The sequence below is a fragment of the Aplidium turbinatum genome, chromosome 15 (genome assembly GCF_918807975.1).
Source record: "Aplidium turbinatum chromosome 15, kaAplTurb1.1, whole genome shotgun sequence".
Taxonomy (NCBI): domain Eukaryota; kingdom Metazoa; phylum Chordata; class Ascidiacea; order Aplousobranchia; family Polyclinidae; genus Aplidium; species Aplidium turbinatum.
The window spans coordinates 23,272,784-23,344,872 of record NC_137486.1 but is presented as its reverse complement, the minus strand read 5'-3'; the positions used below and the strand labels follow the sequence as shown (position 1 = coordinate 23,344,872).

At 38.7% G+C, this 72,089-nt stretch overlaps 2 protein-coding genes across 2 annotated transcripts; one reads left to right on the top strand and one right to left on the bottom strand.

Annotated features, from left to right (window-relative positions):
- Window positions 1-3,160: 3,160 nt before the first annotated feature.
- Window positions 3,161-4,449, bottom strand: LOC145784088 (uncharacterized). Its single transcript, XM_082595840.1, has 2 exons — window positions 4,138-4,449; window positions 3,161-3,506 (listed from the first exon to the last, which is right to left on the bottom strand). The coding sequence occupies exons 1-2, from the start codon at window positions 4,401-4,403 to the stop codon at window positions 3,161-3,163; spliced, it is 612 nt and encodes a 203-aa protein (XP_082451966.1). The 5' UTR covers window positions 4,404-4,449.
- Window positions 4,450-16,542: 12,093 nt separating this feature from the next.
- On the top strand, window positions 16,543-63,337 carry LOC145784298 (structural maintenance of chromosomes protein 5-like). Its single transcript, XM_082596089.1, has 26 exons — window positions 16,543-16,729; window positions 33,387-33,505; window positions 40,510-40,585; window positions 43,093-43,186; window positions 43,615-43,755; window positions 43,859-44,007; window positions 44,150-44,213; window positions 52,411-52,572; window positions 52,920-53,053; window positions 53,148-53,338; window positions 55,075-55,229; window positions 56,147-56,247; window positions 56,692-56,814; window positions 56,892-57,024; window positions 57,595-57,710; window positions 57,887-57,962; window positions 59,691-59,860; window positions 60,220-60,343; window positions 60,625-60,749; window positions 60,993-61,101; window positions 61,487-61,582; window positions 61,812-61,960; window positions 62,213-62,288; window positions 62,359-62,538; window positions 62,787-62,882; window positions 62,950-63,337. The coding sequence occupies exons 1-26, from the start codon at window positions 16,614-16,616 to the stop codon at window positions 63,091-63,093; spliced, it is 3,219 nt and encodes a 1,072-aa protein (XP_082452215.1). The 5' UTR covers window positions 16,543-16,613; the 3' UTR covers window positions 63,094-63,337.
- Window positions 63,338-72,089: the final 8,752 nt, after the last annotated feature.

Here is a 72,089-nt window from a genome sequence, read left to right as displayed (position 1 = left end):
ATAACGTGACTATGTAGGCATAGGTTTTGCTTATAATATGTAACCCTGTGTGTTCCGTGACTTGTGTTGTGTTTATGAATATGGGCCTGTCTCTTTAGTGCCTGATGCAAATAAAATAATAATAATGAAGAGAGAGAGAGAAAACTTTTTCGTCTGTTGTGAAAATGATAGGTTACGGTACAAGAGTAATCAGTGCGAGAAAAATTCAATTCAATTTATTTTTTTTTGTCGGAAAACAACAGCAATGATAAAGTTACAAATAGTGAACGGGAACAAAACCAACAAAAGGAAAAGGTGGTAAAACTACAAAAGTTTAAAACGTGCATGCGATGCAAATTTAAAGGTTACGTACACGAAAGTAAATTAAGCACGGCCACCAAACCTAAAAAAAAACGAGCACCACGAAAAATAAATTCTACAACAGACAGGAAGCAGCGAAAGACTACATGAGTCATCGAGTCAGCTGCTTCTCGTAGGCTATCCTCTCTAAAGAAGGGGTTACGAAGGCTTTTATTACGTCTGACAATAGAAGGGCTTGTGTTTATCGTAAATAATCTGTGTTTATCGTAAAATGACAAATTGGCAACGATAGTTGTTAAATAAATCTTGTTTTGACAACTTGCATTGCGCTATTAGCATCAGGCCTGGATATTCACTGCATGCTCATGGTTGCTTGTTAATTCAACTAACCTACCCATATACTTGCTTTGCATCTAGCCTACTGCAAAGGCTTTGTTAAAAAAAAAACAGCTTAGTGGTAACTTTTCAACTGTCTTTTCATACAAGTATTCTTCAAATATGCTCTACGTAACATTTGCTAACTGTTTTCTGTAGCTAATTACTGCTGTAGGCCTATCAGCTGCACTACAAGACTTTTTGTAATTTTGAAAAGAACCGTATGTTTCACGCGCTTCAAACTACCGCCCTGGTAGTGTCATGAGAACAAGGAAATCGCTGCGAGCCTTCATATCCCCTTCTCTAGATATCCCTGATGCCAAGCAACAAACTCTTGTATTTAAAATCGCAGAATCTGTGCTTAGATCATCTCCTCCACTAGCCTACTATGCTCGGGATGTTGCCGTTATGATAGGCTACTAACGGCTGTAGAAGCTGACTTCAACACAGGCCTGGATTTAGGGGGGGGCAGAGGGTGCAGGTGCACCGGGCCCCCCGAATTTTAAAGGGCCCCCTCTATTATTTTTTTTTCTTTCAGCCTTTAAAGTTTCTGCAAAATGCTGTGCAGTGATGAATTAATGCTGCTGTACATGTAGAGGTGGTTCTTCGCGGTATGCGCGAAATTTTTTTTGCACAGGGTAGCCTACCCCCCGATCTAAAAGTGCCCCGGGCCCCCAATCAGCTAAATCCGGCCCTGCTTCAACAAACAGCACCCGCTAAAAATTCAATTTAATCTTTTCATTGCTGGGATATGAAGGCTCGCAGCGATTGCCTTATTCTCATGACACTACCCAGGGCGGTAGTTTGCAGTGCTTTAAACATGTGGTTCTTTTTTAAATCGTAGAAAGTTTTGTAGTGCAGCTGGTACAATGAGCTACAGAAGACAGCTAGCAAATGTTACGTAGAGCATATTTAAAGAATACTTGTTTGGAAAGACAGTTGAAAAGTTACCAGTAAGCTGTTTTGTTTTAACAAAGCCTTTGCAGTAGGCTAGATGTAAAGCAAGTATATGTGAAGTTGAATTAACAAGCAACCATGAGCATGCTGTGAATATCCAGGCCTGGTGCTAATAGCGCAATGCAAGTTATCATAACAAGATTTATTAAACTGCTAGCGGTGCCAATTGTCATTTCACGGTAAACACAGATTATTTACGATAAACAATAGCCCTTCTATTGTCAGACTAAATAAAATTCTTCGTATTCCCTTCTTTAGATACCCCTGGCCAGAACATATGGAGAACGAAACAGCAGAACAGACAAATAAATCAAAAAGAAAAGTTAACAACATTTTAGTAGTTGCTAGTTATCTGGTTTTGCTATTACCCAGAGCCACTATGTAGTGGCTCTGTATCACAGACCAATAGAGTATGCGGACGCGAAAGCTTTTTTTGCCCTGTCATTAGTAGTCCTACTTAGTCAAAATAGTATTTGAGTAAAACCAAAGCAATTCTTTCTTCTACACCTGGTTTTGAGCATAATGGTCACCAGGTGAATACAAATTAGACTTATATCAACGTTAATTAAACGTTTATTTTCGTAAATTCAACGTAAAATTTAATATGTAAGTTACAATGAAATCCATACATAGCTTGCAGTAAAGCTTGATTTATGTTTCAGAAGTGTACGCTATACAAACCTAACAGCTAATCGTCATATTTCCCATCAATTCAATGTCACTAAACGTTAAATCAACGTAAGAAGATCTTAAAAAGATCAGTTTCTTAACAACATTAAACCCAACAAAGCAAGATTCATGCTTGATAAACTACCAAACCTGACAAGTGACGATATGGTAAACAAAAAACTAAGACGTTTTATACACCAAAAACAAAAGGCATGAATAACTTGATACTGGTAGAGGTAAATCATGCCAGCACAAAGCATAGTACAGGACAATAACTGTAACTAAACAAATGGATATCATAGCATAGATCTTAAGTCAATGATGTCATGCAGTATTGCAACCAGATCTACACAGTGGAAAACACAGCATTTATGGTAGCTCTATGGTGCTTCACAAAGCAACACAAAAGTATATTAAACGCATAATAATAGCAACCTGGACGTTGTAAATTGGTAAAACATAAAAGGTTCATCGGAGGTTAATACATACCCACCTGGCGCGCATACTGGCCCTCCTTTTGCGACAAATGTTTTACCACGTAAAAACGGTTCATGCAAGAAGCTGATATCTTCTGACTTTTTTTGAAGTTTTTAGGGGAACATTTAGACAAAAAAATGTTCAAAAATACCGGGTAGGGGTAAGACACGACAAAAGCAAAGTATGTAGAAACATCAGAGGTTGAACCTCTTGTCAATAAACAGCATAAGTAGACCAGCAGTAGACAACTTACTGCAAGAAATCGAAAGCTTATAACTTTCAAAACAGGCCATACAGCCAAAAATTCTTCCAACATACAAAAATAAAACAGAAAACAACAAAAGGCATTACAAAGATTTTTTTCTAACAGAACCTTTTCCTGTCAATTTGCGAGTTTTACGGTTACTTGACAGTGTGGCAGGCGCATCTTTGCAAGATTGCTTGGATTTAAAGATGCTTTTTTCAGTGTGTGAGCAATCTTTAATGTTTTGTGCTCTTCTATAGAATACAATCTTTTCACGTGATCAAACAGTGGTATGCAGATTTCTCCAAGAATGTTCTCATGACCAGCAGTAGGAATATGCATGCGATTTTTGTTGACAAAATTGTTGAATATGTTTTTGAAATTGTGGGTAAAATCAAAAAGTAGAAAGAGGCGTTCGTCCGGCTTTGTTGGGTGGACAATACTGTGTGAAAGTTTGCCTCCACACAAGTCCATGAACATCTTCCTAAAACAAATGAATTGCAATTAGTGCTCCACAACCACTGTTTCTTACCAGTCAAGGTATACACCATGCGACGACGGATGCATCCAACCATTGATGGTTAGATGTTACATTACATGTATCTTTAAAATGTGCACCCTCCTACCATTTTCCATTTAGTAACGGTACTTTATCAACAGCACTAGTAAATTGTGACAGTCTAATACAACCCATGACAGATTGTTCAAACAAATAATATAGAATAGCAGCAAAGCACAACTATTACGGTTATATTGGTACTATAGGCTACTATACGGTACATAACAATTGAGGAAGTTGTAGAAAAAATAAAACTGCCGCAACAATTTAGCATCCGCAAAAACCATACAATAGAAATCTTAATTTTTTTCCTTGTTCAAAAAATCAAACAATTATGGCACATATTTAACGTCAAATTAAAAAAAAAAATCTAAATCAAAGATGGAATTACCCGTTCAAAAGTTCATACCATAGAGGATATTTGATAATATTTTAATGTTGTCCACTGGTCTAGTCTACTTAATTCACATGCATTGTAGTTCAACCAACAGAGTTAATGTACCTATGATATAATTAACTGTTATATATATACAGTAGGCCTAATTAATTTACACACCTATTACAAACATGATTGTCAACAGATGCAGCTATCACGACCAAAATGTCATGCAGTGCCAACATTATCTTGTTGAACCAGAAGCGCTGCAACTTAGTGTCCAATTTGTTGACAGGTATCAAGCAGATGACATCCTTATATTTTCCACATGTTGACTGCACCATAAATGTGAGAACCGTCTTTGCAGAAGTCCCATCTTCCGTAAGTCCAACAAAGGCTCCATTACTGTACTCTATTCTTTGCGCTGTATAAACCTCATCTATCATCAAAGTGACAATTCGCTCTTCGTTCCGTAGGGAAGCAGTGCGTTGCTTTATGTACTGCACATCAATTTTTCCACCATTCACAGTGTTTGAAACAGAAAGCTGTTGAAGTCGTCTTATAGAAGGCAAAATAAAAAACTTCTTTAATATCTTGTACAAAGAAGTGCTCGTCAGATGCCACAAGTAAGACACAGTTATTAAGTTGCTGGAGTAACGGCGTCCTTGTTTTGCAACTAGAAGCAGGTTAAGCTGTTCACATATAAACAGAATTAGTGATGCATCTGAATGGCCATCATCTCCGCAGTCAGGCAGTGTATCCGCTGATAGATAGTTTTGTAATGCAGATACAGCAATGCTGACAAAATTTATACGATTGCTGGTATTTTTAGAATCTTGTTCATCCATAATAGATTTGCAGAAATCTAGAATATTCGCCAATTTAGAGGTGGTTTTCAATGATTGAGACTGCAGCAAATGCCTATACAAATGTGGTGGCACTACAGCCAAAGAAACAAATGCAGTAACTTTCAAGCTCTCAGTCACTATAACAGATTCAAGCAGCTGGGGGCACTTGCAAAATCCTCAGCATATTTTACATAATGAAAGACAACTGTGGTTTCTTTAAAAACAGTTACAAATCCAGAAGGTAGATGAAGATGCGCATCTTTCAGTTTGGCTGTAAATGATGCAAAGTTATCAAAAACGTCTTGCTGAAGCAAGCGCTGATTTTGCTGCTGGATTCTTTCATTTTCCACATATCGCCTTGCTGGCGCAGTACTAGCAAAAGTAGCACGGGCTGAAGAAGATGGTTTCGAAAGGTATCCTGGCAATTCTGGAAATACTTTTGAAACAGCAGTGGATTTTATGCGTAAGCGCTTTAACTCTTGCGTGTCTCTGGCAAGACGTCTATTCTTGCGAATATCTGAAGAAACCTGTATAAAATCCTCTTCGTGAAATGTTTTGCACACACTTTATGTGTATCTGACACAATCCAATCCTTACGAGGAATAGCTTTAACCCAACTTTCTCGTAATGCTGCATCTTTGATAAATCCAAATAATGTTGTTTTAGTGGTATCAACTTTCATAGTAGAGAAGTAACCAGCCTTGCAACCAGGCACATAACATTTAAACCCCATAGTCTCAGAAGGGAGGTATTGTTTTCAAAGTAGAATATGAAATTTTACTTGCAGTAAAGTATTAGCCTGAAAGAAATAAAATGTAGGCTACATACTACTAATTATTATATTATGTAAAATTGTTCATATGTGTCTTTCAGACCCTGAAAGTCACATAGAAAAACTTAATCTTATCAGTTGTGTCGGAGCACCTAATCTAAACTGGATGCCACCAATGAGTAAAATGACATCCAATTAGTAAAATGCTGAAATGGGTGCTTATTGGCCAAAATGTGCCGCTTAATCACAATTGTGGGCCGTTGCTTTCGCAATGTTGGCCGATAAAATTATTTAACCCGTTTTTTTTTAAGTGCAGGGCCAATTTGAAGTTCCAGTCCGCCCTTGCCACTAGGTTACCATACCAGTTTGTATGCTTCTATGTGTATCGTAGCATGATCGCTGGCAATTTATTTCTCTTTCATTTCAATGCTTATATCAACCACTTTGCCCCCGCAAGCGCTGATCGACGCGGCGCGTTTTCAGTAGCCTACAGTAAGCACGACGCAACTTTTTGTTGCTTAACGTTGGAACAGCGTTATTGGTCGTATACAGCTTGTATGATTTGGTGAATTCCTTGAAGCTTCTGTTATCTGTATCAGAAATAGTTTGGCTTCAATAAATCATCCTTATGATTCTGTTTTCTCAGCGAAAAGCAGGTCTGCTTACAAGCAGTTTCGAGAAAAGTCTGTTCAAACTGGCTATTCACATTCAATGAGCCTTTTCACATTGATTCAAGGCCTGGACACGTTGAATCCATGTAAAAAATGTTGATTACTCCACGCCGGCTAGATTACCCAGCGGAAATCGTTTCACATGAGTTCACATGCTTTTGAGGAGTCTCAAAATTGAAGAAAGCTTGTTTGTTCACAACTGGTTTTAAACAAGTCATTTTACGTTGATTGAAGGCCTGAATACGTTGAATTTATGTAAAAGAGGCTGAATTACTGTTTGAAGAACAATATCTGCCATTTGAAGTAGTTTTATATCGGTTTACAAGACCTTGGTACAGCCCAAAAGCCGGCAAAGATTTTCCCCAAAAAAAACGCCGCTGCGTAAGTTAGCGAAAACGCCGACGCGCAGTGGTTAATAAGAATCTCTGCATATTTAAAAAAAATGTTTCAAAGTAATTCTTTACTTCAACATGTGACATTTTTCCTGGCATAGGCTATAACTCGGGCATGCCTACCCTAGCTATAGGCCAGGCCCACAGTCAAACTTTCCGTTCAGTAGACAGGAGGGCTACTTCAAATCACATTGTTACCATCGTATTAGCCAAAAAATTCACCAGAATGCACCTGCTGCACCCCCTGAAACAAGTCAACCTTAAAAATAACTGAAACTCTTTATACAATAAATACTGCCTGACCAGGCTACTCCAGGTAAAAAATTAAGACACAGAAAACCTATCCGAAGACCATGCTAGCTGCCATGCTTCTATAGCAAAACCAACTGAATTGAATGTCTTTTGTTCACGTTATGGCACAATACAGTTTCTGGAGAGAGTTTGCGTTCTTGTAGCCTACCAAAGACAGGCAAGACACAACAATACAACAGGGTTGAGCATTATCACTATATTATAACAATATATTTTACAGTTTGCTTGTTAAAACTATTTGTAAATATGTAAAATATATTGCAATAATGCTCAACCCTGCTGTATTGTTGTGTCTTGCCTGTCTTTATTTCACAATGTTATCTAAACTTTTACGTTGCAAAATACCGTAGCCTATCCTACTTGTTTAGCGATTTAAAACAAAGGCCTTTTGAAGACTTATTTAAAACTCACTTTCCAAGCCTTAAGCCTGTCTAAATCAAACAGGTCAACTAATAACAAAAACCAATCAATATTCATTCCAAAGTAAAAACATAGCTAACGCTGCGTAAAGAACCTTGCGAAAGACTTGCTTTTCTTGCGATTGCGTGCTAGATAAAGACGAGCGATGGAACGAGACTACTAATGTCACTTCTCTCTTACGATAGAAAAAGCTTTCTCGTCCGCGTACTCTATTGGTCTGTGCTCTGTATTACCATAGACTTTACATACGTAGACGAGAAACTTGGCCTTTTTCGTGCTTCATCTCTCTCCAAAAAGAGTCCAAGCTCGTGCAAAAATTGCCTAAAAGAAGCCCAAATGTTTTCTGCGCTTCAAAATTGTTCTATTCAATTTGTTTTTCTTTGTCAGAATGCAAAAGACAAAGAAAAATAAATTGAATTAAATAGAACAATTTTGAAGCGCAGAAAACATTTGGGCTTCTTTTAGGCAATTTTTTGCACGAGCTTGGAGTGACTCTGCTTGGACCATAGACGCTTAGACTCGTTTTGAATGAATCTCTGGCAACTCTACTTGTGTATATCATTTTACGAAGTCGCGGGAAAAATTTGAGGTGCCTAGGTAAGGTAAATGGTAATAGGTATCATTTTAGCAGTGGTGCCACGGCTTGTGTTTTAGCACAAGATCTTGTGTTTTTACTTTTGATCTTGTGCTTTCCGATCGATTTTTGACTAAATCTTGTGTTTTTTAATCAACTGTTGCTACCATAGTTTGAGTTTGGTAGAGAATTAAGCACTGGCACTTAAAGGTTTTGGTAACTACCGTAGGTTTCTAGTATTGTACTTAGGCATATTGACCAATTTTACACATTCAGTTATCAAGCCTGACAAGATTAGCTAAAAATTTTATCTGAAGAGAGAACGATATGTGCTCGTCGCCAGACTCAGAGGTTATGTTGCTAGGTAACAAGAGCAGCGAAAAGAGTATATACATCAGCATTCAGCATCAAATACCGGTAATGACAATCATTCACCTAGTCCCAAAACAAAAAAGTGGTATAAACAGCCTTTTAATCATCAATGGTTGAATGATCCTGATTTCCTTTTTGATTGTAACCGATTTGGTTACAGTAAATTGTTGATTAGTTTCATAACTCAAATTATTCTTTCCAGGGTGGCAACTGAGGATGCAACCTAGTTCGTACCCTGAACAGTTCGTACCCTCAGTTCGCACCCTGAAAAGATCAAGAGAAAAAATTAAAAAAGGCCTAAGTCGCTGATCACAGTTTAATAGCACAAAGCCGAACTCGCTGATCGGAGTTTCCGCAAACAAACTCAAAAGTTAGGGTTAGCGGAAACTGCGGAAAAATATTTGCAGAAACTGGGAGGGTTAGGGTTAGAGCATAGATTACTCTATGGTTAGTAGACCTCCCCAATCCCCGGACTTTCTTTTGCTTTCATCTATATTGTGACTTTTCTGCATGGGTTTTCAATGCTGATTTTAAAAATATGTATAAAATTTTTTTTCGATCAACGTCTGGAAAGTTATTCGCTGTTGCTTAGCAACAACTTTTCAAAAAAAAATTACAAAAATCCCCTTTAAAACCCCTTTACTTTTAACCTAGTATGCTGATATCTAGATTATCTGAAAGCATTTCTTCAGCTGAAGAATTAAAAAAAAAATTTATTAAAATTGGACAATCGGTACCAGAGTTATGACCGTTTAAGTACCCAGATTATGCAGTCACGCATGACTGATTTTTGTTAATTTATTGCCAAATGATACTAGAAAGATATTTTTTGAAGATGATTTTTTGAAGAGATATTCAAGAGGCTGAAATCTGAGACTGGACTTGTCATTAATGGACAACTGCTGACCAATCTCAGATTTGCAGATGACATCATCCTTTTTGCACAGTCAGAATGTACTCTGCAACAATTGCTTGAGGAACTGAATCGAGAAGGGAAACGAGATGGAATGAAGATGAACAAGAAAAAGACAAAAATAATGTGTAACGAGATAGCAGGGAAACAACCAAGGACGGGTATTTTGATAGATGGAGAAAAGATAGAGGAGGTTGATCAATACAAATATCTAGGAAAAATGATAACGCCAGGAAACGACATGGAAACTGAGATCACCCAAAGGATAACATCAGGCTGGAGAAGATTTGGTCAATATAACACTTTTTTAAAGAGCAAGAATATTCCAATTAGCTTAAAACGAAAAATCATGGACACAGTAATATTGCCAACATTAACATACGGAGCAGAAACATGGTCACTCACAAAACAACAAACAAGAAAACTGGCAGCAGCACAAAGGAACATGGAAAGAATAATATTGAACATAAATAGAAAAGAAAAGATTAGAAATGAAGTTATCAGAAACAAAACTTGTATCAAAGATGTCATAGAAACAGCAACAAACCTAAAGTGGCAATGGGCGGGACATGTAGCAAGAATGAAAGACAACAGATGGGCCAGGATAACCACAGAATGGACACCAAGATATGCAAGAAGAACTAGAGGGAGACCAAAAAGAAGATGGCGAGATGACATAGAAGAAAAGATTGGCATCACCTGGATGAGAACAGCAAAAGACAGAATGGTGTGGAAACATATGTGGAGGCCATCTGCCAGCAGTGGCATGACCGGCTGATGATGATGATGATACTAGAAAAATGGTGAAAGTTGCTGTCAAGGGGTTTTTGGGGGTAAGGAGTTCAAAAAATATATTAAAAAGTGTCTCAGAGCAACAGAATAAAAGTTCTTAAAAATTGATACGAATAGTCATGCATGAATGATTTTGTTGCTGTCGCTTCATTCCTGCAACGAGATGTATTCCTTAGGCACCACAAACGTTAAATGCCTGGAGTCATATACAGTATAACATGGAACCGATCATCTCAATGTGTAGCTAACATCTGGGTACCCATTGCACTTGATGTTAAAATACACGCTTCATTGCTCGGAAAGAGCTTTGATCAAGTGCAAGATGGTCACGGTCCGCCACAATTTCAATAGCATATCTCTCACCCAGCATAATGTAGTCTATGTATCTAAATCATGTGGCAAAAAATGGATTAAAGCAGCTGAACTTAACGATAACCTTCTGTAATGCATTTCAGGTTTCACTATTGATCAGTTAGCATTTTCTACTTGTATCTTGTATGATTCATCATCATCATCATAATCCATCGTCGGTTTGTTCCCCACTAGTGGGAGTGGCCGATTGTTTTCGCGCAGCAATTGTTTTTATCCCTCTTCTCCATTTCATCCGGTCCCTTGCATCTTCCTCCTTCAGTCCGACTTTTTTAAATTCATCCTTTACTTGTTGTTTCCACGTTCTTCTTGGACGACCGCGTTTCCTCTTCCCATCCACCTTAGATTATATAACGTATTGTATACACTTCTACTGTCTAATATTCCATACGTGTATTCATGTATCCATCATGGAGCTGAGGAAGAGTAAAATGAACAATGGTGGTTTGTGAAGAGATGTGAAGAGAGGGGCGTTCTTCCCGGCTATCAGCACAAGGCTGAGCACTCGCTGTCAATTCTTCCTACAAATCGGCTGCCGAGAAACATATCTTTGATTGGAAAGTCTGAATGGCTTGCGTGGAAGCTACACCGTTATGGTTAGCGAATCGCAGCTGCTCGCTGTACTAGCGAGTGCTCAGCCTTGTGCTGATAGCCGGGAAGAACGCCCCTCTCTTCACATGTCCTCTGCCCTGGCGCCTGCTGGTTTTGTTGGCTCTTTCTTTGTTTCCACAAAGATAAGAGTTAAACTGACTGGTAAAGCGGTGGTCGAATATCATTGTGGCAGAATTAGTGGTGCGATACTGACGAGCCCAGCCTCATGGGCGAAACACGGTGTCTATCGCTGTCAATTCTTGCTACAAATCGGCTGCCGAGAAACAAATGGTGGTTTGCTTGGTAATTTGCAGCCTTTAAAACATTTTAAGGAAGGACAATTTAGACCAACTACTGGAGATGTTCTTCAGAAATACATATATTATCTTCAATTAAATCCTCGTAACCACCAGAGTGGGAAGCTCACAGCTTGGGATACAACAGTATGTCTAGCAAAAGTATGGCAGCTTGCTTGCATTCCACTGATGACAAAACAAAATATCCAAAACAAAATTATTCGTTTGGTTGATGAATACAAGAAATACAAACATGCCAAAAAGGAATCTGCTGCCTTAATTAAATTTCGAGAAACACTGACAACACGATTTATGATATCTGCTAAGAATGCCAAAAATCTTATTAACAAAAACAAAACATTGCTACCAGAAGGTAAGGCAGAAGGTATACAGTTTCTTAATTACTTGAAACAAACCAACCAGCATCTCTTGGACCTTTTGATAGAAAGAGGTTGAAATGCTTCAAGAATTATGCATTGAATTTCTCTTCTCTTCACATTTATTTTCTCTTCATATCTTAAATTTTTCTGAAAGTGTTGCGACCGTGCCAAATTTCTTTCAACTCAATAACTTACTTCGGTCACAAGCATGTTTTAACGTTCGCGTTTTGTCGCTTCTACCTTTTTCTACACCTTTGCTATGTTGACGTGTATTATTTTTGATATCATGATCAGAAATAAAAACAACTGAACTGACATGACGAATTCAAGCACGTTTTAACGTTCGCGTTTTGTCGCTTCTACCTCTGCTATGTTGACGTGTATTGTTTTTCATATGATGGTCAGAAATAAAAACAACTGAACTGACATGACAAATTTTAATTTAATACTTCAAACATTTTATTTTTATTCCTTTCTGCACGATTTCAACGTTTAGCGACGTTAAAACGATGTAAAAATGGCAATTATAATTAGGCTATGGTACCCGATAATTTCCTTTCAAAAATTTCAAAAACTCGCCGAATAGGGCTCTCGCCGAAAAGGGCTCTCGCCGAATAGGGGACTCGCCGAATCGGAATCGCCAAATAGTAGCAGACCCCCATGATGGATACATGAATACACACGGAATATTAGACAGTAGAAGTGTACATATACAATACGTTATATAATCATACAAGATACAAGTAGAAAATGCTAACTGATCAATAGTGAAACCTGAAATGCATTACAGAAGGTTATCGTTAAGTTCAGCTGACTTAATCCATTTTTTGCCACATGATTTAGATACATAGACTACATTATGCTGGGTGAGAGAGATGCTATTGAAATTGTGGCGGACCGTGACCATCTTGCACTTGATCAGAGCTCTTTCCAAGCAATGAAGCGTGTATTTTAACATCAAGTGCAATGGGTACCCAGATGTTAGCTACATTGAGATGATCGGTTCCATGTTATACTGTATATGACTCCAGGCATTTAACGTTTGTGGTGCCTAAGGAATACATCTCGTTGCAGGAATGAAGCGACAGCAACAAAATCATTCATGCATGACTGTTCGTATCAATTTTTAAGAACTTTTTTTCTGTTGCTCTGAGACACTTTTTAATTAATTTTTTGAACTCCTTACCCCCAAAAACCCCTTGACAGCAACTTTCACCATTTTTCTAGTATCATTTGGCAATAAATTAACAAAAATCAGTCATGCGTGACTGCATAATCTGGGTACTTAAACGGTCATAACTCTGGTACCGATTGTCCAATTTTAATAATTTTTTTTTTAATTCTTCAGCAGAAGAAATGCTTTCAGATAATCTAGATATCAGCATACTAGATTAAAAGAAAAGGGGTTTTAAAGGGGATTTTTGTAATTTTTTTGAAAAGTTGTTGCTAAGCAACAGCGAATAACTTCCCAGACGTTGATCGAAAAAAAAATTTTATACATATTTTTGAAATCAGCATTGAAAACCCATGCAGAAAAGTCACAATATAGATGAAAACAAAAGAAAGTCCGGGGATTGGGGAGGTCTAAATTGATGAACCTGCTTGCTCTTCATCACTTTCGCTTACATGACACGCAAAAACAAACCTAAGGAAAAAAGCCTAGTGAAACATTTGACTTTTCAAGCGCAGGTCGTTGGTCTGATGAAAGCCTGTCAGAGTGACTTCGCTGAAATTTTAGAAAGTCTTCTAAACCGTAGACATAGGCGTTGGGTTTTGAAAATTGCCGGGGGGGCAAACTTTCTAGCCGACCGATTGCTTGCATTCAAAATGCTGATGTTTGTTTTTCAGCATTGATGTTTGTTTGCGTCTATCTGCCATTGTATATCGCCAAGCTTTATAATGTAGGCTCAGGCCTCGAAATTCACAGCGGACATGTTCGCCGTCACAGCATGTGGTGTCCGCGGGAGGTATCATCTAGATCGGTCATATTTGTCCGCCGAGAAATAACACAGGAACTAGCGATACAAATCGTCATTGCATAGCATGAACAATTGTTGCGATAATATATTTTCCAGCGCATTCTAGCGTGCATCTAGAAAATGTGAATACTGTATCCCTTAGCTTCCATTCAAGGAGGAAAACTTTCGATTTTTACGTTGCTTTAACGATTGATGACATTGAATCAGCGTAACAAAGGTGAATTCTTCGCTAAGAATCGATAGGAATACAGGTACTTCTACACTAATCACGCTCAATTTAGTTCAAGTTTTACGTCACAATGTCTGGCTTTGATCTCCGAGTAATATTGATACGGCGTTGGTTACTAAATTAGATTATACGAGTAAGCTATTGCAGCTAGATGCAACAAAATTTGTTAAGTTTTGGTATTACATTAAGAAAGAAAAGACCCAAGGAAAATTCACTTTCGCTCACATGACACGCAAAAATAAAGTTAAAAAAAAAGCCTGTGAAACTTTGTACAGCAGAAAATAGTAGCGTTGGTGTAGAAATTTTCCGACTCCTGCCCTGAGCATTGTGACGCAATAAGCCACACGACCTCGTTCGGTGGAAGTTAATCAGTTATGTGACGTATTGATCAGCTACACGGCGCATTGACTCTTCAAGCGCAAGTTGTTGGTCTGATGAAAGCCTTTCAGAGTGACTTTACTGATTTTTTAAAAAGCCTTCTAAAACCATAGTTATAGTTCTGAAATGGCGAAGAATTATTATCAAGATAAAGTGATTAAGCATGACGATCGACGGCTAAAACTGGTGTGTCCGCCGTGAGACAGGATTTGTCCGCCGAGATAGCTGCTCAGACCGGACACGTTTGTCCGCCGTCAACAAAAACGAATTTCGAGGCCTGTAGCCTACTTCGAATTATATGCTGGTCACTTTGAACTTTAGCTCTTAATACGCGTAGTCGCGTAGATACTAAACTGAGCAAACTGCACCTCGTTATTGACACTCCCAAGAAAAAACATAGCAAAAGAAATCAAGAAAAACGTTTTTCAATCATTGTTACTATGCTTCAACGGCACCATGCTGGCGTTTATCAGCTACCGTACTTCTGTTTCTTTTGTTATCTTAGGAGCAACGCTCTTTTTGCCGAGATAGCTGCTCAGACCAGACATGTCTATCTGCTCTCAACAAAATCGAATTTCGAGGCGTACAACCTATTTCGTCCCCTGAAAAGATCGAGAGAAATTTTGAAATGTTTGCTGCAACTCTGATCAGCGACTTCGGCTCTGTTATATTTTTTCCTCGATCTTTTCAGAGTATGAAATGGGGGTACGAAGTGTTCAGAGGACGAAATAGGTTGCACCCGGCTACTATGCATGGAAAAAGGTACGTTAGCAAAAAAAACAGTCTTCTCATTTTTAGGGAATTTTTTTCCTAGATTGGGAATTTTATGCCTTGGGAACAAAGTGAAGGAAATGAGCAATTTAGGGAAATTTCTTGCCTTGGTTCACCTGCAGCACTGAGTGTAGCTTGTGCTGAAATCTGCCAACATGCACCTAATTTTGTATATATACAGGCCTCGAAATTCGTTTTTGATGACGGCGGACAAACGTGTCCGGTCTGAGCAGCTATCTCGGCGGACAAATTAAGTCTCACGGCGGACACACCAGTTTTAGCGTCGATTGTCACTTAAACACTTTATCTTGAAAAGTCTTCGCCATTTCAGAACTATAGCTATGGATTAGAAGGCTTTTTAAAATTTCAGAGAAGTCACTGACTCTGAAAAGCTTTCATCAGACCAACGACGTGCGCTTGAAGAGCCAAAGCGCCATGTAGCTGCTTTACGCCGCATAATTAATTAACTTCCACCGAACGAGGTCGTGTGGCTTCTTGCGTCACAATGCTCTGGGCACGAGTCGGAAAACTTCTACACTAAAGCTACTATTAAACCTAACTCAACAAATTTTGTTGGATCTTGCTGTAATAGCCTACTCGTATAATCTAATTTTGTAACCAACCTTGCCTTATCAATATTACTCGGAGATCAAATCCAGACATTGTGACGTAAGACTTGAATTAAGTTGCGCGTGATTAGTGCAAAAGTACCGGTAACTCCCATCGGTTCTTAGCTACGAATTCACCTTTGTTACGTTGAATCAATGTCACCAATCGTTGAAGCAACGTAAAAATCGAAGTTTTCCTGCTTGAATGGAAGCTAAGGGATGCTGTATTCACATTTTCTAGATGCGCGCTAGAATCCGCAGGAAATTATATATTCGCAAGTCGCAACAATTGTTCGTGCTATGCAATGACGATTTGTATGGCTATTTCTCGGCGGACAAATATGACCGATCTAGATGGTACTTCCCGCGGACATCACATGCTGTGACGGCGGACATGACCGCCGTGTCCGCCGTGAATTTCGAGGCCTGTATATATATTATACATCTTTTTGAAATGATTCTTCCACATTAATTTTTACCTAACAATATGAACTGTTTTACAGTGGAGTAACAGTTGAGACTAAAAGTGGAGCGTTATTGGTTGTCCTTAACAAGTTTAATAGGGTGTCTTTAAATGTTGCAAACCTTGATAAATGGTGTTATTATTATTATCAATTATCATGATATCACATCAAAAAGCAATAGATGACATCATGGTACTTTTGACCAGCCGGAAACTTGTCTTTTTTCAACATTTTGTCTTTTTTCAGGTGTCAGGTCAAATTTTGTATGTACCGATACCGTAACACTACCCCAAACTTGGCTGATCATTCTAATACCAATGCATAGCAGTATGCCTTTAGTTGCTATAGTCTTAACTAATCTTGTTTACATGCTTAATACAGGAGATATTTATGTGAAAGTGTGTCAAATATGTTTTAGCCTATATAATAATGATTTTATATCAGGATATATACAGGTATATACCATATTTTAAACTTTTTTAAAACAGCTGTTGGAATTTTACTTTCTGAAATATAACAAACTTTATGATGGATGATGATGCCAGCACAGTGGCCGCCTCAATGACTGCAAATTCTACAAGAAAACGCAGCAGTTTGTATACGCCAGGTTCAATCCTCAGAATTTATGTTAACAATTTCTTGTAAGTTTTCAAAATGTCAAGTTTAAAAATGCAAATTTGCACTTTAGATTAAGTTGAAAAACTGTGATGGTTTGGAAGCTTTGTGAAATTGAGCAGTGATTAAGAAAAGTTCATAAATCTCTATATGAAATTTATTATTGTTTAACAAATATGGATAGATTGTTTTAAGCTTGCATCTTGTGACCAAATATCTGTCCTTTATGATGTGTTTATTTTAAAAGGAGCAACTAAATACATGGTCTAATGCTTTTTTAATTTTCCACCTAAGTTACAAAGTTTACATCGATCCGATGTGTTCTCATTGTCAAATGTGGTTGATACTAACTTGTCTCGGTAGCTCAGTTGGTTAACCATCCAACTTTATTAACAAAGAAACAGCAAGATCAAGTGACGTTGGTTCGACTCTCAGGTGTTCTTTTGCACAGCTCATTTTAAGGACAGTGGCATCTGGCGGATTGAATAATTTATAAATGGCAGCATTTCAACAACAAGCTGAAACTTAACTTTGTCACACTCAGCGACCCGTCCTGCATCAGTGGTTCAAGGCCTTTGCCAGTATGCAATAACTGCCAGGATTATACTCTCAAAAAAAGTCTTCTCAGTCCAATCATAAAAATTTCAACAATAAATCGCTCAAAAGTAACCACAAGTTGTACATATATACAATGAAATTGCAATTGAGCAATAACACCATTTGACAAAAGTTTATGTTGCACGAAAAATTTTATGTGTTGTGTTTTGCTACTTCAAACTAATTACTAAAATATCAAAAAAAGTTCTGAAGTTTCCTTCTTTTGATAAAATGTCACTTTTTTTTTTATTGTTTTTTACTCAAAAATTTGCAGTATTAGCCACCAGAGTTTTCTATTAAAAGTTTTAGCATGTAAACATAAAGAACTATTGAAAAAACATAACCTTCATATTATGCATCATGCAAAGATCAAAAACAGTCTAAATATCTTCAGAAATGGGTATATTTGTGACTTGCATTTATATATATTATAAACTGAGAAATCTTCTCGTATTACGAACTATGCTTGCCATCCTTCCCCCCTCACGTTGCAAACCAGCCACTCTTGGTATTTTTTTTCCATCAAATATAATAAATGTGCTAATAAAACCTTTCACCATGTTCTTTTGCTGTATTCAAGATCTGTTGAAGTGCATTGATCGACGATTGTTGCTTTAGAGCAAGGGTCACCAAACTTTTTTCTCTGAGGGCCGGATTGCTGCGAGATTAACAGCTGCGGGCCGGATGCAAATTGCGAAAAGATATATATACAACTATTTAGAATCTTCATTGACTTGAATTAAGCACAATAAACAACAAAATCAGCGGGGGAATAGCAAAGTTGTGATGAAAATCGAAAGGTTGCTGGAAAAGTTATCCCCTGCTGTGATGCACTACAGGGCATTGTGCTCTTGAAAAAATATTACACTGATGAAACATTGGTGTTTGAACAACAAAGTTTGTGATGTCATAAGAAGAAACCATATGGAAAAATCATTAGCAGGTTGCGTGTAACTCAACAGCAACGTTAGTCCTTTACAAAAAGTTTGGTAACTTTTTTCCTTAACAGTTGTACTGTAGCTGTTATTTCCGCAGCACGTGGGGGCCCGCGGGCCGTAGTTTGGTGACCCCTGCCTTAGAGGTTGCCTGTCCGATGTTCTGCATAGAAACATTAGTGCTCGTGGAAAACTGTTACGTTGTAATGTAAAAGTATTTCATTGTTTTCTACCCCATCGAGTCTTTATAAGAAGCATAGCAACGCAGTTTATCATTGTTAATGTTATGTAATCTTCCAGGCCAACCGTCCTGGGTATACGACAAAACCAATTATAAGAACGGATCCTGAAGCGTTTTCATATTAAGCTCTGAAAGTTAAGGGCAAACCGCCCATGGTTCCCTCTACAGAATGAGAAACCCCTGCATTCTCTTGCTCCTTATTTTTGTCAAATGTTTTGTCTATCCCCATTCCCAAATCCCCACAGACGATCTAGATCAGGGGTCACCAACCTTTTTTGCATGCGGGCCACTTTGGCACTAAGGAGAGCTGTGGCGGGCCGCACTAATAAAATTTTAGTTAGGTTGACTCTCATGCTAAAAAAGGACGCATTTTGTGCCCAGTATCCAGCGTTACATGTTAATATTTATCTTAAAATACCGCAGCAACAAAATTAGTCGAACAACGCTACTGCCAGGCCAAGCTGCTCCCTTTACAACGCTTTTGACTTCTTTAACAATGCGTACTAAACGAGGCCATTTGTTTTGTGCACTTATAGCAAGGCGAGCGGGTCATTCCATGTCAAGTCATCCAGACCATGTAACCCACCCTCTCAGATTTTAATGAAAATTCACACACTGATAAAACTTTTCTTTCTGATTTCAAAAAACTAATTTTTTTTTAAATCGGTCAACTAAAACAAAAGTTACGGCCACTTAAAGTTGACTGCTTTTTGTGATCGCTGAAGCGTAAAATCCATTTCGCTTTCACAAGTTTAACTGTAGGAAGATATTTCTCAGCTCGTAAGAAATTGTACTGATTGATATTTTCAGGTATTGTAGAACATATACTTCTTAAGCCATATCACTCAAAACTAAAGCTCTTGACCATCACCTTTGACCTTTAACCTCATGTTTATTAGTAGCCCCAATTGTGCTCAATCATGCGGAACATAATTTTTGATCATGAATAACTCATGGTGCTCACTAGTTACAATCACATGCAATGCATCATTTTAAAGGTATTTTCAAGGAGAATTGATATCAGAAATAAAATTAATGGCTTATTGAGTATTTCACCTCACAAAGTGAAAACTAAAGTTTGTGTCTGAAAATCAGTACTATTTTTAATTACAAGTGTGCTATGTCAAGTTCCCCTAATGATGTTTTGTGTATTTATAATTTAAAATAGCTCATTAAATATTATAATTGAAGAAGATTGTGCCAAACAATGCAAAACCATCCTCCACACCTCCAAAACACCCATTTGAATGCCCCAAGCTCCCAACTTCCCTGGACACAACCACCCTATGGACAAATCCTACAAAAGCGACCAAGCTTGTGGCTGTGTGGGGGAGGCCATGGCTTGACCACTAAACAACTTGGAATGGCTCCTCCTCAATGACTTTGAGGGAGAAGAGCCAACAACAAGATTGTGCCAAAAAATTATGTTTTTAAACTAATATGGGTCCTGCTACTTAAACATTTTAAGCCATAGATTCATCTGAGCAACAATGATAAATTCTAAATTCCAGAATAACAATTTGTCACTTTGGGTACATACTCTTTCTTGACCTATTTTTCCACAACAAAACTAACACATCAAAAATATCATACAACAATACACTGAATAATAACATAGGTAAGAGTTCACAAATGGTTATCTAAGGGTTGAAATCGGGTAATTGGACAGCGAAATAACAATTAAATATATATAAAGATTAAGAAATATGGAAAGAGACTCAGTCAGAACATTGAGCAATAATGCAGGCATTATATATGAAGACACATACTGCACACATGCATATAAGTTGCATGTGTGCATACATACACTACCTGCCATTGATGGTCCGCTATATACATACATATGATGTAACTGACTTGTTTGCTGAACTATACAGTATTTCGCTCTGATTATATCATTGAGCAATCTGAATCTACAGTATTGGCAATCATACCAGATATATATATATATACATCACAAAGTGAAACAGATCACATTATACTTAGATTCATATTTTATTAAGTTCTCTACTGTTGGTTTCGCCCATAGGGGCTCATCAGAAGAAATGCTAAAAGAAGAACTTAATTATATAAATATGAATCTATAATGTGATCGGATCCACTTTGTGATATTATGCTCTGACTCTGGTCATCGAGGTCATTGAGGAGGAGCCATTCCAAGTTGTTCAGTGGTCAAGCCATGGCCTCCCCCACACAGCCACAAGCTTGGTCGCTTTTGTGGGATTTGTCCATAGGGTGGTTGTGTCCAGGGAAGTTGGGAGCTTGGGGCATTCAAATGGGTGTCTTGGAGGTGTGGAGGATGGTTTTGCATTGTTTGGCACAATCTTCTTCAATTATAATATTTAATGAGCTATTTTAAAATATAAATATACAAAACATCATTAGGGGAACTTGGCATAGCACACTTGTAATTAAAAATAGTACTGATTTTCAGACACACGCTTTTGTTTTCACTTTGTGAGGTGAAATACTTAATAAGCCATTAATTTTATTTCTGATATCAATTCTCCTTGAAAATACCTTTAAAATGATGCATTGCATGTGATTGTAACTAGTGAGCACCATGAGTTATTCATGATCAAAAATTATGTTCCGCATGATTGAGCACAATTGGGGCTACTAATAAACATGAGGTTAAAGGTCAAAGGTGATGGTCAAGAGCTTTAGTTTTGAGTGATATGGCTTAAGAAGTATATGTCCTACAATACCTGAAAATATCAATCAGTACAATTTCTTACGAGCTGAGAAATATCTTCCTATAGTTAAACTTGTGAAAGCAAAATGGATTTTACGCTCCAGCGATCACAAAAAGCAGTCAACTTTAAGTGGCCGTAACTTTTGTTTTAGTTGACCAATTTAAAAAAAAAAATAGTTTTTTGAAATCAGGAAGAAAAGTTTTATCAGTGTGTGGATTTTCATTAAAATCTGAGAGGGTGGGTTACAAAATCCCATTTTTCTGGATCACTTGACATGGAATGACCCGAGCGGTTTCATCAGAATATTCATCGCCAAGCAAGAGTGGTGTTGTCACTTCGCTTCACCAAAGATATCTTGCAATCAACAGTTTCAGTAAACAAGGAAATATTTAAATTTTAATACATTGCAATACATGCAACATTAGTGACCTGCAAACATATCAGCGAAAAATAAGCTCCAATAACAGGGAAAAAGAAATCAGGCACCATGAAACAAACGCTTGTGGAAATCACCGAATAAAAAACGTTTCTATCGTAATTCATGAACAGTGTTCCCTCTAAAAAAGCAATAAGTTGGTTTTTCATCCTTTTTGTGAGAGTCTATAAAACCGTATATATTTCTTTGATTTATTATTAGACAACTGTCACTTGCGGTGCTTATCAGCATGGCAAGAATTGTTGATTAACAACATTTTGCAGTAGGCTACTAAGCAAAATATTTCCATAATACAACCAGAAAAAGTCTTTCAGTTTATATATATATAATATTTTGCCAATTTAATATAAATTGAGTTGGCACACCGACCTATTTTGCCAACAAAAACTTGCATAAAGGGAACACTGCTCGTGAAACGCAATAACGGAGAAACGCACACTAGTGTTTACATGACATTTACAAACTTAAAATAAGCAACCTTATGCTGACAGACAATTTCGAAATTCGAAAACAGACGTTTTAATCAACCACTGGGACAGTGTGGCTGGACATCGCATTGGAATAACTTTAAAAGCGACCCCCACCTAGAACTACAATCTTATTTATAGTGGTAGGTCGGTGGAATCGTATGCAAAGCGAATATATGCCCCCGGAAAGTATTTTTTGCCTTTATGCTCTTTAACTCCTCAAAAAAAGTATTTTTGGTTATACTTGTACGCTGATACCTTCCGCGGGCGCACATAACAGCGTGGCGGGCCGCCAATTGTTGACCTCTGATCTAGATAGCACAAGCGCGACTTTTCAAAAAACCTGGGGGGCGAGAAAGGTGATGACCTCATATCTCATATCCATAACGCTATTTTACTCAATTGAAATAGTTTTTGATTAAGCTTATCGTCTTGTTTATATTGATACCTAGGTCGCAAACCGAAATTATAGAACAGCTGCTTGAAATGATTAGTTTTACGCAAACAGTACGCCTAGTCGTAAAAATTTTGATATTATTAGCTCATAATTGGAACAGTTGGAAAACAAGCCGATTCATTTCCTTTTCGTGCGAGTGAATAACAACGATCAATTCAAGATAGTGAAGTTATCGAAATAAAACACAAAAAACAATTACCTCATGCAGAGTGGAAACCCGCTATCAGTTGTATTAACCTCGTTTCGCTCGTTTTGTTAATTATTTACCTTCAAAGCGTTAACAACGGCGAAGTGTTTTCTTATGTTTTTTATCGAAAGTCGTTTATCAAATACCGTATATACTCGAGTATAGATCAAGATTTTCGCAAGTGATTTTCACTTCAAAAAGACAGGTTCAACTTGCATTTTTGCTGCTGCAAAATCATTGCCGTCGTAGATTACGGAGTGTGAAATGGCGTCAGCCGAAGTAAAAGTTTTGAATACGTTTATTTGCAAAGATTCAAAGTTAACTTTCAAATTTAATGATTTCCTGTCAATTCTAAACTTTATGCACTTGTTGAGCAATATGCAAAGCTCACTAGACAAAACAGAAAAAAGAGCTGTTTCAAGAGATCAATTTTTTTTATTTTTGCTTGTACGATATATATATAATCGTTATTATTACGTAACATTCCATGATCGTTGAAGTCGATGTCAAACCTTAGCGGCCGAATAAAACAATGATGTCAGGTTGGCTAGGTGATAATATCGGTAGGAGACGTCGTTAATGCAGGCAATATCTGCGACCAAGACCATTAAATACCTTTTCTTTTATCGGTTTTAAATTTAATTCTCACACAATGCGAGCAAAACAATACTGTTGAATCATAATAATTGATCTCACAGCAGGAAGACCTCATTGAAAATAGCTCGTCTAATTTAGCTGGTTTACGTAATACTGCAGTGAATAGTTACGTGACTATTCCAGCAGCTTAAGTTACTCTACGCTCTATTTTGAAATTTCCATACGGTATGATTTCCAAGCTGTATTCACGTAATTGTTTGGTGTGTCGTAGTTTCAACTCGATAAAGTTTCCTAAACACAAAAAATCTAACGGACGTTTGGATAACTCGTGAAATGAGAATAATTATTCAACCTCGCATTCGCTTTTTCGCGACCACGCGTTTTGACTTTGAAGCTGCTCTTTACACGCGGGAAGAGAAGCAGTGTGTGACTGTGAGCGTGCGTGCCGTGCGCATCTCAGTACTGTAGTAATTCACGTTCCAGAGAAAGCCATGCGATCATCTGCTGTTTTGCGGGCAAGAGCAACGCAGCTTATTTTTCGCTTTCGGCACTCTCTAAGTTCGTTTAAACGATCTAAATCTCTCGCAAAGTATTTTATCTTTGAAACACCACTTGATTAGCCATTTTTGTTGCCCCTCAACCATAAATTTACGGGAGGGCGTCGCCCCCCGGCCCCCCTGGAAGTCGGCGCGTATGCTAGATAGTCCATCTGCATTGCCATCCAGATTAGTAGGTTTGTACTGAATATTATTTTGATATGCCATTAAAGTGATAGCGCATATTTGAAGATAACGCATTAGTAAATGCTAACCAATGCGTTAGTAAACTTTTGAGTTTCACTTTTCCTTCCCTGGAGGTGCAACTGCTTATGTGGCCTACAGCTTCTAGTCAGTCTTTCTGCTGGTGTTGTAGGCTAACTCCTTTGCGGTGCCCTTTTTTCCGCACTTGTAAGACACATAACTTTTAAAAAGACATTCACCCTTGAAATGTTTAGAAAAACAATCTTGACATGACTTCCATGCCTTGTGACCTTGATTTGTGGAACAATTGAAGGTTTCTTTCTACTCTTAACAACATCTTATTAACAACGGCTGCTTCATCTGATGTTCCTTCCTTTCTTAGTCTTAAGATGTTATCAGTTTGCACAGTTATGATATAAACTTTAGCTTTGTTGAGAACGTCAACGAATGAAAAATTTAAATTCCTCAAACATTGACGCCTGACTTCAGGGTATGATGTGTCTAACACAATAGCACCCCTAATCTGCTTGTCGACATAGCTGAGATGATTGCACTGTTCACTTTTGCAGGTAAACTCACAATTCTGAGCAAGACCTCATCAAGTAGCTTTCCAATCTTGATAAGACTGACCCCTATGTAATTTACAGTTGTAAAAACTATGGCGCGCTGCTTGAACATGGATGGTTTCTTTGAAATGAGATGCTAACTTATCTGAAATCTGTTTGAACGATTGATTACGTACGTTTTTGTCAAAGATTCCCAACCAAGCTACACATCTCGAGGCCAACCCAGGATAACAAACATGCCTTTTTCTTGTCATCAGTTGTAGCATTGTAAATGTCCAATGTCCATGTGATGCGAAAACCTTTACATATATATTATATGATATATACATGTTTAAATAAGTTTCTACATTCTCTAATGCATATCATCATAATCCATCGTTGGTTTGTTCTCCACTAGTGGGGGTGGCCGATTGTTTCCGCGCAGCAATTGTTTTAATCCCTTTTCTCCATTTCACCCTGTCCCTTGCATCTTCCTCCTTCAGTCCAACTTTTTTAAATTCATCCTTCACTTGTTGTTTCCACGTTCTTCTTGGACGACCGCGTTTCCTCTTCCCATCCACCTTTAGATCTAGTGCCTTTCTAAGAAAACTTCCTTCCTCCCTCCTTATCACATGTCCATACCATCTTACTCCATTTGCCCTTGCCAGTTAGTCTATGGTCTCTCTCATCTCTAGCATATCCAACAATTCTTCAGTCCTTTTTTCCCTTCTCGTTTTCACCCCACACATTGCTCTCACCATTGACCTTTCCGTTCTTCTCAGGATTGCCAGTTCACTCTCTCTCAATATCCATGTCTCGCTACCATATAGCATTGCAGGCCGCACACAGCTCCGATATACTCTCCCTTTCATCCTTAGTGAGAATTTTCTGCCATACAACATTTCCCCACATTCCCTGAACTTTGCCCAATCTTGCCCTTGTTGTCACTGCTGCTTCACATCCACCACTTCCATTTATCCGATCACCCAGATAACAGAAGTCTGTCACTGTTTCGATGCCATGGCAGAACTCATCATCATGGCCTTCCACTTCATTTCTTCCTTTACTGCATTTCCCACAAACAAAACACTTCGCCAATCTTGTTGCGGCTCTCTTGACATTAGCACATCTTGCATGTACCCACTTTCCACATTCCTTGCATTGCATTGAATTTCTCATCACTCTCTTGCCGCATATTCCACAGGGATTTACTTTGCTCTCAACAACTGTTCCTTCTGCTCCACTCACCATCACTTTTGTTTTTTCAAGATTCACCTTCATACCCTTGGTTTCAAATGCTTCTTTCCATTTCTCAAACTTTCTCTCCAGTCCCTCCATACTATTACTTGTCAAGACCAGGTCGTCTGCATACAAAATTTCACTCAATAAACCCTCCCTCACTCCTTCAGTTACAACGTCAACCACAATAGCAAATATCAGAGGTGACAAAACTGATCCTTGGTGTACACCAACCTTCACAAAAAACTCGTTTGAATAATTTGATCCAACTCTCACTTTTGTTCTTGCATACTCATACATAGACATCACAGCTCTCACTAATACCTCCGGTATACCTCTTTTCCTCATTGCCCACTCCATCACTTTCCTTGGTACTCTGTCAAATGCCTTTTCTAAGTCGACGAAACACATATATAGTTTTCTCTGCTTCTCTCGGTATTCCTCCTGCATTCTTCTCAATATAAACAGAGCATCCACTGTACCTTTTCCTGGCATAACTCCAAACTGCATATCATTTAATTTCACCAATGTTCTCAACCTCTTTTCTAGTATTCGCTCCACAATTTTCATTCCATGCTCTAGTAGTTTTACACCTCTATATGCACTGCAACTTCTCACATCCCCTTTTCTCTTGAACAATGGAACAAGAGTACTATGCTTCCACTTCTCCGGCATTCCCTCTCCATCTAATACCCTTTGGCTAAGTTGTAGCATTACTTCAATTCCCAACTCTCCACTTGCTTTCATCATCTCTACGCTCACTTCATATATATATCTGAATTATATCTGCATCCTAGGCAAAGGCTAACTCTTCATTACACTTTCTTACCTTTTCCATGACCAGATCAAAACGGATATATATAATAAAAACATGGCGCTCTTGCGCAATGGTAAAATTGCTCAAATGCGCGATATTTACTATCGCCATCTAGCAGGTGCTGTTTTGAACTTTTATTTGCCACATGGCGCTGGAGTATTATTTTCGAATTTTATCGATGTTTCAATGGCAATTCTAGGTTCACCAGAAGAGATTTAACAGCAAAGTTAGTGCAGACGGTCAGAAAGTTTTCAATTTTATTATCTCTTTTCTTCTTTGTCTTCTTGGCTCTAGTTGCTTTCTCCGCCTCGACTGACCACCCGTAGACTGCTGTCCTCCGGTTTGTTTTACGCACCCAGGGATGGGAGCGACTGGAGTGGCCTCTCCAGAGTGCTGGCCTGGTCGTCTGTATGGAGGTCTTGCGCTGCCCAAAAACACAACAGGACCCCCCTCCCTGCCTCTCCGGCGTGGTCCGAGGAAACGCAAAGCATGACACTGGTACTGCAGATTGCAGAACAGCTACAGATATCCACAAACATAAAGGCTTTGAAAAGAAGTCTTAACACGCGGAATGGCCCGTTTCGGTGAGTCCGATTCGGTGAGTCTGATTCGGTGAGTCCGATTCGGTGAGTCCGATCCCTTAACAGGGGATTTTTTCAATTTTTTTTTTAAATTATCGGGTACCGTAGCCTAATTATCATTGCCGTTTTAGGGTTAGGGGTTAGAGGTTAGGAACTCACCGAATCAGACTCACCGAATCGGACTCACCGAATAGTAGCAGACCCCTTAACACGAGTAGAGCTATGTGTACAAATGACAAATCACTGTGTGGTTGCCAAGTCATGTTGCAATAACTATGGACTACTCACAGCCACAGAGAGGTATGACATAATCAAGCGCACATGACTAGGTGCAATGCACTAAACACTAAGCAGGCCTCGAAATTCGTTTTTGATGACGGCGGACAAACGTGTCCGGTCTGAGCAGCTATCTCGGCGGACACACCAGTTTTTGCGTCGATCGTCATGCTTAATCACTTTATCTTGAAAATTCTTCGCCATTTGAGAACTATAGCTACAGTTTAGAATGCATTTTATAATTTCAGCAAAGTCACTCTGAAAGACGTGCGCTTGAAGAGTCAAAACGCCGTGTACCTGCTCAAAACTCCGCATACCTGATTAACTTCTACCGAACGAGGTCGTGTGGCTTCTTGTATCACAATGCTCTGGGCACGAGTCGGAAAAACTTCTACACTAACGCTACTATTTTCTGCTGTGCAACGTTTCACTAGGCTTTTTTTAAGTTTATTTTTGCGTGTCATGTGAGCAAAAGTGAATTTTCCCTGGGCCTTTTCTTACAGTAATACCAAAACTTAACAAACTTTGCTGCATCTTGCTGTAATAGCCTACCGAACTCGTATATATAATCTAATTTTGTATCTAACCTTGCCTTATCAATATTACTCGGAGATCAAAGCCAGACATTGTGACGTAAAACTTGAACAAAGTTGCGCTGATTAGTGTGGAAGTACCTGTAGCCTACTCCCATCGATTCTTAGCGAAGAATTCACCTTTGTTACGATGATTCAATGTCATCAATCGTTGAAGCAACGTATAAATCGAAAGTTTTCCTGCTTGAATGGAAGCTACCCAGGCAACAAAATTTATCATTTTTACACTGATTCAACGTCTGCGTCTACATTGAATTAATATAGAATGATAGATTTTGTTGTTTGGGTGAGAGATACAGTATTCACATTTTCTAGATGCGCCCTAGAATGCGCGGGAAATTATATTCTCGCAACAATTGTTAGTACTATGCAATGACGATTTGTATCGCTAGTTCCTGTGTTATTTCTCGGCGGACAAATATGACCGATCTAGATGGTACTTCCCGCGGACATCACATGCTGTGACGGCGAACATGACCGCCGTGTCCGCCGTGAATTTCGAGGCCTGCTAAGGCCAGTGGCGCCGCCAGACCTTCAACATTGGGGGGGCAAAATATTGACAGTGCATGACAGTAGCATAGTCAAAAATTTTGAAAGGGGGGGTGTTGACAGCCGGCGGGCGAAGCCCGATAGCGTGTTTGCCGAAGGCGACACTTAGCGGCGGGGGGTCTGGGGGGCCTCCCCCAGAAAATTTTGAAAAATTACTTTCAGTTTGGTGCATTCTGAGAGCATTTTCAACAAAATTGTGGGTATGAATATTTCTGTAAAATGGTGCTGTCCGGTGGCATAGCAAAAGGATAAGATCATGTTTTCTTCGGCATTTTTCGAAAATAAAGCTAAGTCTCTATGTTTTCTTGTTGCTAATTCCAGACTGAGATATTTGAATGTTTGGTATTGGCAAAACTCGCTCTTTTAATGCAGTTTTGTTTAAAATTAGGCAAACTTTGTTTTAGAGACATAGGTTGATTGCTTTTTTTTTGCGAGATTATTACAGTTTTATTATTTATCAATTTTCTCCTTGGTTGATTCAAAAAACGATCTTATTCCGGTAAGTCACTAACTTTTATGTTCTCAAGTCAACCCAAAGTTTAGAAAATGTAACGTCATAGAGGTCATACATCTTGATGAGTGTCAAACAAAAAGCTTTGAGAAAATGAAGTTACTTTAGGCAATTTGTGATATATTCAAGTTTTTTGTTTGTTTGTTTATCTTTATCCTGCATTGCGGGAAAGCGGACTTGAGCGCTATGCATCGGTGTACGCCTTCCAACATACACCTGACCCACGCTGCAGCCGACGGCAATGTCTGTTTCCGGTTGTCTACTCTACTTATGACTTAAATTTGGTACTACCCATTACTCGAAATCGATCACTGGGTAGAGGCAATTATCGTAAAGTTTCTTGCCTAGAGAAACAACAGCAAGTGCGGGTGGCTGGAGTCGAACATGCAGGCTTTCGACTGTGAGCCCAACGCGCTAACCACTCGGCCATTGGTTTTGTATAACGAATAGCTGTTTTAGATGTTAATCTAAATCAAACAAGCAATCTCAGCAGTTGCAGATGGCTTGCATCCTTGCACGGTTTGACGAAAAACTACATCATAGGCTACAACTTTTCTTGTAAACAATGTATTAACATCCGTAAATTCAATTTGAAAGGTTGAAACCCCCGAACCCCCCTCCCTTGGCTACGCCACTGGTGCAAGACATGCAAGACAGTGGTATATTATTTAATTTCTCTTGTTTTCTACCAGGGCTGGAAAAAATGTTTAGCTTACCGGGAATCTGTTTTTTAGAGAAAAAATTTCCCGCGGCTTACAATCACGATCATGAGAACCTTATATTTTACTGATCTCCGGAGCTGACGTAAACCTTTAATAGTCATGTCGACATATTCTTGATGCCCCCTTATCGAAAATTGTTCTTTGTACAGTAATACCGCTTTGAAGGAGGATTACGACTATGAACAAAAGAATAAATTTTAAACTTCATTTTGAATTGAAAAGACATGACGTACTAATGTCTTCCAACCTTAGTTATACATTACGTAACGTCTTGTAGGAATAAATTGAAAATCAGTATGATCACTCAAAATGAAAGCAATGGGACTACGAATCCTCACTAAACCAATCAATCAATGGTCTTGTTGCACTGAAGATGACAACCTTATATTTCACTGATCCCGGAGCTGACGTAAACCAGGCATAGATCTGTTGACTCAATGCAAACCCTTTGAAGGTCGGGGGGGGGGGGGCTGTCAATTTAAATTTTTTGTATCAACAGTTGTATCTCTAAAACCACTGAGGCTGCGACTACGAGATTTCTTGACTTTTCCTAACTTTTATTCACCTTTATTGAGCTGAAATTTTGAGCGAATAAAGGTTATAAATTGAAGATATAAGGCATTTCTCAGCACATCCTCTGAAATATTTCATATTCTATTGTTCAAAATTTTCCCACCAGCTGGATGAAAGTAATTAATTTGGCCCATGTCTCGTTAATGCTAACTGTTTATGTAAAATTATGTAAAAAAATTTTAATCACAACATTGCAATGCATGTTCTTCATTACTCTACCAAAAAATAATGTGTAAACTCACGCTACAAATTACACTCATAAGTGACCTCAACATTTCAACGTATATGAGCAGTTCTAAAATTCACATAGTTTTAATTTTCGGATATGCTCAGCGTGAATAATTTTACAAAGTGAATCCCAAATTTTGAAACCGTGCCAAAATAACAGAGATATCAGTCCTAAAGCATAAGAAAAATTGACAGCCCCCCCCCCCCAAACTGAGCAAGACTCCAGGAGCCCAACCTTCTAAGGGTTAAAAGTCATGTCGACTTATTCTTGATGCCTCCCTTATCGAAAATTGTTCTTTGTAGTACCGCTTTGAAGGTGGATTACGAATATGAACAAAAGAATAAATTTTAAACTTCATATTTGTATTGAAAATACATGACGTTATGTCTTCCAACCTTATCACATTTTTTTCATTACGTAATATTTACCACCACCAAACCACTTTTGACGATCGAATTTGTTAATTTATTATTCGGTAAAATGTTTAGATGATGTCACGTCATTACGCTGATTTGAGATATAATTTCATTCATGACGTCGTATGGATGAAAAACTTTTACAAGTTTTATACTCTGCTGAGATTAAAGAAGAAACATAAATGATAAATATTGGAGAAATTGAGTCTCCTTTACAACTTAAGAATCGAACAACTCAAAACTGCTGAAACAAAACGTTTTGTTTAAGTGAAAGAATCACTGCAAGCAACCAATGCCAAAATGCGCTCGGAAGAAGTCATGGGAGTGTGAGGTATCAAAATTTTAACAGGTTGTTATTTTTCTACATCAATGTGACGTTAGTTAAAACTTTAAAAAGTCTATATCTTTGCTTCTGTAGAAAATCTTTTAATCTACTGTACAATTTAGTCATCAAGGTTTTCCATACTTTTTTTTAAAGAGAGAGCTTTTACCTCCCCCCCCCCCCCCCCCCCTTGCAACTTGAGTTGACTTACTTGAGGTTGGGATCCAAATATTAAAAAAAAATATATATATTAATATGTATTAATGAAAAAAAAAAAAAGGTGATGCCCAAAACATTGGGGGGGCAGCTGCCCCGCCTGCCCCCCCCCTGCCGGCGCCACTGGCTAAGGCAATAACCATAATGCAAAACTAACGTTACTGAACTGTTCAGTTTATTACCAAAATTCTAATTTATGTCTGTATGTGGTATGTTGAATTCGTCATCAGAAACTTTTTCTGTATCGAGACACAGCCGAGTCTTCTGCAGCTTTTTTGCTTGATGGTTTGATCAGATCACTGAGTGTTATGCGAAACAAATGCGATAGAACATGATACGGAAGAATATTCAAAATGGAAGATTTTTTTATGTTTTTAAAGCTTGAACTGTTGAACCATAAGCATACGAAGCCGAGCAACGTGATCAAGTTTAACATCTTCAAGTTTATTACATTTACATAAAACTACGCAACAAATTAAGTATCAAACGTTTTCGTTTTCGACATCACAAGATGTCCTCTTCAGGAATAATATACATACAACTTAACTACATCTGAAAAAGATACAATGGTTAACTAAATCTATAAACAGAAAAAGACAAAAACTGCACAGTACTTCTGACTAGCTCAAACTCAACGATAGGCTCCACGAGAATCAAAGTTAACTGCATCAAAAGGTGTTAAACAGATCACATGATATGGTAGAAAGGCAAGGTGCAAAAAAACTAATTTTAAAATATAGAGAGCAAGAAAGATGAGCCGCAAGCATACAATTGTCTGTTCAAAAGTGGATTGTGACGTTTTATGTACAATTGTACAAGGCTTCCAAGATCTTAGTTTGATACTCAGACCTGCCTCTGGACATGATCTCAAACTGCTTGATAGAAACGTTATTTTGGCATTCTGTACATGAGAAAATGTGATCTTTAATTGCGCTTTTCTGTATAGAATTCAAATTCAGGTGTTCCCCAGCTCTAGTCGATAAATGTCTTGTTGACATACCGATGTATGTCACGGCTTGCATCGCGCAAACAACTGAATTTATAAACGACATTAGAACATAGAGCAAAGGCGACTTCAGCTGAAAATATCTGCCTACTTTGAATGTTCCATATGCAGGAACATATACTGTACAAAAAACATATACATTTATATATACATAAATCAAATATAGTTATTACTATCTGAAGCCTTTACAAATTGTTTCACCTAACGGATCATCAGAAGGTCTTATTCAAATAGAATCTTCAAATAGATTCTATTTGAATAAGACCTTCTGATGATCCGTTAGGTGAAACAATTTGTAAAGGCTTCAGATAGTAATAACTATATTTGATTTTAATTCACTCTGCTTTGCCTTTTTGCTTGGCATTGAGCACTTTTTGTAGTATTAATAGTTTTCATTGTTTTTATATATACATACATATACAACATATACAAAAGAACATATATGATACAAAAAAAACTTAAATAAATATTTTTTAAACGATTGTTGTGGAAAAAATTAGCTGGAAGCAATTTTTACTCAGCAATATCTTTCAAAAAATACTAAAAACTTGGCACAACTAATATTTTGTTACATGGTGTAATTCCTAGAACTGTATTGGTTTTGGGCACGTTGAAACAAAAACATTTGACTGCTGTTTCTGGCTGCCATTGGTGTGGCTCTGTTTTGAATTTGTTATTACAGTATTACAGTAAGCTCATAAGTTCCAGTCAACAACATCTTTTTCATTTGTTTAGAACCTATGATGAGTGTACATTTCGACTCAATCCAAAGCTGAATGTGGTGATTGGTCCTAACGGCACTGGAAAATCCAGCATTGTCTGTGCCATCTGCATAGGCCTTGCTGGGAAAACAAGTAAAAACTATTTATTGCTGCACATTAATGGCAGTGCTTCTTACTTTTGTTAACCTATGAACCTCTTCAGCCACTACTGAAAGCTAAAATTATTTTTGCCCATAAAGATTTAGTTTGTAAAAAAATTCGAATATTTCTGATTTGTTTTAACTTAGCCTACGGTGATTATTTGGCAGATAAGCTGCTTAATTGACAGTTGTCTGGTTATATCCTTATGCACACAATTCTGATTTTATTTCCTTAATGCAATTTAATTTTTCAGTCTAATCATTACTACCAATGTTTAATATTTTGCATTTTGTAATTTTGTTAGTGTAGTTTGTTCGATTGCGTGTTAGGCCATTGACTTATTGAAAACTAATGTGTTTTGTTTTTATTAACTATTTCATCGATGTGTTTTCACTACCACCTGTTCTTCGTTAATTGTGTTCTTGTGAGTGACCCACATTGCGTGTGACTCATCTTTTATCGTGGAAATTGAATTTTGTCATATTTGATTTCTTTGACAATTTACTGAATACAGGCCTCGAAATTCGTTTTTGTTGACGGCGGACAAACGTGTCCGGTCTAAGCAGCTATCTCGGCGGACAAATTAAGTCTCACGGCGGACACACCAGTTTTAGCGTCGATCGTCATGCTTAATCCCTTTATCTTGATAATTTTTCACCATTTGAGAACTATAGCTACGGCTTAAAAGGCTTTATAAAATTTCAGCAAAGTCACTCTGAAAGGCTTTCATCAGACCAACGACGTGCGCTTGAAGAGTCAAAGCGCGTGTAGCTGCTTAAAGCTGGGTTTAGACTACATGCGTTTTCCGCACGTAAATGTTGCGTTGCGATTTACGTGCGTCTTGTCTCAAACAGCTCGCGTTTACACTACTTGCGGTTTTCATGTGTACAGTATTACGTCATTTTGAAAATATAGGTGATTCACCTACATTGATGTCAATCAGCTGATCCAGTTGACATCACTTCAGTTTTGTCAATACGATCATTGCAATACATGTTGAGTTTTACTTCCTCTGCACAAATGACTTTTACAGAAAGGAACAAGCTCATAACACAAGTAGGCTCATCAAACCCTAGACTGCACTAGCTGTCAGCACACAATGATATCAAAGTAGAACACTTTTGAGGGTCATATATTGCGAATGGAGAAGCCAAAACAAAAATTACTTATCAATATTGAGTGCAGAGTGGCATCCAGACTTTTAAAGCAATGCCAGATATATTTAATTGCACCGAGTGGGTTCTTGTGTTAAAATAAACTTTGTTTGACCAACACCAAGAGTGTACCACTGGAATTTTTAGACAGGCTATGTTTTTAGAATAACCTTGGATTCTAAACTCATGTTTAGCAAACACTTCGAAAACTAAACTGTCTATTTCTGGGCTATATATATATTTTTTGATTAGTTTGACCTTGCATTCCAACCATTTTGCTCCTGACCTTGGTATCTTTGTTAAACAACCTTCCTGGTTTTATAACCTTTAAGGAATAGCTTTGAAATCTTTGTTGGCTTTTTAGTAGATTGGTTTCTTTATTTAAATGTGAAAAGTTAAAACTATACCACAAGTCTACTACTAAAAATTGCTTTCCTACTTTGCGCTCATCATAAAGAGCACTAAAAATACCGGCATTGTAAACTACTGAGCAATGCAATGGTTCGGGCTTCATCTTTGCACCCTCCAAACTTCAATAATTTTACATTTGTTTGGTGTCAGTCTCATGGGGGTTAATTATCAACTAGTATAGATTAATGATATGCAAAATGGTAGTTCTGTGATTATTGGTTTGGGAGATAGCGGACATCAAAAATCAATAAAAAATTTTCAAATGTAAAAAATTTCAATTTTTGAAAAGTTCTATATCTAAAACTAATTGGAAATTAGCAATTTTGGTAGTAGATATGAAAACTAGGGCTGCTTCTTAGTCAGAATACCAAATTTCAGCTTTGTAAATGCTTTAGATTAAAAGTTATGAAGACCCAAACATGGAGGAAAATGTACAATTGTACATGCGAACACATTTTGAGGGACCTTAGTGACTTTTGAAGGGCTGTAATTTCTAAACGTCTTGAGATAATGAGCTGAAATTTTTTTTGTGTTCATTATACATCAATATGAAACTTTAGTGTAAATTTCAAAAAAATCTAAGAAGGTCGAGCTTGCACACCTCGTTGAGTTGACAGGGAATGACCCATTTGTGTATTATGTGCAGCTTTTAAAGTCGGTAGCAACCTTAAAAATGCTTTCGATTGCCCTAAAAATTTGACAGGATTATTTTTTCAGGTATTGACACGATACAAGAGGGTGCCCCATTGAATTTAAAAAAAAATCAATTTCTGAATCACCCTACTATACAGGGTATATGAGATCTCACAGGTCACTACCATTTGTGACGGACTAAATTCTCTGATAATATTAGGCTATGTATAGTTTAATAGCTGTTTATTTTCTGCTTTCATAAAACATTAATAAGCTAAAACAAAAAAACTGAATCCAATTCAACTTTATTTGTCACCAGCGAATCAAAAAGATAGTATTTTTGCATGTTGGCAGTTTCCTGTATAATTGTTTATAGGCTATGCACAAATAATGAAAAAAGTAGATGCTACAAATTTGGTAGAAGCAAATAAAATAGCACTAACGGAATTAAAAAGGTTGCAAAGTCACAACAATGAAAAATATGGACAAAGAATTCTTTGTAATAGCAATGTTGACAATAATAAACCACCATTATAGTTGACAATTTTTGGCTGTTTATCAACAAATCTATAGGCCTGCAATGGCAATTATTCACCACAACAAATAATTTTCAGTAAACAAATTCTCTTGTGTTAATCTGCCTAATGATGGCAATTACAATATTCTATATTGACATGTTTGTGTCACACATGTATGGAATAATGTCAGTTAATACTATACTTTTGTCAAATCAATTTTAATGCCTAAGAACACATATAACAACATGATATGTTATGTGTGTGTTCTTACCACCAAATTCCTTTTAATGGTGATAGTAATGAAATGCACATTGCACAGCCAAAGTAATCATAAAAACTCATGACTTCAGAATAATTCATTTTAAAAGTGATTGTACATAATAAAACACATAGTCAAAGTAATCACAAAAACCCATTTCAAAACAATTGAAGGGTATAATTTCATTTAATATACAAATGAAATAGGCTATAAGCAAATGTCCACCTCAAGCCTACATGTACAATTGTACAGTTTTGAAATATGGTATCATACTAGAGTATGGTAGGTGTAATGTATTAATTCTGATATAGTATATGCCCATGACAGTACAATGACTATGTAGTTCAAATTCTTTATCATGGACTTTACATTGATGAAGTAGAAAGTGCAAGACTTCAAATTTCAACAGCAGAAGAATCATCACGAGTCCGATAAGACCACAAACATATCTGCAAAATAAATCAAATTGCAATCAACCACGATACATATATATAAATGCAGTTTTATGTTCATAGCAAAATGTGACTGAGAGACATAGTCTATAAACCTCGGAGAAGGAATATTACTTTATTTTGTCTACAAAGTACAATGGACAAGCCAAAACAGTGTTCGCACTGTTTGGTGATGGCTTCATGGCAATTGTATCAGCTACATTTTTTTTATGCAGTATGCTCAAGATATGCATTAGGAATAAGATTATCGTCATATGAGGTTCTGGAGCCGAGCATCCATCCTAAAACAAACTAATGTAAACTAGGTTGTATAATAGGAATAGTATAGTACTAGTAGTAAATCTACTGACACATTGCTCACTCAACTAGTTGACAATTAATTTGGCCTATTTCAATGTATGAGGTGAAATGTTACACTATAAGGGAATTTGGGAAATTTGAATCACATTTAGCAAATTTTCAAAATTATATTGAAAGCCAACACAGCACTATACAAACCTTCAACAAATCATTAAAATCTCTTTGTGGCCATGATAAAAATAAAATGTTTAAAACAAAGCTTTAATTTGAAATCAAGATTTGTGACACAAACTTCTACAGAAGTCCAGTTTTGATAAACTTTGTCAAATATAAAGTGTGTGTCTTGATACACAATATATCATACATTATTAGGCCTTAAAGTGCACGAAACGTCACCAAAGCAAGGTAAACTTTTATGGGGGAGCAAACATCCCAGACCCCCTATCACTCTGTTTGTTTCTTAACTTCAAATTTTGCATTGTCTATGTTGTATTACAAATTTTCCTTTGTTTTAAACTTTGGTGCTCCCCCCAAATGTTTTTATAGATCCACCACTGGACATGTCTAGCATGTTTGTGTGTTTACGATGACTTTTAAATGTTAAAGATGCCTGCACTTGAATTCACTTTTCTTTGTTGAAATGCAAATCAGGCGATATTGCATCAAAAGCCTCTACAAGTATGCGAAACTACCAGGAATAACCTATCAAGGATTTTTCAGTCAGAGGATAAAGATTCAAAACCAAACCATTTGTAGAAACAAAATATTATACAGCAATAAAGCCAACAAAAAGAAAAGGTGGCAAAACCGTAATGGTTAAAAGTGAAATAATCAGCACTTTCAAATATAGAATAGGTAGGCTATTTGGTATAATCATTAGCTTCATGCTTTAAAATAATGTTTAGGTAGTAGGAACTTAATAGGCTGGCCAACTAGTCATTTTACTCACCTTCTGGTAGCCTCTCAGAAGCATGGTGATCACTGGTTGGTTTTACTTCATAACTTTCATAACATAAGTTTTCCTTCATACGTCACTGTTACTTCATAATCATAGATTTTTTTATGTGTAACAACCTATCGAACATAAAATTCAAAACGGTGGCCTAAACCAAGAGGAATGAAAAATAATTAAGTTTGATCAAGAAAAACACTAACTGGGAGGCATCTATCTGGCTTAAAAATATAATAAAACCCTTTCAAAAAGTCTAAACTTCAGCAAAATCTGCCCAACAAGTTGCTTTTGATGTAAAAATACTTTTCAATCAATACTTCACAAAAAAATTACCTACTTCGGTGTTTTTTCGCAAAACTACCTTAGACTGACTTATCAAATACGCGACCTCGGATCGGTTGCGACAGCTTCAGCTTCCACTCAGATTGGATCGCTTGCGACGGCTTGCGATTGTATGAGTCAGTGGTTCCCAAACTTTTTCAGCTTGTCAGCTTTTAAACTTTTTCGCGATGGATGTGCTTGTATATATGACTGAAACGAGGTTGCATTGTTGACAAACATACCCGCATCTCATCGTCAATTCCAAGCAGTCTCTCTCGTTTACAGCGTTTAATTTCAGTTAAAACAGAAAAGCCATGTTCACATAGCCACGAAGATGCAAATGGCAATATAATGTTGATTGCTTTTGCACCGATCATAGAATAGGATTTGGAAGCAGACAGCCAAAACTCATCCAAGTTTTGGTGGAAACAGCGTTTGAAAAAACGGGTTGTTTCGTAAATCAATAAGCTGTTCTTCTTCTGCAGAAAGATTGCTTGATTCATTGCTTCCAAATGGATTAACTACCCATGTAAAGTTGTTAATAGCAAATTCTGGGAAGTGATGTTGCAGTGCAAGCTGAAGTCCAGACAGTGTGTTCATGATTTGCGGAATGATTTCTTGTTTATGAGTTGATTCATTAAGAGCGGGAAACAAATCAAAAACTTTTTTCGGTCTTTTATTTTTTCCCCGCATTGTAGGACAACCATCAGTACAAACGCTCACGCAGTTACTGCATTTCAACTCAGAAAACAAAATATTTTCATCTGCCAATTTGAATTCCTTTGGTTGTGCCTTTCAATTCTTTGCAAAACGAAGATTCATTTACTAATGTTTCAGTGTTAATGAAGAGAATAAAAGCCAGCAGATGAGATTTCCCAGTTCTGTCTGTAGATTCGTTAATTTGTAAAGACCATAGTAGGCCTACAGACAGCTCGTTGTCTGTAGAAACAACGTGTTGGCGAACTTTATCCTTTAAATCTGATGATAGCTCTTCTATCCTTTGTGAAATTATGTTATTTAACAACGGAACTCTAACTTTTTCGCGTGAAGCACTACCAAACATTTCTTCAACAACAACGGCTAATGCTGGTCCAATTACTGTTTTTGCATCCATGTGTGCTTTGTGATGTTTCGCCAACAAGTGAGCCACTTTGTAACTTGCAATCAATCCTTTTTCCGGCAGCTTGAGATAGCTATTCATGATCTTTGCCTGCTTGTTTGTTTGGAACTTCAGGTTCGCAAAATATCCTTTTGGTTCATCCTTCAATGTTGGATGATTTTTCTCCAAATGTCTGCTAAGCTTAGTGGGAACAAGCGACTCATTAGCTAAGGCTTTATTGCAGATAATGCAGAAAGGTTGTTGGTTATCTTCGGGTCCTGAAGCCATAAACCCGTAATGAACGTATTCTTTAGCAGCCCAATTATGACGTGGCAATTACCCTACTCTATCGGCAATGCCATAATTGGTTTCATCGTCACATGTGCTTATTTATTATTTTTTGAAGCAGTTAGAGCGCTTTTCAGTCGCATATGCTTGTCTGCATGGCTTATTATAAATATTTATACAGGTTTTTTCCAAAATTCCAAAAAGATTTGCGGCAAATTTGAGAATCTGAGGCGGCACACAGTTTGGGAATCACTGGTCTGAGTGCTAACGCATGAAATACGCGTGCAATGTAAACACTCCCATTCACTTGTGTGTAATGGATCGGGCGATACTTTTTGTCGGAGTGCTTACGCACGGAAAATGCACGCAGTCTAAACCCAGCTTAATACGCCGCACGGCGGACAAATATGACCGATGTAGATGGTACTTCCCGTGGACAACACATGCTGTGACGGCGGACATGTCCGCCGTGAATTTCGAGGTCTGTGAATACATTCATGGATGTTTTGATGTGGACTGGTTGTTATGTTTAAACTAAACGAATTGCTTTATTGTATTGAACATTTAAAGCACATTTGCTTTGGGATTGCTGGAACTTTTTATTACAGGTGTACTGGCAAGAGCGAAGGAGCTGGCTGACTTCATCAAACACGGGAAGAAGTCAGCTTGTGTTGAAGTTGAACTGTATGTTGCTATTTTGTCATCCTTTTGTTGTTATGTCACCCCCAACGGGCTAGCACTTTTTCACATAGAAGAAGTTCAATATTTTTTAGTTAAATACATGCTACAGTGGTGAGTTGGCGCAGTGGATAAGATGCTCGTTTTCTAATCATGCAATCCTGGATTAGTTTGAGCTAGTTGTTGAAAACACCGCTCACCTCTATCCAGAATCTAATACATTGCAGGGTTCGATCTTAGCATTTGTCCTCTGGCCAATGTCTAGTGCAAGTTCCCCGCGGACCAGTAGGAAAATATCATCGTATTATATCGTTTAGAGTGCGTGGTTCTCGTTTGCGCTTCTCTTCAAACAACAAAACACGTGATCCGTGTGTGTTAAACTGTAAAAAAAAGCAATTGCAACAACACGTGAGCTCTGGTAGCCTAGTGCAGTACTCTCAAGAGATTTGATGCATAAAAATGTTAAGATTCTGTTAGAGAGCATGTGAGTGATGAGGCATCAAATTAACTTAATACAAGGCCAGACAAACACACATCGGATTCCGATTATGACCCCGTGATCGTCCCGTCATCAAATTCCGATTATGACCCATTATCGGATTCAGAAATTGAAAAAGAGCCCCAAGTAGATTGAAGACTCAACGTAGATTGAATGTCTTGCCCAGATAAACTGTTGTTACTGTACTGTTATTGCCATTGTATATTTCCATGTTATTGCCACCATTCATTATTGTCGTTTTAAGGTGGTTTTCCCTGGGTTGGCCTCGTGCTTCCCACGACAATTTTGTTTTTATCAGTAAACGGGACGGACCAATGCGATCTCGTGCGGACCAGTGCAAATGGTTAGCGACTGGTCCGGTTGGCCAGTGCGAAAAAAAGTTAAATTCGAACCCTGCATTGTGTGGGCGTAGTTTTTGAAGGAAGGGCAAACAAGAGAATGGAACTGACCACCTTACTCTCGTTAGTGCTGAAAGGTTAATGGTAGTATGAAAGTTTAAGACTAGAGTCAAGCTGAACAGGGTCTTCTTTCCCCGCTAATTCTGCCAAGCCCTTTGGCTGTAGATTTTCTTATTCTCATTGCTTGGATCACGTGTAGGAATCGACTTCATTTTTATATCGACTACAGAAAGTGATCAGTATCTGAGATTGGTGAAGAAGGAAAACTTGTAAACCCTTTAAGCTTTTCTATGACCGCTGTAAAATTATTATTGGAGTTAGCGCTAGGAATGATGCAAGGTCTGAATGCCGAGATTTCCAAGGCCACATTTACACTTGTTAGGGCACTGAGCGTTATTAAAGAAATATATACCAGCAAATTTCTTATACTAAAGACAGGCAAGTTACAACAATACAATAGGGTTGAGCATTATAACAATATATTTTACGTATTTACAAGTAGTTTTATGAAATATATTGTTATAATGCTCAACCCTGTTGTATAGTTGTGTCTTGTGTGTCTGTGGTATAAGAAAGCAAACTCTCTCCTGAAACTATAATAAATTTAAATTACAACGCTCTGTGCCCTAGTAAGTGCAAATCTGGTTTAATCTTGTGTCAGTTATCTCGTAATTATGTGGGGTTTTTTGTACTACAATATGTATTGAAGTTACTTTGTTTTGTTTGTCTAGTATCTATGATTTAACAAAGCGAACTGTCTACCACAGTTTTAACTTCAAATGTTATAGACCAAAAATCGTCTAACTAATACTAAATATTAATCCTAAGTTAAATATTTGTGCTTTGGAGTGCCCCCCCAAATGAGTCACGCTACGCCAGTGCACTCGCCTGAATAATCCATATATAAATGAACAGATGCCATCGCGGGTTTTCGATATTCTTTTGATGCAGAGAGTTATTTTACAATCATGAAACGCTGTTTGACAGCACATCCGAACTTAATCGGTCTTTGAAAACAAAATACTTGTAGCCAACCTCCTGACTTGTCCTTGAAGCAACGAGATTAACTGGGAGAGTAAGACTTACACTTTGAGTTTGCCAGACGTTTCTGATTGGTAAGATTTCTCTGCAGGCGTGTTCATTAAGATTAAAAGGCAGCAATTGAATTAGTGGCGCCGTCATCTATAGTTTGTTAAATGCAAAATTACTGGAATTTAAAAAAAGTTTTAGTGAGAAATTAACAATTCTTATCTTTAGTTTGATGATTGCAGAAAACTATTTTTATAGTTTGTGTGAAAAATTAACATTGCTGCCGTGGCAAATGCAATTACTATTTAAAAAACAATTATATTGTAGTTAAATGCAAAATGATTGCCTTATTCAAAAAATAACAGTTAGTTTTAGTAGGAAATAACCAAGTCTCGCGTCATTCTTGCGTTGCGTCATTCGGACCGCGACATTAAGCGGTGTATCCAGAGACGTTAAATTGTATAGGTTTTGAAAGTTTGTTTTTTCTGATTAAAATTACCGATATTAGTAATTTTTTTAAAATGCTTCATCAAAGTATCTCAGTTGTTTGCAAAATGTGTCGAGTTACTGGATGTTTTGTTTTCAAGGGCTAACGATCCGCGGAATGAAGTTATTCGAAGAGAAATATCGCTCAGTAACAACAGGAGGGTGACTTCTGTTTGGTTTATGAACAAATCTCAAGTAAGTTATCCAACGATTGTTCCTGAACTTCAATAGCCATCGTATCCTCAACGTTACTCATCGAAGTTATTCAATTCTTTTCATCAGACCAACCTTTTGTTTTCTTCCACTTCTTCTTTATTTCAACTTCAAGTGGGGGTGCAGATTGCAGTCCTCCATATCATTCTGTCAGCATCATCTTCCTCCTTCACTCCCACTATTTCCATATCTTCTGTCACACAATCTTCATTTTCTTTTCGGTCTTCCTCGCTTTCTTTTACCTTCTTCGTTTTCTTCCACGAAGTTTTTAAATGCTCGAACACTTGTTTTGCTCGGGTACCGTAGTTGTCAATCCACCAACTGTGGTTGCCCTTGCAGTCAAGTCAAGGAGAACCATGTTCGTCATAATTAGCTTGTTATTTATACGCGTCTCACCTTGCTCTGTTTAGTGTTCGGTCAAACAAATTGAGGAACTCACGGCCAAACTCAACATTCAACTTTCCAACCTTTGTCAGTTCCTGCCCCAGGAAAGAGTCGCAGATTTTGCAAAAATGAATAAAATCGAATTGCTCGAAAATACTGAACATGCGGTGAGCATTAGAATTTATTAAATAGTCTTCATAAATATCAAAATGGAACTTTTGATGTTTTAGTTATATTTGGTTTCTCATCAGTGCATTGCTCTCTCACTAGATTTGCTCCCAAACGATGCAGAACGATCATCTGTGGCTGAAGGATTTCAGACAAAAGGAAAAGGAGATGGCACGGAAAATGGATGATGACAGAGCGTTTCTAGAAAAGTTGGTCCAGAAGAACCAGAGAGTGGAGAAAGAAGTCAACAGGTACCATCCTTCAAGTTGCAACTTTCACAGTGCCAATAGCGATCAGAAGCTCTTACACATTTGTTGACCTCTCCGATATTTGCTCGCCGGAGTAGTTTTTGCTCATACTTTTCGCCTCCTCATTCACTATTGTGAATTGCAGGTACAAAGAAAAAGACAAACTGGTCACTCAATTGAAAAGTCTCGATCAGAAGAAGGCTTGGACTGTAAGTTGTTTCATGGTCTGTCAATATATTTTTGTTGTGTGTTGTCATTTTGATGTAAAACAAGTAGTTTTTGTGAGTTTCCTACAAGTCAGCAATTGTGAACTGAGCAATGGCAGTTCAGCAAGTGACAATTGAGCTCGCAACATTTCAGTTTCAGTCAGCAACATTTCAAAGTTGCAACTGCAACATTTCAGCAAGTTGCTGAAGTTTGCTTATGATGAAACTAAGCAAGTGACAACTGAGCAAGCCAAAGCTTGATGTATCACAAATCAGTAAAATCCGCCTAACAAGCGATAACCAAGCAAGTTCGAACTGAACAAGTAAACCTCATTTGCTGAATTGGCAGTAGCTGTATTGTACTTGCTAAGTTGTCGCATGCCGATTGGTCTGACGATTTTTTATCCGTTTAAGTTCTTTGATAAAGTCAGTCGATGAAACGTTAGAGATAAAGCTGGTTATCATTTTCGACATCTTGTGGTAGCCCATTGGCCATTACCACCTGTCGGCTGCATAGCCGAGTGGTGAGAGCCCTGGTACGGCACTAGAAAGGGCGCTGGACTGCTGGTTCGACACCGCTCAAGAGCACGTGACTGTGTCTGGCAGGACACTTAAAAGCATGCTTGAAAGTGGATGCGAGATTGGCTTCCTTGCCTTCCTGTCCACTTAATCTAAATCTTCAATCACCCGGGCGTAAGCCTGGATAGTGGGTTCGACATAATAATAACCAATCCATATAACACCGGAATGTTTCTCTGTAGTCACTAGAGCAGTGATTCTTAAACTGGGGGGTGTGTGAGGCTCTCAAGGAGGGCGCAAGAAATTGAAAAACTCTGCATGAACTATGATTAAACATGTCTTCACAACTACGCTGGACAGTCGATTGTTGAAGATGAAACTTTGTGTTGCAGTGGCACAGTGTTTGTAGAGCGTGTTGTGGTCACATCTCGTATTTGTGATGTTTTAGACGTTGCTAAATGTTTGCGCAACACCTCAACTCTCGTAACACAACGGCTTTCTGACACAACAGCTTCGAGCTTTTGTTGTAATAATAATGGCAACGACTGACCAACAAGTGACAGAGCTAGAAGTACAACAGTATCCCCAGCTCTACAACAGTACCATGGGTAAACTATTTTTTTAAATTTTAGCATTGATTTAATTAAGTTTATTTTTAATTAATCAGTTCTATTGACATAAAATGAGTGGAGAAAAAGAGAAAGTATGGCAAAGATTATCTGAAGTTTGGCTTTATAGATGCCATCGTAACTGACCAAGTTGTGCCACAATGTGTCATATATTGTTAAAATCTGAGCAACGACGCTTTGAGACCAACTCGTTCGCAGCATCATCTTGAAAAAAAAACACCTTGACCACCAAAACAAACCTTTAGCTTTTTTCCAATGCAAGAAAGACTCTTTTAAAAAAATGAAGATTGCAAGTAGCGAGTCAGGGTTGATCAGTTTAAACCGGGGCGGTTCAAACTGCCCGGTTAAAACCTGGTTTAAACCGGGCAGTTTTGACCACCTATTATTGGTCAAAACTGGTCAAAACCCCTTTAGTGTGTGAATCAAGTTGCTTTTCAATTGAATTAAAAATATTACCTTCCATGTTTAGTAACGATGTTCAACTATATTTTGTTTTGATCAACAATAACCTAAATGCTGGATTTGGAACAAAAAATATTCAATTTCTCTGTTTATTTTTGATATTTCAATCAATTGGTTACCGTATTTTGCAGTAGAGCTGGGCGATATTGGTAAAATAAAACGATATTATCTAAGTTTCGATATTTTACTGCGAATCACAAAGCACGGCTTTCTATAACTGCATGAAAAACATACTCAGCATTGGTACTGAAATGAACAACATTTATTGCAAACAATGCTGCGATTTAACTGTCGCAAACTAAAGATTTTTGGACAAAAATGTCAGCATGTTGACATTGCAGGGTTTTAGGCACGATCTCTTCTTGGAAACAATTGAGCCACTAAGTGAAAACACCCTTTCACTACTAACACTGGTGGCTTGAATGCACAGAAGTTTTCTTGCAACTTTTGCAAGTGTAGGAAAAGTCAGTGCATTAGCTCGCCACCATGTACAGATGCAGCTATCCTTGTTGATAATTTTTCATGCAAAATAGAGATGCAGCTGTGAGTAGCAAAACAAAATAAAGTAACTACCTAGCTGTAGCTACCGTAGGCTACGGCCGCTACACTATGCTACGGCCGCTACGCTATGCTACGTAAATTCAGTCAGCTTGCAAGTTTCCCAGGCCTCGAAATTTGTACTTTTTTCCGGCGGTCAAGCACGTCCTACCGGACTGACCCTTTCAGCGGACATTTAATATCTCAACCGGACATATTTTTTGCTTGCAAATAAATCAGTGCGTTAATGACAGTCGTGTAATGACGCAATAAACACAATTGAAAACAATCCAAATTTCCTTATTACAAAAGCAACTCCGATCATTTATTCAGTGGTTTTCGCGTTATAGAATGGTTGTGCCAAGCGATTACTGCCGGCGCGGGGTCGTAAATCTCCATGTCAGGACTGTCCAGACAAAGGCGCATTAGTGACTGAATAGTGTTAGCCCTCAATAGTGTTAGTGTTAACTAACTAACACAATTTAGTGTTAGTCTAACACCCTCCCTTATGTGCAGAAATTCTATTTCTATCAGTATCACTCAGCGTGAATAAGGTCGCCACATTCGCCAAAGCACGTGCGGAACCCAGCTGAGACTTGCTTCTCTGTGACGTTTCTTTTTAACAAATGATCAATGTAACGCAATAATCCTCATTGTTAATATTAGAATACATATCCTGCCAAAAAGTTCAGACAACTTTATTTCAAGGCAACATTGCAAGGCGTTGAAATGATGTAAAAATGGCTACTTTTGCCATCAGCTCGTTAACCACCAGTAGCGCACCCAGAAAAAAAGTTTGGGGGGGGCTAATTCAGAAATGTCGGCCGAGTGATTGCAACAATAGTGACAGAGACAATAGGCCAATACCCATCCCTTTGATTAATATTTAAAGGCACTCACAGGTAGTGGCGTAGCCAGGAGTTTTGAAAGGGGAGGTTTTGACGGCCGGCGGGCAAAGCTCAACGGCGTATTTTCCAAAGACGACACCCAGCGGCGGAAGGCCTGGAGGGCCTCCCGCAGAAAATTTTGAAAAATTACTTTAAATTTGGTGCATTCCGAGACCTTTTCAACAAAAATGTGGGTATGAATATTCCTGTAAAATGGTGCTGTCTGGTGGCATAGCAAAAAGATAAGATCATGTTTTCTTCGGCATTTCTCCGAAATAAAGCTAAGTCTCTATGTTTTCTTGTTGCTAATTCCTGGCTGAGATATGTGAATGTTTGGTATTGGCAAAACTCGCTTTTTTAATGCAGTTTCGCTTAAAATTAGGTAAACTTTGTTTTCAAGAGATAAAAAAATTGAAAGCATCATTCTCAATATCGTGACCTAACACGCGTGCCAAAGGGAGGGAGAGTGGTGTTGAAACCCCCAACACCCCCTTAGCTACGCCACTGCTCACAGCCCACAACCCACCGGTTGCCGATACATCAGGATTCGTTCTCTCAATGAGATTAGAAGTTGGCCTAGTGAACCCCATGCTACTAGCAGCATCAGCTTCTTCATCCCTACGTCCACTCTTGCAATCTTCTATAGATCTCGACGTTTTCGTCACGTATGACAAAATAGAATTAGCTTTCCGTTTGCCAACACAAATAAGTGCAAAAACAACAACTAGCACGAAAACAGTTTGAAACAAAACACTAATTTTGTAAACAGTAAATTTGATGTGGAAGTTTTTTCTACTTACAAAACATTCAAATTTAGTTCGTATTTTCAACTAAAGCACCGGACGCCTTCGTCTCTCTGCTCAAACGTCGTACCGTATACAGTTTTACATGTCCGTGTGATTCGGCATTGACGTACGGTACATCGGTACGTATGTCCGAGACATTTGACCACGAGAGTACAGGAGCAACCGAACTTTAGGGAGTTAAAGAAAAGTGCCATCAAAGACCATATCATGGAGTGTTCTTTTTGCTCTGATCGAAAATTCTCTGCCGACTCATTTAAAATTTTACGCAAAGACAAATCCCAATTTGACACCAAAATTTAGGAAGCACTACGTTAATCAAACGTTATAACTCAAATTTAAACAAACAATTATTAGCTGGAGGCGAGACCATTCTCTTCAACATTTACTTGATGTATCACCTTCCCTGTGGAGCAAATTTTTGTCGTAGTTATTTATGTAGTTGCCTTTTCCTAATGTAATTTTAGCTTCAAGAAATCGAAATTTACTGCATTTTTATAAATATTTTCAGATTCCTGATGAGGTCTTAAGTTAAACTGAAAATGTTTGACTGTTAAACTACTTGTAAATATGTAAAATATATTGTTATAATGCTCAGTCCTGTTGTATTGTTGTGTCTTATTCATAACTAACCTGTAAGCAAAATGTATACATGAGGAGCATACAAAAACTTTATATTAGTGGCGGGTTTGGGGGGGGCTTGAGCCCCCTTAGCCCCATGCTGGGTGCGCTACAGTTAACCACGCCACTCTAATGTGATCTTTAAAGCAATTGTCTGTACTATTATTGTTTCAGCTCCGTATTTGTTCGCGTTAAACAAACAATTGTAACAATTCAAATTTAAAATATATTTTTGCTGCATTAGCTCTATTTTTGTCAAGAATTTTGCGTCGGTCATTTATGACCGACCAATGAGTCGGCTTCGGCAGACATTCGAGGTCATTCCGGAGGTCATGTCCGCCATGACATGTCCTCATGTCATGTCATGTCCGCCATGACTTGACTTGACTTGAGAGTCATGTCCGCCATGACCGCCGGAATTTCGAGGCCTGTTTCCTATCGTATTTACCGGACTTCATCCTTCGCAACAACGCAACACGTGGGAATCAATAAGCAGGATTGCGTAATCACAAAGACTGCTTGTAATGCGTAAATAATGCACACACGCTTGAGGGTTGTCTGCGCATGCGATGTCAGACTGCTCGCAATGCGTAAACAATGCACACACACTGGGTTGTCTGCGCATGCGATGTCTGTGTCACTGCGCATGCGAAAATGTTGCTATAATTTCAGTAAATTTATAAACGATAAAATCGGAGCTTTGTGAATAAATATCGCTGCCGAAAAAATATCGTATCGTAATATCGCCCAGCTCTATTTTGCGGACCATAAAGCGCATCCGATTATAAGGCGCACTGTCAATAAATTGCTTTGATTAGTTGTTTGTTCAGACATAAGGCGCACCGGGCTAAAGAACGCAAAGTATTTTAAGGAGTATGGGTTACCGTATAAAGCTCATTAAACAAAAATGCCTAATAAATGGAAGCAAGTCACAATAGTGCAATGAGCAAAAGAAAACATGGGCCTAGTGAATATCACAGTTGCTAGTTGCTTTTACCGTAGTTTATTGTGTAAGACGGTGGTTTATTTATATATAATAATAGTATCGGTACTGTTTTTGAGTGTAGGCAATAAAGCACTACTTGATCCATACATTAGGCGCACCGGCTTATAAGGCGCATGATCAATTTATGAGGAAAAAAGATTTAAATTGCGCCTTATGGTTCGTAAAATACGGGTATTTTTATTCTTGAGAAAATTCAAATTCTAAAAATAAGTTTCTGATGAACCAAAAAATGCTTGGTAGAACGATGAACAATTTGCACAGCCAACTGAAGTACAAGAATTTATTCCAACAAACTTTCTTTTATGAAAAACATTTGCCATCAAATTTTGCCTAACAGGTCGGTATTGGCGGCCATTAATGAATGTTCAGGCGGCCATGGCCGCCAGCTATTTCGAGGCCGGCATATCAAAATGGTCACAACTCACTACTACTTTTATATTTCCTAAATAGCCCAGGTAGCCGACCATTCACTACATAAAAACAGTCTTCTGGGTTTTGACCGGTTTAAACCTAGTTTTGACCGGTTAAAACCAGGTTTAAACCGTTTAGTGGTCAAAATCAGTTTTGACCACTTAGAGATCAACCCTGTAGCGAGTGCTTTCGCCAATCGTCGTCGGCGGAAGTTGTAAAAGCGTTTTTCGGAATTTGGCATCGTTGAGTTGCCCTACCTCGTTGACATTTTTGAAGCCCTTAATGATTTGAATCTGCTCCTGCAGAGCAAGAATACTGATAGCATCAAAGACTATAATGCCATCCATGCTTTCATAGCAAAACTGGGGCTGTGGCATCGTCGAGTTCAAAAAGGAAACGCAGCTTCATTTTCCAACCTTGATACTGTCCATGTAAAAAAATAAATTGAACTGAAGGGCCAGCTTAAGTTCGAAGTGGAGTGCCACCTTCAACTTTGGAAACAAGAATTTGAACGCTATTTTCCAGACTTTGGTGACACCGAACTTTCAGAATGGCAGATGACAAGGAATCTACATTTACAAGAGTGTGGTTGCTGTGGCGATACGCACACTTCTTCCATTTTCATCCACTTGTGTGAAAATGGTTTTTTTACTCTCGTGAACTTAGACAAAATCTAGAAACAAACTTGAATGTGAAGCCGATCTGAGATGTGCATTATCTGCTACTGATCCCAAAATTAAACATTTGGTATCCACAAAAAGGTTAGCCTACATTAATGCAACTTACCTGGAAATGAGTTGCTATTCTGCTTAATATTTTTTGATTTTAAAACAAGGTGGGGTGTGAATTTTGTTAGAATTGTAAAAGCAGGGTTGTCTGTATTTTACCCGACCCAAAAAAACCGGGTGGGTATTTTTGAAAAAACCCACTTAAAAAACCCATAAAAAAACCTAGAGCATCATATTTGTCCAGTTTTTATTAGAAAATTAAAAAAATGAACAAAAACACTACAAGGCACTTAAAACAAACTTTAAATTAGGACTTAAGGATGTGATTGTGAAGTAAATTTCCAAGAATAAACTGAAAACGCAGTGAATATTGTACAGTACACAAAATCAAATAATGCCACTTTGTGTATACTACATTAAAACTCATTTATGCAAGAAGGCCTTATAGTTAAACTGGTGAAAGTACTACTCTACTGTAGTCTGTATAGTGTATATATGATGTGAAATGCAATTTAGGAGGCTATTTACCAATTACAGATTCTGGATTCTAACACATGGCTGTTTCAGAGCATTTGCCTAAATAGCCATTGGCCACGCAATCGCTCAATTGCTCATCCATTACTATATATAATATATGTATAAATGATAAAAAATATTTAAACATGATGGCATAAATGCTCCTTGCCTTCAAATCTAAAGCAAATAATGCAATAATGTGATTTCTACCACGGTAGCATCAACTTGGTATAGAAATCAGTGGATGATGCAACATCCAACTTGATCTTGAAATTAATGGATGATGCAACATTCTAGCAACAACAGCCCTAGTGCATTATTTTATTGAGTTATGCAAGCATGTACTGTGAGTGAAAGGCACTTCATTTGTAAAAAGTAGTTTTGAGGTGAAATAAGCATGAATCTACCTTTTTTTGCATCCTTTTTAAAAAAAAACCCAATAAAACCCAAAAAAACCTGGGTTTTTAAAAAAAAAACGGGCGGGTTGGGCTTTTTTAAAAAAAACCCGGGTTTTTCTCAACCCTGTGTAAAAGGGAGGCGTGTCTCAAAAAGTTTAAGAACCACTGCACTAGAGGAACGCAAGAAATTATAATTATGTGGAGAACAGTCTCATCTGGTATTCAACACCAGTATCCTGTTAGAAATCAACTTCAAATGTTATCAGCTGGAAATACTGTAGTTTTGTCGTTTGATAAACGTCAAACAAGACAAAAAAATTTACCTATGCCACTCTTAGTTATAACTGTGTGGCTGTCTGCTGTCGTGTTTATTTTTGTGTATACATGACATATTTAATAAGACAGTCCCCCAATGCCTGCCAGTCCCCCAATGCCCGTTATGCATTGGTGGTTGTCAAACCTACCCTCGTTGAACGTTACTGACGTATGGCCGAGAACCAAGGATTCAGGTCGTTCATGGCACAACTTGGTGATCATCCAACGCCGACCCACATTCCTGTTCGCCGCTTTATTGCGCATGAAAACTGCCACTAAATGACGTCACTAAACATGACGTAACTAAATATGACGTCTCTATACATGACGTCACTAAACATGACGCCACTAAACATGACGTGGTGTAGATTTATGAGCAAGCTCGGTGCGAGTACGTTCGCCACAAGGAGGAGCATCAGCAACTGATCCAACAGCGCTCTTCGGAGGAGAAGAAAAGTCTTCCTCTTGTCAAGAAGAAAGATGACATTTCCAGTCGGATGGGAGGAATTGATAGGAAGGTGAAGAGCAAGGTGGGTGGGAGGTTGATGCATACTTTGCTTCAATGCAACAAATTGAAGGGATTTTGTGTCTTTCAAACAAGAAGAGCAGAATCCAACTCGTAACGTGTAAGATGTATCTTGTGACGTGTAAGATGTATCTTGTGACGTGTAAGATGTATCTTGTGACGTGTAAGATGTATCTTGTGACGTGTAAGATGTATCTTGTGACTTGTAAGATGTATCTTGTGACGTGTAAAATGTATCTTGTGACGTGTAAGATGTATCTTGTGACGTGTAAAATGTATCTTGTGACGTGTAAGATGTATCTTGTGACGTGTAAGATGTATCTTGTGACGATGTATCTTTTCGCTTTGAAGGGAGAAGAGTTGAAGGCTGCTGCTACAGTCACCAAGAAGGTCCACGACAAACTGAATAAGAAAGACGACCAAGTGGACGAGAAGTGGCAGGAGTTCAAAGAGAGAGAGAAAGATGAACATCAGAGGATGAAGAGGTATGTATGACGACAAATGAAGAGACATTGATTTTTCTGTCTTGCTTGTTTAAGACCAAGATGTGATAGTTTTGATTGATTGTTGCGATCGCAGAGCTGAACAATATCGGCTGCAAATATCTGGGTGGCAGAACGAACTGGAGCATCTCGAAGAACATGACGTTCAAGATCAACTCGACCAATTGAATCAAAGAATTCGCTCGACCGTGGCTGCGATCACTCAAGCGGAACAAGAGCATGACATCATTTCTGAGAAGAAAGGACAATCGCATCGCGAAGTAAACGGTAATTCGATGAGGAATGACGAATTCATTACGTATTTCTCTAGTGAATGAGTTCATTCCACCCCAATGCATTGTTGTGCATGTTCAAACCGACCGATTTCACGCACCAACATCAATGTTGGCCGCTTTTAGATCTTTTTTTCGTTTGCATTAACCTTGAGAGCCTGCGTAATATTCGGACCACTTCGAAGACTTGGAAGGAATTCTTTTCGTTCCAGTGTAATGGCTTGTTGGCAGTGCCAAGGAACGTGCGTGGTTCTCGCTAACGGGGTCCACGTCTTTTAGGCGCTGACAGTTAGGCGCTGGTCTAATAGGCGCGCACATTGTGGCGTCTGGATATTTAGGTGCGGAGCACTGTGGCGCCCGGTCATTTAGGTGCTATTTCTAGTAAAGTCTGTAGATTGTATCAGCTTGGCAGGGAGGGGCGTAGGGCAATGCTTTTCACACAAAATATTACATTCAACAGGAAAATATTTTGTTTTGTTAATGCATGTGCGTTGTTGGTCATGGCTTCAGTGAGTGAAGCTGCTTAAACCGGCAATGCTTTTTCACACAAAACGTTATATTAAACAGAAAAATATATGGGTGAAGCTGCTTGAACCGGCAATGCTTTTCACACAAAATGTTATATTGAAGAGAAAAATATGTCATGGCTTCCGTGAGTGAAGCTGCTTAAACCGGCAATGATTTTCACATAAAATGTTATATTGAACAGAAAAATATGTTGTTTTTTTAATGCGCTTGTTCAGCATTTATTTGTTGTTAGTCCAGGTTTGCGTTGGCGAAAGCTTTATCAATAAATTATTCAAGTTTCCAAACATATGAGTTCACTTTTAGTTAGGTCAAATAATAACTACAGTAAACATCAGTAAAAAGTGTACCGTAGCCTGTATTCAAGCGGGGGTAGGCTTGAGTGAAGAGTAACTTAGTTTTCCGTCAAAACCCCGACTAGGTTTAATAAACGCGCGAAGTATGCTTGCAACTTGTAGCCAGGGTGTAGCCTATATATATGCCCTGTAGAAATGCATTCATGTGAACAGTAGTAGAGCGTCTTACGCGTTCTCGTCTCATGGCCAATCTATCTCAAACAGAAGTAATTGTGAAAGATAACAGAAGTAAAGTTCCATCTGGCTGCAACTTGTGTTCAGGATGCATTGCAAATGTCCTGTAGAGATGTGCTAATATCAAGAGTAGTAGAGCGTTTTCCCGCACCTCATCTCCACACGATCTATCCGTCTCAAGTAGAAGTAATTATTAAAGGTAACAGACTGCACAAAGCTGCGCCTTTAAACCGGCAACTTCTACTCCAGAAGTACGTGTCCTGTGGAGATCAGGTGGTCTACTGCTCTAATTGCCCTGCATATAAGCCGATGTTGGACCTGAGCACTTCATTTGCACCAAAAAACAACAATATATTTTTCTGTTCAATATAACATTTTGTGTGAAAAGCATTGCCGGCTTAAGCAGCTTCACTCACGGAAGCCATGATATAACTTTCTGGCAAGCTGCCAAGCTGATACAATCTACAGACTTTACTAGAAATAGCACCTAAATGACCGGGCGCCACAGTGCTCCGCACCTAAATATCCAGACGCCACAGTGTGCGCGCCTATTAGACCAGCGCCTAACTGTCAGCGCCTAAAAGACTTGCTCCCCGCTAACGCGTTGTAGCAAACCCTTGTTGTACCGCGTGGAAGATCTTTTCAAGTGAAATGAATGCGCTGTTTTGTTCCTCAGTTTGTAAGACGAAGATCGCGGAGTTGAACAATATGAGCAACAGACGGTTGGAAATCCTCAAACGAAGAAATCGCGACTGTTACAACGCCATCATGTGGCTGCGTTCCAACAAGTCCAAATTCAAATCAACAGTTCATGAACCGATGATCTTACTGGTTGGTATATGTTGGTCTTACTGGTTGGTATATGCTGGTCTTACTGGTTGGTATATGCTGGTCTTACTGGTTGGTATATGCTGGTCTTACTGGTTGATATATGTTGGTCTTACTGATTGGTATATGTCTGTCTTACTAATTGGTATATGTTGGTCTACTCTTACTGGTCAGTATATTATGTTGGTCTTACTGGTTGGTATATGTTGGTCTTAGCTGATTGGTATATGTTGGTCTTACTGGTTGGTGTATGTTGGATCTTACTGGTTGGTATATGTTGGTCTTACTGGTTGGTGTATGTTGGTCTTACTGGTTAGTATATGTTGGTCTTACTGGTTGGTATATATTGATCTTTGCTGGTTGTTATATGTTGGTCATACTGGTTGGTTTTGCTGGTTGTTATATATTGGTCTTACTGTTTAGTATATATTAGTCTTAATGCTTAGCATAAAGGTAATTAGGTGAGTCCCATACTTGAATCCAAGCATCGGGGATGAGAAGATAATGAAATTGACATAGTAAAATTTCCGTTTGTTCTACAAATGTTGTCTGTGAATTACTCTATCCACTAGATGCCGCTGGAAGGTTCTCATTATACTAAGCCTTCGGCAGTCGGCACTAAGGAGAGTAGGGTGGCCTGTTTCTTTCTCTCGGCCGCCTTTCCTTCAGCAACTACGCCCACCCAATTTAATACACCCTGGGTAAAGGTGAGCGGTGTTTTCAACAACCAGCTTGAGCCAGGTGTTGAGCGAGGATTGCATGATTGGACAGCCTTATCCACTGCGTTATCTCAGCGCTGGTTGGTATATATTAGTTTTAATGGTTACTATATATTTGGTCTTGCTGGTTGGTATGTTTTGTAAACTTTTTCAGAGGTCTTTCACATTTTCTTCAAAAGCTTTTCTTCAATTTGTTGCCAGATCAACATCAAAGATCCGGCCCACGCCGAGCTGATAGAGAACCACGTGTCAATGAGAGACATGCAGGCGTTCGTCTGCGAGGATCCAACCGATAATTCAAAGTAACTCGATTCACAATGTTGTGCAATAGAGTGCGATGAGGCAATGATCAATCATTGATCATATCCCAGACAGCAAAATCCGTTAATTTTACATTGCTTTATAATGTAAAAATGCTAGATTTATTTTGCTGTCTGGGATACGCCCTCTTAGCGTAGACTTGGCCGTGCTATTGCTTTTCTTTTTTGTTCATGTCGTGTTATGCAGAGTGACACACCAGGGACCGGGAATCTTCTCTGTAGAAGTGATGATAACCGAACATTTGCTTGGAGGAAGTTTAACATAACTTAGCCACAAAACAACCATTTGCCCAATTTCATTGCTTATTCGAAATATGACCGCTTCTGATTTCCCAGGCGTTCCAGCACTAGCGGTGATTATATGTCAAATTGTGATGCGCCACAGAATTAGTGCCTTCCATTGTGACCTGATCTTGCTATGTTCAGGTTCATCAAAGAAGTTCGCGACAAGATGGGATTGCGGATCAATGTGGTCAAGGCTCCTCGTTCGAATGATGGGCCTCTCCTGCCTAGCTCCTTCAGGCCCCAGCGTAAACTGGAGGACTTAAAGTGAGTCCAAGTGACTTGAGGGATGTGACATGTTGCAACCTCGTTTGCGCATACATGATTGCTGTTTTTACTTACAGCCGCTGGGGCTTCACATCTTACCTCCGGGAGCTCTTTGATGCCCCGGATGCGATTATGGCGTATCTGTGCAAGCAATATCGCGTGCATGAGATCCCCATTGGATCTCATGCAACTAAGCGAATGGTGGACCAGGCGAGTTCATAACATTTAAGTTTTTAATATTAAGTAGGCTATTAAGTTTTTAAAAAAGGCCAAAGATAGTATAAAGTGTAAATCTTGCAACACTAAAATACTGTTAAAGTATGAATGCTCTTGCACAATGCACAATTGCACATACTCTACTTTATATATGTAATAGCTATACTGTGCACAAAAATATCTTTATTATCAATGCAAGGCATGCTGGTGTACCAAGATACGTTTCACTCTGAATCAGCACAAACTCCCTTGTAACATAAACACATGGAATGTGCAGTTCCAATTTGCTCTTCACCAAGTCTCTTTTATGTCTTGTCTACAATTGTGCAAGAAATTGGTCGGATGCGTTGGTGGCGATCGTGTACCACCTTTACTCATGCAAAAGTAACATTTCGTTTCTTGGTTGTAAGAAAAATATCAACCATTGTTCCCAGCGGCGGTGTCGCGTCTGGTGCCGTCGATACAGCTCACACATTGCCATGGTCAACTTTCTGTTGTTCTTTTGATATTCGGACACACTCCGCCATGTTGGGACTTCAATGACATTTATGCATGCATCACTAGGTGACGCATTCAAGCGGATTCAGCTTGTTTTTCATTCCTACCAGTAGCAACTCTCCCGGATGTCGATATTCCGTCCGGAAGTCGCGATACAGCACGAACCAGATCGTTGGAAACAGGTTAGTGCTTCTCGAACTTGAAAACATTTGGCTTTTGTGTGCGAATGAATGACATAAATGAAGGACTGCAACTTGAAATGGTCATAATTGCAACTATTGCTGCAACTGTCTTTAAAACTGAGCGCAGTTTTTGACTACAGAAGAAGCCTGCCTTAGTCATCGTGCTATTATTGCAGCGCTCTTCGTCGCGCGGAGTTTCTCAACATCAATATCGATCCGCATGAGATCCGTCAAGTTCAGGAGAGAATGCAGGTGATGATGATATTCTTACTGGTTTGACGTGTTTGTTTGATCAAGAGGAATATGAAGGTTAATTATAAACGTCTGAAAAGATTCCAAACAAGAGCCAGAAATCGCAGTGTGCAATTGTTAGATGGTTTCATTTCAGTCCACAATGTCATCCTCACTGGAGAATAGATCATTCGTTTATCAGAAGGATATTGTTCGATGTCTGCTGTCAGTTATATCACATATCAGTGATGGTAGTCGAACCACTCGGCATGCGACAACTCAGCAAGTACATTTCAACTACTGTCCAAGTCAGCAAATGAAATTTTCATCTAGCATCGGACTTGCTTGGTCATCGCTTGCTAAACTTAATTTGTTGACTTGTTACATGCCAAGTATCGGCTTGCTCACTTTCCTTGCTTAGGTTCGTCATTACCAATTTCAGGTACTTGCTGAAATGTTACTAGCTCTGTCATCACTTGCTCAACTGCAATGTGCTGAGTTGTAGGAGAGTCTCAGTGATAACGTGACGTGACAATTTATCGAATGACAGTTAATCATCATCATAATCCATCGTCGGTTTGTTCCCCACTAGTGGGGGTGGCCGATCTGCATTTAAATAGTATTTTGGAGCATAGATTTTCCAGCCGGATGCCCTTCCTGACGCTAACCACAGTTATTGGCGGTGGGCCTAGCCTTTACTTAAAAAAGTATTTCCTGCAAGGCAGCAGGATTTCTAACAAGTTTTAGCCAACCAGTCGAGGTTGTTGCCCATGAGGTGGGACGTGGACCCACTTGTTAGTTTGGTGTGTGATCAAGACCAGTGTTCCCCGAGACCCATGGTGTAACAATCCATGGCGACTGCCCAGGGTTCAAAGGTGCTACTTGTACCACACACCTACCTCTAACGACAATTCATTGAAACGACTGTTTATCGAACGACGAAGCACATATGCAATGGAATACTCCGGGGTTAGGGATTAAGGGTTAGGTTTTCGATTGACTGTCGTTTCGATAAACCGTCGTTTCGATAAACCGTCGTTTCGATAAACAGTCGTTTCGATAAACAGTCGTTCGATTAATTGTCGTTCGATCAATAGTCGTTCTGCTCAAGTTGTCAACCTCCTAGTGGTGAGCCCTGGTAATTGAATCTTGCAATCAAGCGAATGACAACAAATCGAGACAGCAATTGTAGCTCACAGAGCTCCATGCAACTCCATCCTGTACAGAGTGATGTCGACCCAGAGCATGCGCCCTTCAAGTCTAATAGCTGTTCAGGGCGGGCAACTTCGGTTGTCGTATGGGAAGGCATCACCTTGCTGCAGTTGAATGTGGAAGGCCTGACCAATTCTAAAATCGACATCTTAGAACAAATAGTGAAGGCCAACCATGTAACGGCTATTCTTCTACAAGAGACACACGCCACCAACAGTGCTGTTCTGAAAATTCACGGATACACATTGGCTGCACAAACTTGTAGTAACATCCACGGTATTGCCACTACCAGCCTGTATTTGTGGTGACTGTCAAACAGCACAGCACATCATAAATCCATGTCTAGTGTTTCGACCTGAAGAACATGTGAATCTCATAGACCCTGATATGAAGACACTGCTCTGGTTGCAACAATTGGGAGATGTTACCTGAATTGCTGCCTCATAAGCAAGAAGAAGAATAGTCGTTCGATAAACTGTCGTTCGATAAACTGTCGTAGTGCCCAGTGATAAGCATGACAACATAAATATGATGCAGGTGCTCTTACAAGGCATCGCGGACGACGCGGAACGAGCATCATCGCTCTTGGAGGAGCGGAGGAGACTGGAGAAAGTAGACAATGAACTGAAACTAGAAAAGAAAGAATTGCAGCTGCGGAAGAACAGAAGGCGCAACCTCGAGAACAAGATAATGCTAAAGGAGCAAAAGTTTGTTTCATTTTTTATCTTATTGAAGTCACGGTGTGTGACGTATTCAAATGTTGGTGTGTGACGTATTCAAATGATGATGTGTGACGTATCCAAATGATGGTGTGTGACGTATTCAAATGATGGTGTGTGACGTATTCAAATGATGGTGTGTGACGTATTCAAATGATGGTGTGTGACGTATTCAAATGATGGTGTGTGACCTGTTCAAATGATGGTGTGTGACGTGTTCGAATGATGGTGTGTGACGTGTTCAAATGATGATGCGTGACGTATTCAAAATAAGCTTTTACATCAGTTCGCATGATTTTCAATCTTATTTTTTCAATATTAGTTGACGTTGATTTTATTTTTCTCAGTCTTCGAGACATCGAACAATCGTCGGTCGATCTAGATTCGTTGAAGCGTGACACACAGTTGCTAGTTGGGAAGATTTATATGAAGCGCAAAGAGCTGGCGATTGTTTTTGTGCAGAAGATCAAGGTTAGTTTGCTCAGATGTTAGCCACGATGAGCTTGTTTCTCAACAAGTCTTGGATCTGGATCACCCATTGCTGGATTTCACCTGTCCACCTTGTCACGTGACCGCATACAGTCTATCCACTGTAGGGGTCTATGGGCTTCATAGCCATCATAAGGGTCTGTGGGCATCATAGTCGCCACTGCGGTCTATAAGGGGGTCATAGCCACCGTTGGGGACTGTGGGCATCATAGCCACCGTAACGTTATGTAGAGGTCATGACTCAGATGGATATATGTGCGCAGGCTTGTGTTGACACCAGCATTGCGAAGGGATTGCATCAGAGCGAGTACGCTCAGCTCCTCAGGAGGAAGGTTGCCATTGAAGAGAAGATTCACACCATCAAGATGGCGAACCAGGAACTCATCAGGTGATCCTGTCTAATCGTAACAATGCTTCAACATAGGACTGACATCAGAGTTGTTTTAGCATATGAGCCACCGATACGCTTGAGCAATACCTGGTCGTTCAACTTTTATTGCAGACGCATTAAATTCTAGTGTAAATGTGCCACTGAAATTTTTAACATTCAAACATTAAAAAGTATTTTTACTTGTGCAAAAATGTCAAGCTAGCTTCACAATCACTTTATCTCTCTTGATTGTTGTTGCAGAGCTGTCGAACGCGCAGAGGCAACGAAGTTAGAATCACAAAAGCGAGCAAAAGAGCTTCTGCAGCAAGCGAAGAAGAAAACCGGTGGCAGCCCTGACCGTTTGAAAAATGTGCGCAGTGCTGCCATTGCGCAGATCTTTTATTTAAATAAAAGCTTGGACATATTTTCAACTTGCGGCGTGTGCGTTCCGTACATGAAAATTTTTGGAATGATATTATTATTCATCACTAGGGCGATTATTTTTTGATTTAAAAATTGGAACTTTTGACATTAAAAACCTCTTTTTTTTTGACAAATTTTGACGTATAAAGAACTCAAGTATAGTAGTTAAATTACGCATTATTGTACAAAACAGCTTCCGCAAAACGACTTTGAGGTGGTGTCTGATGTTGTTGGTTTCTGAGAGATGTTGACGTCCATCAACGTTTCATCTTTTGCGCAAAATTAACAGGAAATCTCGTCTGTTGTTCGCTGCTAACGTTTTTCACCTTTAGGACTTCAGCAAATATCCCGATGATCTTTCCGACATTGAAGCGAAGATTCACGAATATCAAGCCAAACTGGAATGTTGCGGCAACACTGATGCTAAGGTTGGTCGCATGTGATGCATTAATGTGAAAGTATGACGTGCTTGATGACGAGCATTGAAAGTATGACGTGCTTGATGACGAGCATTGAAAGCATGACGTGCTTGATGACGAGCATTGAAAGTATGACGTGCTTGATGACGAGCATTGAAAGCATGACGTGCTTGATGACGAGCACTGAAAGTATGACGTGCTTGATGACGAGCATGGGTGAACATTGTGTGTGTTTCAGGCGTTTGAAGAATTCAAAGCCCGAAGTCAGGAGATCGATTCCTTGAATGAGCAGGTGAAGAGAATGGAGGATAAACTGGAGTCGAAGAGGAGGAAAATGGATGTGATAAAGTGTCGGTGGTTGACTCCTCTGAAGGAGCTCGTTGACAGGTAACAGGTGGCGTCATCTGGAATTTCAGATCAACACTTGAGTTTTTTCACCAATGAAAAGATCGATTCTATTGTGTTTGCAGTAAATATAAACAAATCAACGTGACATCATAAATGCGTTAAAATTTTATTCTGGTCTACCAATACTGCACAACAAGAATGAAACTTCAACATTGTTATGACGTCACAATTGCGAAGGGGTATCCGGTATTCCTCTTTTTACCTCCCCCCTAAACTTCCATAATTGTTTAGGATAAACACTCGATTCTCCGACTACTTTTCCCAGATGGGATGTGCAGGAGAGGTTGATCTTCATGCCGACGATGAGGTCAGTTGCTTTCATTGTGACCAAACAACCGATGGATTTGGTTTCGTCATAATCGTGTTATTTTATTTAGAACGACTTCGATAAATACGGGATCCGCATCCGAGTTAAGTTCCGCTCCTCCTCCACGTTGCAAGAGTTGAATCCGTTCCGACAGAGTGGAGGAGAGAGGAGCGTATCCACGATGCTCTATCTTGTCGCGCTTCAGAACTTGCAAGTTTGTCCCTTCCGCCTCGTGGACGAGATCAACCAGGTACGTCACTGTGACGAAGTCTGCCGATGACGTCACATCCTTACTGATTCGCCCTCTTGGTCGAGTCGGTTTAGGGTGGGAGGTTCCACTGCAAAGCACCGCCTTACAGTGTCCTCAGCATCATTTTCCACTCTTGGGAGGAACAGTTATGTTGTCGTAGAACGCACATCTTTGTGACGTCACTGGGAAGCAGACACCTGCATCTGGCGCTGAAGCAGTTCGGCCGACTCACGTTCTCATCTTTGCAGGGCATGGATCCACACAACGAGCGACGCGTATTTGAGGTCATCGTCAATGCGTCCTCCGAAGAAAACACGTCGCAATATTTTTTGATCACTCCGAAGGTAGGTCTGGTGGCCATGTGCTGGTGCAGTGATGTCAGAACAAAGTTAATTATGTTTTGATTGACAGCTCCTCCCTCGTTTGACCTACAATGAACACATGAGTGTTCACTGCGTCTACAATGGACCTCATATGATGCCTCATGGACTCTGGAAGATCGGGAGGTTCGTGAGGAAGAGAAAACAACTAATGTATGAAGATGAAGACGATTGAAGTCACTCGTAACGTCACAATTACGTCACTTCATGTTATTGATAATTTTCGACGGCAGCGATGATGGCGAGCGCCAACAAGCTTCTCACAACACAGCATGTTTTGCGCGGACGCTATTTTACTCAATTTTTTTCTTATCGAAAACTTTCGTGGCAAAGTCTAATTTTCTAATGTAACTTTTATTGGATTCTTCCAACAAGAAAAGTTGGAAATACAAGACCCCTTGTCTGGTTTTTTATTGAAACTCATTGCAAGACAGTTCTTCGGTTAGGGTTAGAGATGTCATCAGTCATACTAAGATGACGAAGCTAATTGGCTGAATGGATCCGAGTAACCTAAAACAATTAAAATCAAGTTCGATGTAGATGAGGTTTGAGGAATTCAAATAACTAAGTAAAAATAAATAGTTATTTTCATAGAAGAATAAGATATTGAATAGTTTGTAGTGTAGACTAGCATGCGTATTCTAATTTCGTTTGAAAATATTATCACAACTCCTTTTGTTTTTTATTTTTGATCATCATTAAATAGGCTATAAGTTTTTCTTAATGTGTTTCTTATTGTAATTTTGAGCTTTAATTAAGGCTTCAAATCATTTTGTATGCCTAATCATTTTCAATTCAAGACGCGATTCTTATGCCACTGATTAGGTCAATGAAAACATTAAACAAGGTAAAAAAAATTGCAAAGCCAAGAAAAATTAGGCTACTTGTTTTTTCTAAGTTACATAATTTTTGAGGTGGCGCATGACCCCCTATAGCAGAGGCGCCGGAACGATTTTTGACTGCCAATTTTTTTTTAAGGTATAAGATATAGGACTAAGATAAAGACAAACTCTCTACCGAAGCTCTATAAGATATAGCGATAATAATGTTCAATTGTTCATTCATCAGCTCATCATCGAGTAATGATACAAGAGTCCGATAGGCTACAAAGAACAATGGCACGGAAGGCATCATGCTATGTTATAATGATGTAACCCAGTGGCAAGGCCTATGAGAGTGGGGTGCGGCGTACCCTTGAGGCCCAAGCCTGTGTTTGTTGGGGGGCCCGAAATTGTGGTTTTATTGTTTATGCGCAATAATGTTTGGTTAAAACCATCCTAAACGACTGATTTCAAGCATAAAGTTGTTATTCTTTAGTCCTGGGGAGCCGTAATGTAGCAAAAGGGCCCAGAAAGGTAATCGAGTGCTTTGCGAGTAAATTAGGGGCCCAAAGTGGTAATTCAATGGTTTACGTGCAGAAATGTTTTATTATGGTTATCGCGTTGGGCTCGCAGTCGAGAGCCTGCATGTTCGACCCCAACTACCCGCACTTGCTGTTGTTTCTCTGGGCAAGAAACTTTACGATAATTGCCTCTACCCAGTGATCGATTTCGAGTACCGGTAATGGATAGTAGCCTACCAAATTTAAGTCATAAGTAGAGTAGACAATTAACAGACATTGCCGTCGGCAGCAGCGTGGGTCAGGTGTATGTCGGAAGGCGTACACCGATGCATAGCGCTCAAGTCCGCTTTCCCGCAATGCAGGATAAAGATATGAAAAACAATCAAATTATACGCACCCTAAATTAAATCATAAAAGTTAGTTATTCTCTCGTCCGGGAGGAGGGGCATAGTGTAGCAAAAGCAGGTTTGAGAAAAAGTCCGGGTGTTTTGTGTTTTTTAAAAACTATTTGACAAAGGTAACTTAGTTTCACGCTTATTTCACTTCAAAATGAGTTTCGGAGTTAGAGCAGGAGCCGGAGAATACTTTCGGAGCAGGACCGGAGTCAAAAAAGTGACTTCTCTCGTTCACCTCTGCTAGTGCTAGGCATGTGGTTCAGTTTGTTTTTATTTCTGAACATCACAATGAGAAAAAAACAATAGCCTGTATGACAGACATAGCAGAGGTCCAGAAAAAGGTAAAGCAATAAAACGCGGACGTAATAGCGTGCATGATAGGCCTACCTGGTCACAACGGTAAACCATAATCTCTTCGTGGGAAAATTGTAACCTAAGATTTCCGGATCCGTTCGTCTGTATGCAATGACCGAAAAGAAACACTCTTCTGAAAACGTCTAATCAAGAGTTTTATTTCTGTAAAAATAGCCACAAGGCTGTCGAAATTGCGACGCAACACCGTACGCCACTAAACACTTGTCACTACAATACAAATTACCAGTGGCGTACGCAGGGGGGGGCCATTGGGCCATGGCCCCCTCCCCCCCCCCCTTAAAAATGGTTTAGTAGTTAACGACGTAGATTAAGGCATTTAATATGTTTTGCATTGCTTTGTCAAAGCAATCAATGTAACAATGTTGTTTTATAGACTAAGCCAATGCGAAATACATGGCCCAATCCACCTACCCCACCCTAGGTATGCCAATGTAGCATAGTGTTCTGTAAGCCTATTATAGTGATTAGTGAGAGAGAAATGGATAAAGTCTAAACTAAAACCATACTGGGATATCATGAAGACGTCTGGGATATCAATGGCCAGTGGCGTAGCCAAGGGGGGGGGGGTTGGGGGTTACAACCCCATTTTGGCACGCGTGTGACGTCACGATATTGAGAATGATGCTTTCAGTCTGTTTATGCTTGGGAATGATGCTTTCAGTCTAAAAAAAACTTGCCTAATTTTAAACAAAACTGCATTAAAAGAGCGAGTTTTGCCAATACCAAACATTCAAACATCTCAGCCAGGAATTAACAACAAGAAAACATAGAGACTTAGCTTTATTTCCGAAAAATGCCGAAGAAAACATGATCTTATCTTTTTGCTATGCCACCTGACAGCACCATTTTACAGGAATATTCATACCCACATTTTTTTTAAAATGCTCTCAGAATGCACTAAATTCAAAGTAATTTTTCAAAATTTTCTGGGGGAGGCCCCTCAGACGCCCCGCCGCTGGGTGTCCTCTTATAAGAAAGCGCCGACGGGCTTCACCCGCCAGTAGTCAAAAAAAATCCTTTCAAAATTCCTAGCTACGCTACTCTCAATGCCCCCCCCCCCCCCCCCCTTGAGAAAATCCTGCGTACGCCACTGCAAATTACTGAGATAAAGACGGAAATTTTGTCCAGCTGGCAAGCACTAAGCAAAACAGTTAAATATGCGACCAACCTTCAAGCAACAATTTTAAAATGACGAGAATAGATTACACTATCTCAAACGCATGTAGGCAGCTATTGTGACTTAATAATGAAAAGCATTATGAAGCTATTCAGACACCTATAGTCCAGTCGCTGAACTGAAAAAAATGGTCAAACCCGGAAAAAAATAATACCAAGCTGAAACTTTGTCAGTAGTTTCGATTGGTGATGTGGAGCCACCAAAAAAAAAGCCCCATGATTCCCCCTTGGGAATAGCGAGTTTAGGCCATTTTTCCATAATGGCCGCAGCCCCCATAAGCCAAAAATTCGAAATCGTTTAAAATTGATGTTTTATACCTCATTCGAAAGATAATTTCATACTGAATCACTTTTACAAAAGAACTATGGTCAAAAAATGCACACATTTGAAGTTATTAGCCATTAAATGCGGACTATAAGGCAGAATCCACCATTAGGCTTTAGCCTGGTGCTTTCCGCACTAGATATAAAGTCAAGTGAACAGCACATAGATATGGGTGACTCCAGACGCAAGCGCGACTATGATGATTCATTTGTCTATCTTTACAAAATTACCGTATGTAATGTTTAGACATTGGCTTGAACAACGCAATCCATTTACTTTTTCTGATGAGCATCTACATTCCTTGACATCCGGCTGGGTTTCTATATCTGGAGAAGATTTGGTTAATTGTGAGAGATCAGAGGAGATAGGAGCAATCATTCAAAAAACATTGGATGGTCAAAACTTAGCAACTGCAACTATTCAACACAAAACCTGCATTAAACCACTTGAGGTACTTGGAATTTTTGTAAAGATAGACAAGGAACACGTAAATGTCATTCCAATCATTCATTTTACAATACTGGCCGCTATTGCAGAACGTGAAGACGATGTTGAGAAGTAGCCTACTTTTCATTCGAAATGATACCATATCCTCCTTCACTGTTGAAGGATGGACTTATGAGGAAAGCTGTTTTGAGAACAGCACTAATGAATGATACAGAAGCTGTTGGTAATTGGACCAAATTGTATGTTGTTGATGGAGGTGCCCTACTTCACAGAGTCAGATGGTTGAAAGACTCAACATTCGCTGAATTGGCTCAACTCTATGTATCTTATGGTTGAAAGACTCAACATTCGCTGAATTGGCTCAACTCTATGTATCTTATGTTAGAAGACACTATGGTTCTGCTCATGTTATCTTTGATGGATATAAATACGCTTCTACTGTACAAAGTCATATGAACATATTTGACAAACTGCTAGTAAAAAGTGTCCAAATGTTGAAGTGGCGTCTATCAATTCTGTACCAGCTACACAAGATTGTTTTCTTTCGAATGAACACAACAAAGCTCAATTTATTGATCTGATTTCTGAGAGTTTGAAGAAAGATGGACAGCAAGTAACTACGGTAACTGCGATGGTGATGCTGACACTGAAATTGTGGAAACAGCAATCAATCTTTCTGCAAGCAAACGAAATCCTATTGTTGTTGTAGCCGACGACACAGACATCATTGTTATGTTACCGTATCATTGGAAGGGAGATTTTCAAGATGTTGTATTTTTCCAAGAAAGGGCTCAGAAGGGATGGAGCATGAAAACTGTACCACCACCACTGGAGACAATCAGAGAGCATCCTCTGTTTATTCATGCATGGTCCGGCTGTGATACTGTTTCGGCTCCATTTGGAAAAGGAAAAGTAAGCTTTTTCAAGCTTGTGAAAAAATCTGATGAACTGAAATATTTATCCATAAAAATGAGCGATGTTTGGGAAGACCAAGCTCAAATTGCAATGTTAGCAGAACCAACCTTTGTAGCAATGTATGGTGGAAAGAAATTTGAAACCTTAACGAATCTCAGGTTAGTATTGGCTCAGTCAGTTATTGTATAGTGTAGGCTATACATATGTATTTCTCACTGAAGATCACTTTATATTACCCTAGTAGCGTACAGAAAATTAAAGAACCACATAACAAATCAGCATTTTAGTACGAATTTCAAAGACATTGCATTTGTGAATAAGGTTGCAACATTTTAAGTAATTAACGCAGAAGAGAGGCAATTTAAGATAATTTCCTTGATCTTTTAAACATCCCTGTAATAAGTTATTATTTCATATACCTTCCATTACTAATTTTACTTTGGACATACCGGTAGTGATAGAACGTATATGGAGATGGCAACCCAGGGTGTGTTGGAACCAGAAAAATGCCACCAACAAGCAGAGCAGCTTATTACCATGCTCTTCGTGCACATGATCAAGTAACCATATGGAAATTTTTAAGCAATAGGGAAATAGAGTCAAAGGAAGAGGAGTGGAGCTGGAAACTTCAAGACAACAATTATTCTCCAATAATGACGGACAATAAAGTTGCTCCAGAGTGTCTCCTGCAGGTTATAAGATGCAAATGCCAATCAACGAAGAATCAGTGTGGTACAAAGAGATGTTCATGTAAGAAGCATGGCCTCAGTTGTGTAGCAGCATGCAGTGGTTGTCATGGTGAAGGATGTGAAAATAAAGAGGTAAACAGTTCTTCAGTTCAATGTTTTCTAATTTCTTGGACAATCAAGCTTTTAGTCAATTAAGATGAAAATAAGTGTATAACGCCATAATTCATTAGGCTACAACAGAAGCAAGTCATGTGACCATCATTTTAGTTGTATGGAGTGACTTTAACTATTTATAGGCTATGTCAGGTGACATGCAGTCAGATCAGATATTTCATAAAGATCAATGTTATTAATTTTAGATACTTGAAGTTTACGAATCAAGTGATGATGATAACGACGATGATGATGGACGGAATATCTTTGATTTATTCTAATATAAAATATGGAACATTTTTCATATTTTTTTAACATAATTTCTACAATTTTGCTATTTACCGGTGGTCACAGCGGTAAACCATAATCTCTTCGTGGGAAAATTGTAACATAAGATTCCGGAATCCGTTCGTCTGCATGTAGGTGACCGAAAAATAAACACTCTTTCGAAACGTCTTTTCAAAAGTGTATTCCTGTAAAATTAGCCCGCGGCTATCGAAATCGAAATGCAACGCCTTGCACCTCTAAAAACTGTCACTACGATACAGATTACTTGGATAAAAGACGGAGAGTTTGTCCAGCTAGCAAGCACCAAATAAACCAGTTAAATGTGCGACCGACTTCCAACAAACAACTTCGAGAATGAATCAGAAAAATTTGTGATAACTCAAAGGCACGAGAGCAGTTCGTGACGCAATATTTCATGTCCAAACAGGCCTCAAACTGAAACAGGTTTAAACCGGTTTGACACGAGTCTTACGGACGATGGTGCAATTTTGGCTCATGTTTTAGGAATTTCCATGACGTAACATTCAGTAGACCCGAACGGTTTCTACATGACGTTTGACCAGGCGAACAACCGTCTGGAACAACCGGTCAACACTTTTTCAGTGTGGTGTATTTTAATGTCAAAAATATGTTAATATTGGTTTGGGAGTAGGTCAGGATAAAATATTCCAAAAATTATAGATTCAGCAATTTTTGAATTTCTACACCTACAATTGGTTTAAATTTTCCACTTTTATGGAGACTTTTTGTTTATATATTAAATTTTCCTAAATCAGTTTGAGGAGTAACCACTTTTTCGTCAGCTCTGGTTTAACCATGGAGTAATTCATTGCTTGTCACTCCTCACAAAAATCCACCAGGCTAAAGCCTAATGGTGGATTCTGCCTTATAGTCCGCATTTAATGGCTAATAACTTCAAATGTGAGTATTTTTTGACCATAGTTCTTTTGTGAAAGTGATTCAGTATGAAATTATCTTTCGAATGAGGTATAAAACATCAATTTTAGACGATTTCGAATTTTTGGCTTATGGGGGCTGCGGCCATTATGGAAAAATGGCCAAAACTCACTATTCCCAAGAGGGAATCATGGGGCTTTTTTTTTGGTGGCTCCACATCACCAATCGAACCTCCTGACAAAGTTTCAGCTTGGTATTATTTTTTTCCGGGTCAAATCATTCAGCGACTGGACTACTATTAGATTTGTCTTACACCATATCTCGTAATTCAAGATTTAACGATGATGTAATGTTTCAACAGATGTGACCAGAGGTGATGCAATCTTTGCTAATTTCTAGAAATCGTCCGTTACCTCAGACGCCAAGATTCAGTAGACCTGAACGGTTTTATGTGACGTTTGATTTAAAAATTGTCCGGAACAATACCAAAGCAGGACAATCAGTTTAAAATATGGCACGGTGGCAATACTATAATATTTTTTTTATGAATTGGTGAATGCAAAAGTTAATGAAGAAAGGTTAGTTATTCTCCGGCTCCTGCTCTAACTCCGAAATTCATTTTGAAGTGAAATAAGCGTGAAACTAAGTTACCATTGCCAAATAGTTTTTAAAAAACACAAAACACCCGGACTTTTTCTCAAACCTGCTTTTGCTACACTATGCCCCTCCTCCCCCCCTCGGACAAGAGAATAACTAACTTTTATGATTTAATTTAGTTAGGGTGCGTATACTTTGTTTTTTTTTTCATATCTTTATCCTGCATTGCGCGAAAGCGGACTTGAGCGCTATGCATCGGTGTACGCCTTCCGACATACACCTGACCCACGCTGCTGCCGACGGCAATGTCTGTTGTCAGTTAGGATTGGCCAGATGATTAACTTGATTATGTTTTAACCGTATCTGTTACTGCTTCCTTATGGCGGCAAGAGTTAGCCTACTGGCCGAGACCATCAGGTCTACGTCTATCTTATTGCTAGTTGCTCCGTCGGCATATATCAAATAACAACGGGAAAAAGTATGCCGTTGGTCAAAAGCCTTATCTATCACTTTAATCAATTTATTTCGCAAAATATATTCGTGATTGTGTATTTTAAGTAGAAAAGGTGATAAAGACTCGGTTTTTGACCTATTTTCGCCATTTCTTGGTCAAATTTCTCAGTTTACATTTTATTTTGAAAGTTTTCTTGCATTGAACACAGAATTTCATCAATTTTGTTTTTCCGTTTCTGTGCAAACAGTATACTATTCCATGCACTTTTTGTACTACAAAGCAATTTGCGCAAATAACAAATTACCTTCCTAACTATTGTCTGCCAGCAAAGAATGACTCATATCGCGTCAGAGACCGACTCCCTACCCAGACAGCAAAATCGACATTGAATCAATGTAAAAATGACGGATTTTGCTGCCTGGGTAAGGAATGGAATTTTAGCGCCGTCGCGTTATGAGTGACAAACACAAAATGAAACCGCACGCTAATAGTAAACTGTCAATCAAGCTATTGAATATCAGCAAATTTCTTGCATTTTATAACTGGCTGTAATAAAAGGTTTATTGTGAAATTCACAATTATCCGATACCAACATAATCGGGATTAAAAGTTGGGCCAAGAAAAAAAAGTAAAAGTCAAGAAATCTCAGGTTTCTAGCGTCACTGCTTCTATGTGAAATTGATGAATTAGCAGAGGGCGAGACCATAGGGTCTACGCTAGTAACAGGTAGCCTACGGTTAACAAGATGTCATGTTTGAGCCTTGGTAGAGAGCTTGGCTTGTACCAGATACATAGCCTACAGCCTAACAGTAACGTTAACGGATTTAACATAAAACACACAAAAAAAAACATGAAAAAACTACGAAATCCAACGTTTTCGACACCACATAGTGTCTTCTTCAGAAATAATTATAAGCTACAGTACATCTAAGTTTAAAAGAAATAAAAAAATGAATTTAATAATTTTACATTAAAGATGTACAATAAGCGACACCTCTCAACAGCACCATCAACAACTGACACATGAATTCAATGCAGGATACACAAATTGGCAAGGGACAGATCACATGATATGCACAACACAAAATAATAGTTTTATTGCAGCCTGATACTATTAT

Bases quoted from the DNA above. Each gene is read 5' to 3' on its own strand.
- LOC145784088 (XM_082595840.1), bottom strand. From the start codon at position 4,403: ATGATAGATGAGGTTTATACAGCGCAAAGAATAGAGTACAGTAATGGA. The intron at 3,507-4,137 runs GTGTGTAAATTA...CATTTGTTTTAG, and splicing joins GACAATCATGTTTGTAATAG to GAAGATGTTCATGGACTTGT.
- LOC145784298 (XM_082596089.1), top strand. From the start codon at position 16,614: ATGATGGATGATGATGCCAGCACAGTGGCCGCCTCAATGACTGCAAAT. The intron at 53,339-55,074 runs GTAATTCGATGA...TTTGTTCCTCAG, and splicing joins ATCGCATCGCGAAGTAAACG to TTTGTAAGACGAAGATCGCG. The intron at 62,539-62,786 runs GTACGTCACTGT...TCATCTTTGCAG, and splicing joins TCGTGGACGAGATCAACCAG to GGCATGGATCCACACAACGA.